The sequence below is a fragment of the Canis lupus genome, chromosome 10 (assembly GCF_003254725.2).
Source record: "Canis lupus dingo isolate Sandy chromosome 10, ASM325472v2, whole genome shotgun sequence".
Taxonomy (NCBI): Eukaryota; Metazoa; Chordata; class Mammalia; order Carnivora; family Canidae; genus Canis; species Canis lupus.
In genome coordinates, this window is record NC_064252.1 from 46405192 (window position 1) to 46476877 (window position 71686).

The window sequence follows — 71686 nt, forward strand, 5'->3', positions numbered from 1 at the left end:
ACTGGTGTGAACACACGTAGGTGCACTTCCAGAGGCAGCCGGTGCCCCCCAGACGTGGGTCATCCTCGGGCACAGAGAGCCAGCCCACAGGTCCCACTTGGAGGGACATGAAACAGACGGGGTCCCCGGGCTGTGCGCTTCTCCAAGGCTGGTGTCCACCGCAGTCAGAGCCACATACAGCTGCTGGCATGACACAGGCTCCCATTGTGCTGCCAGGCACAGGGGGACAATGAGGGCCTGTTTCCTGCAGCTCCCCACAGCACCGCCCAGCAGCCTGGGGCCTGGGAGCCCAGCCGCCTGTTTCAGAGGATTAGGGAAACTCCCCAGAGGCCATGTTCTGCATGAGGAGTTCTTGGGGAACCCCAGGCTGAGGGAAGAGATGTAACTCCTGCCCTCAGGGACCCAAAGAGTGGGAAGGGAGATTTGGGATTTGTACTTGGCCTGCCCAAGGCCGGCACAGATCCTTGCAGTTTTGAGAGGGGAGTTCCGATTGCTCATCAGATTGAGACATGGCCACTCTGTGAGTCTGAGTTTTGAGGATGTGAGGCTGCAGCCACAGGCCATTTGACAGCCCCCCCCCCCCCAAGGTCCCCATGACCAAAGCCACTGTCATCACTGCATCTTTGTTTTGACATCTTCATTACTTTTTGTACTACCCTCGTCCCCAACAGGTGTTCATCCATCGGGGTCTCACTGCTGATGTAGTGCTTCCTAGGCACGAGGCCCTTCTCTGAGCGCTGGGGTGCAGGAACTCTTGTTTTAGTCTCTGTGACATATTTGCACAAGTCTTGCATTCCAGGCAAACTGACTTTTCTTGCTTTTTTCCAAATACAATGCCTTTCTCCTTCTCCATGCTTTTTGCTAAGGAATGCAACAAACACTTATTAAGGAGACAGTTACAAACAAAATAATGCAGTACTTTTATTCATAATTATTAGTATTCATTGTTAATCTGGAATTCGAATTTAACTGGGCATTCTGAATTTTTATTTGCTAAATTTGGGGACCCTACTTGAGGGCCAACTGTGAGCCGTGCTTGGAGGGTACAGTAATGACACATCCAGTATCTGCCCTCAGGGAGCTCCTGGCCTAATGGGGAATACTGACAAGTAACACATCCCTACCACAAGGAACAGTGGAGCTCCTATAGGGAAACTTCAAGATACCATGGGTGCTCAGGGAAGGGGAAGCCAACCTGGCCTTCGGAGGTCCGAGAAGGCTTCCTGGAGGAAGGGCACTTGAGTTAAGTCTACCTCAGTCTGTTCAGGCTGCTATAACAGAACACCATAGACTGGGTGGCTTATACACAACAGAAATTTATTTCTCACAGCTCTGGAGGTGGGAAGTCTGAGCACAAGGCACCTGCAGATCCCATGTCTGGTGAGAGCCCACTTGCTGGTTCATAAATGGTCATCCTTCTTGCTGTATCCTCACATGGCAAGGGAATCCTCTGGGATCTCTTTTATTATAAATTATAAATAAAAGTAGAAATTATAAATTGTCACAAATGGGTACTAATCCCCTTTGCAGCAGCTCCACCCTCATGACCTAATCACCCCCAAAGGCCCACCTAATACCATCTTTCTAAAACCTCCTAATACCATCACATTGGGGTTAGAATTCCAACATAGGAGTTTTGCAGGGGCACATTCAGTCCATAACAAGTCTTAAAAATTCATTGGGGAGGAAGCCACAGTGAGCACTGAGACGTGAAAGATGAGGTCCAAGGCTGTGCAGTGGACAGGAAGCCCCCCCTTTAAATGGCTGTCTGCTGGATACGGTCAACTGGGAAAGGGCTGAAGGTGCTTAGAGGAGCTACAGTCAAAGTCAACATGCAAGTGTGTGGAGCCTCTGCTTTGTATAAAAGCCTGTGGCAACAGAGGATCCATGCTTACAGATTGAGTGCTTGGTGCTCAGAAGGAGAAAGGGCACATGTCACTTTGACCTTGAGCCAGGGACATCCTCCCTTCCATCGATGGCCCCCCAGCTGGGACCGAGGTCACCCGCGGTGGCTGGATGTGAGGGAGGAGCTGAGGACAGGCATCCACCTGAGTGTGCATACATACATATGAGCACCTAGATCTGTGAGAAGTGGCCAGGCGCCTGTGTGCATGACCTTAGTTATTGCCTTGTTCCTGTTTGGGTTTGCAGGACTTTAGAAACACCAAGTTTGAATCCTGACTCTATCACTTACATAGCTAGATAATCTCCACTGAGTTCCTTAATTTATCTGAGCCTCAGCTTCCCTCTTCATGGAATAGAAAAAATTCCATCTAACTTTACCTTAAAACAAAACAGGCCAATGAATGAATGGGACTGGGCTAATTCTGCAAAGTCGGTAAGAAGATCAAATGACATGATGTATGTAAAAAAGCAGGCGCATAATAGGCTCCATCCATAAAGGTTTAATTTTCTTCCCCTCAAAGCACCACATCAGCTATTCACACAGCAGTTACCACATGAGTAACAACCACAGCAACATTTATATAACGTAAACCGACCAGTTAAGGTTTTCTAAGCTATTCTTAGGTAAAAGACAGAACATGGAACTCTTTTTTTTTTCTATCCTAGTGAGCTTTTCCTGTAATTACAATTTTTCCTAAAAACCAAAACACAACAATTTTTCCTAAACTAGGAAGCTTTGAGACTTGAGTTACTCATGAGTGGTTAATATTTAAAGAAGTACAAATAAAATTAATTAATTAACTAATTAATTTTTTTTAAAAGCAGACAAATACAAAGATCTGGGCACAATCAGTATTTCCATCACTAAGTCTTTACTGATAATCAAATCAACAACCGAAGAAGCTGCTTTCCTTGTTCCTTTTTTTTTTTTTAAGAGATTTTATTTATTTACTCATGAGATACATAGGCAGAGGGAGAAGTAGGCTCTCTGCAGGAGCCCACGGCAGGACTTGATCCCAGGAGCCTGGGATCGTGACCCAAGTGGAAGGTGGACACCTAACTGACTGAGCCACCCAGGTGCCCCAGGACTGATGTCCTTATAAGAAGAGGCAGAGACATGAGAGACAGATTTCTCTTGCTCTGTACCTGCGCAGAGTTCAGACCACGTGAGCACCCAGTGGTCTAGGAACCATGACAGGGGCCCTCCCAGCAGGAAGCAGATCAGCTGGCACCTTGATCTTGGGCTTCCAGCTTCCAGAATGGGCAGAAATAAATGTGTGTTGTCTGAGCCGCCCCGTCTGCGGTGTTCTGTTGTGGCAGCCCGAATGGATTAACAAGCCGCTCTGTCTCTGCCCAGCCTCGTCCGCCTGTGGCAGCTTTGTCTCACACGTGCACAGGACAGGAGTTCACCCCACGGCCCCTTCTGATCGGTGGGTCTCCCCAGCAACCAGTCTCCCACTGCAGTCCTCTTAATCAACGTCTGATCTGCACTGAATGGGCCTCTTTCCTCATGGCTCTGAGGGCAGCACATTCTTCGAACCCAACATTTTCAAGGGACTTTTCATCCTTAAAGTGCTCTTTTCCTCCAAATCTATATTTTAAAGCAGGCCCAAATGGCACAGCGGCTTTTACATGGTGATCCCATTTACCATCTGCCCGGCGCTCACTGTGTTCCTGGCGGGGGGGGGGGGGGGGGGGGGGGGGGGAGGACCCCTCCCCATGCTGTCTCCTCTGGGCTGCTGTTCCCTGGCCCATGCTCTTCCTCTCCGAGCTGCCTTCCTGGCCTGCTCCTCACCAGCTAACCCCATCCTTGCCCACCACCCCTGCTTAGGGCCATCCCGTCCTTCCCAAGTGTTACGTCCTGTGTTAACGGACAGCCCGCAGGTAGTGGCTGCACCTCACTGTCTTTGTGATGCCAGGTTACCCAGGGCCTGCCCTGGGCCAGCATGCTGGGCTTTGGGCTCAGCGCCTACCTTCCTTCTCTCTTTCTGTCCTCAGTGTTAACCCCTTTGGCTAGTTCCTCTCATCATCCCTGGTTTACAGGTGAGGAAGCTGTGGCTCATTGAGAAAAAGATCCTCGCCTAGAATCAGCTGGCAGGGGAAGGAGCTGGATTCACACCAGGTCTCCCGATAATAATCTGCATCACGCTTTCACCCCCATCTGCGCCCAGCCTGCTGCACCTCTTCTGACCTGTCATCCCAGAGCCACTGCCCCCTTCACTCTGGCCCACCATTTGCTCCCCTGGCTGCTGGTCTTCTGGGCTCTTTATTTTTGTTCCACTAAACATATTCCACTAGGCCATCACCCCAGGAATTCCCAGCACCTACGAACAGACTGCACATGGTGGACTCTCGAATATACTGGGTAAAGAAATGAACTATTTCAGGGCGCCTGGGTGGCTCAGTCAGTTAACCATCTGACTCTTGATTTCAGCTCAGGTCATGATCTCAGGATTGTGAGATTGAGCCCCATGTTAGGCTCTGTACTGAGCATGAAGCCTGCTTAAGATTCTATCTCTGCCCCTCTCCTCCGCCCTAAAAAAGGAAAGGAAGAAAAGAAAAAAAAAAGAAATGAATTATGTTCTCCCAACTAGAAAGCAGAATGCTCATGCCTGGCTTCTGCCCCTACACCATTGCACCCAGCATGGGTCTGGGCACACGGTGGGACCTCCTCCCCACCCACTGGACACTCATGATGGTCCTACCCCTGCCTCCAGGTGCTTGTTATAAAAACCCCAGCTGAGCCAGATGAGCACCCTTGACCCCCACCCTTGCTGTTGAAAGCGACTTTTGCCATGTTTGCTAATATTCCTTTCCTTTTTTTCTTCGGAATCAACATCAGCTTTGCTAGCTCCCTTCCCTCAGCCTGATAAGGATGGGGTAATAGCATCTGGACAAACTTGGGGTGTGCTTTTCTTGCCTTGTCAGAACAGCAGCTCCTATCTGGCTGGCAGTGGGCTGGGAGCCAGACCCCAACAATGGAGGCCTTGTGAGCTGGCCCCAGGGGTATGCTGGGAGCCCGCAGTTTAGCACACACACAACCCTTCCTGGTGCCACCTTCTTATCTCCTGCCACCGAGCCCTTGCCAATGCCGAGGCTGTAACCCCACCCCTATAATTGCATGTCCCGATAGAACATTCCTGGGCTCTGGCCACCATTAAACATTGACTTAAGGATGCAGGGGCAGTCACCACAGATTATGGGGGCTCCCAGCTGGGGTGGGGCCATCTGGGTGTCCCACAACTTCTCCTCCCAAGGGTCCTGGGCTGACTGAAAAAGCTACAAACAAGGCAGGCAGCCTTGGCTTTCCATACCTCTGAGTGAGTGTGTTGTGGGAGCCCCCAGGTCAGTTCAGAAAAGGTCTTCCCCAGGCTTCTCTCTCAGGCTCCCTTCTTACTTAGGCCCAGCCTCTCTTCCTATCTTCTTCTTTCTCTCTAGGTGTTTTCCCACGGAGGGAGCTCAGATGGAGGCTCTGCTCTCTCCTTTCCATCCAGGACTTGCCCTCTGTGGGAAATCTAAGATATGGTAGGGTATGGTAGAGCTGGCTCCAAACCCCCTCCTGCTGTCCCAAGAACACCCTCCTGGCTTCACCAAGCCCACAGAGCCGTGTGCTCCAGACAGCAGCTAGGACACACTGGGATATGTCACTGGCGGGCCCTTGCCATCCTGCCAGGACTTCCAGTCTGGAGGACACAGGTACCCAACAGGTCTTCAGTTGGCCAGTGCTATGGTAAGAGACAGGGAGCAGTGAACACGTGGAGCCAGGGGTGAGGGGACCGTTGAAACAGCACAGAAAGAGGTGATGGGAGGTGGGTGACATGCTGGCAGTGGAGACGAAGTAGAAAAGGAAATGATTCAAGGCTGGCTGGATGGCAGACTGCGAAGGTGAGGGTGGGGAGGCTGGGTGGAGAGGGAGGAGGTTTCTGGCCTGAGCAGCTGGATAGATGGTCGTGCTACTTCCATAGGGGAAGAGTGGAGATGGCACATTTTGGGGGCTAGAAGGGAAACCGAGAGTTCAGCTGACACATGTTAAGTTCGCGATGCCCAAGAGATGACCCAGCATCAGTGTCCCTTCCTGGTGCATCGCAGAAGCACATCACCCACTGCAAGTGTCTCTGGTGGGGCCATCGCTTACATGGCTCCACTCCCCCAGTGCACAGTGGGGCATGACCTTGGGTGGGATGGGCAGGGCACCCACCCCCTGGACACAGGTTGGTCTTGGAGTGGGGCACACAGCCACTTGGGGTCACTGAAGAAGAGAGGGTAGCACTCTTCTCTGAGGTTGTGAGCCCTAAGGAAATGGAAGCCTGGAGCCGTCGGTGGCATCTCTACCACTACATGGAATGAGGCATCCAGAGAATGAAACCAGCCCAGGAAAGCAGTCATGAAATGGAGAGAGGCTGAGATCTGGGAACATCATTTGAACCTCTGGTTCCATCCATGTCTAAAGCTAGATCTACTTTTTGATCCATTACATAAACTAATAAAATCTTTTTATTTCCCTGGAAGCTAGCTTGAATAGTTCTGTGTAAGACTGAAAGATCAGGCATGAGACTCGCACAACATCCAGGAGGAGCACTGGTCAGGTGGGCCTCTGAGAGCAAGGACAGGTGCAGAAGTGGAGGAAGCCAGGTGGTGGGGGGAATGGCCAAAGGCGACAATGGCTGGAGCGGGACATGGAATTGAGGGATTTGTGGTAGGAACTCCCCAGTGATCCCAGTATTCACTTTTTCTTTCTTTCTTAGCTGAGCACATGGCCCTTCCAGGTAAGTGTGGCCATGAGGGAAGGTCTGGCCAAAGAGATATGAATGCAAGTATTGTGGGGGCTCTCCATCTCCCACTGGATGGGTAAACCTGCTGGAGAGCGCCATGGGAGCTCCAGCACACATCATGGCAGTGGATACTGGTGGATATTGCCCAATACCCAGTTCAGAACCAAGGCACTCCTTTCTCCAATCACCAAGAGTGTTTGTTGTCTGCTCCCACACAGTCCAGTTAAGTCTTTTTCTAGAAACTGCTTTGCCCAAAGTTACACCTCTTCCTTGAAGGGTTCAAATGGGGGTCTGCATCCAGTGATGGGTGGGACTACAAGCCCAGCTCCTGGCCTCCATGGAGACAACTTGGAAGGCCACCTCAGCTCCAGTGCTCCTGTGAGGCTGGCTGGGTCCTTTGTTGTGGCTGCATCACCTTTGCCCAACCTTGCCTCCATCCTTCCTTCCACGAGGGTTTCTCCCAAGAGCACCCCCAATAAAACAGCTGTCTCCAAATCTCTGCCTCAGAGTCTGCTTCCTGAGCAATCCAACTTATATAAGACGGAAGCTGTCTTACACAATGATGGGAGCAGCATGTGGACGATGGCAAAGTCAACAGTACAAAGAGCCTGAGTCCTCCCAATCCACCAACTACTGTATTAGTCCTGAACCATCAACTTCCACGGTAGAAAAACAAACTCCCAACGTGGTTTGAGGTCTCTTTGTCACAGAGGTCTAAACACGTTCCGATTAACGTAGAATTTGTTATCGAGAAGTAGACTGTTGATGAGGCAAAATTCTAAGCACGAGGCTTTGTGCTCCCGTCAGACGATGGGCAGATACTTCAAGTTGCAAAGCTGGGGAGCGCGTTATGCAAAACAATTGGTAACACTATCTCCTGTGGTTTATTTTCGAAGACAGCTCACATGTCTACTGAACCTCTTGTTCTAGAGCAAGTGGTTTGAAAAGGTACAAATGTTGGTGGGGACAGTCTTCTTCGCACATTTAGCAAGGTCTTTATGAGCCAGACAGTCAGAGTAGAGAGAGCAGTTTGCAAGCAGAGATGAAAGTGAAGGCAGCTCTGTTAATGGAGACTCTTCCTAGGCATGGCTAGTAATCTAAGTTGACAGAGAATCCAGTATTTGAAGCTTCCGCATGCTGAGAAAGCCAACTGCTTATGTGCCCCAGAATGAAACGATATGAAGGGGCCCAGAAGAGGCAACTTCCCCAGGAGATAAGACTGTGGTCTGAAGCCTCTCCCAACTAGATCAGTAAAGAATGCGCCACCAGTCAGTAAGAGTCAGTCCAGCCGTCCAGATCACATGAAAGATGCTGCTTTTCCCCTCAGGCCCACTATGTTAAGTAACCTCATGAACTATCATTAAGTTAAGAGAGGGTAAGGATGGACTCAGGGTACAGGCCAGTAAGTAAATGTGCATAAATGTGTCTTCATTTTGACCAGCTCTTTTGGCGGGGTTACTTGCCCATGGAACAGACTGGAAGTAAACTTATTTTCTTAAAATAGTTTTATTGAGATTCAGTTCACATATGATAAAGTTCACCCTTTTAAAGTGTACTATTCAATGGTTTTTTTAAAAAATATTTTATTTATTTATTCATGAGAAAGAGAGAGAGAGAGAGAGAGAGGCAGAGACATAGGCAGAGGGAGAAGCAGGCTCCATGTAGGGAGCCTGATGTGGGACTTGATCCCAGGTCTCCAGGATCAGGCCCTGGGCCAAAGGCTACGCTATACCACTGAGCCACTGGGCTGCCCTATTCAATGGTTTTTAATATATTCTCAGAGTTGCGCAACCATCACCACCAGCCGGTTCTAGAAGATTCCCATCACTCACTCCCAAAAGAAACCCTGTACCCATTGGCAGTCACTCTCCATTCCTCTCTCCCCCTGTCACTAGCAACCACTAATCCACTTCCTGTCTCCATGGATTTGCCTATTTCTGGACATTTCATGTAAATGGAAATCATACATGATGTGGCCTTTTGTGTCTGGCTTCTTTCATTCAGCACAGTGTTTTCTAGGTTCATCCATACAGTAGCATGTACCAGTATTTCATTCCTTTTTATTCCACTGTAGAGATACATCCCATTTTGTTTGTCCATTCATCAGCTGATGGACTTTTAGGTTGTTTCCACTTTTTGGCTATTACAAATAATCTTGCTATAAACCTCTGTGCACACATTTTATGTAGATGTATATTTTCAGTTCTCTTTGGTACATATCTAGTAATAAAATTGCAGGGTCATAGGGTAATTCTGTGTTTAACTTTTTGAGAAACTGCCAGACTGTTTTTCAACCACAGTATCTCACTGTGGTTTTTATTTGAATGTCCTCATCAGCTAATTATGTTGGGCTCTTTTTCATGTGTTTATTGGCCATTTGTATATCTTCTTTGAAGAAACATCTATTCAAATCCTTTTTCCACTTTTAAATTGGATTATTTGTTCTTATTGCTAGTTGTAAGTGTTCTTTATGCATTCTGAATTCAAGTCCCTTACCAAATACAGAATTTGCCGATACTTTCTCCCATTCTGTGGGTTGTCTTTTCACTTCCTTGATAGTGTTCTTTGAAAAACAATTTTAATTTTGATGAAAACTGATGTCTATCTGTCCAAGAACACAAGAAGAGAGAAAGAAAGAAGGAAAAAAAAAGAACGAAAGGGGTACCTGGGTGGCTTAGTCAGTTAAGTGTCTGTCTTTGGCTCAGGTCATGATCCTGGAGTCCTGAGACTGAATCCCACATTCAGCTCCCTGCTCAGACAAGGGTCTGCTTCTCCCTCTGCCCTTCCCAGAGACAGAGAGTGATCTCTCTCTCTCTCTCTTTCTCGCTCTCTCTCTCCCTCCCCAATAAATAAACAAAATCTTGGGGAAAAAAAGTGTCATATCTAAAACAAACAAACAAACAAAAAAAAAAACAATGTTGAATCCAAGATCACTAAGTTTAACAGTTGCATTTCTTACATTTATGTCCATGGCCCACTATGAATTAATTTTTATACATGGTGTGAAGTAGGCATCCAACTACGTTCTTTCAAATGTGGATATCCAGCTGTTCCTGCATCATTTGTTGAAAAGACTATTCTTCCCCCTCGTGTGTTTATTTCTACTCTCAATTCTATTCCTTATGCCAGTACCACACTGTCTTGATCACTATAGTTTTGCAATAAGTTTTAAAATAGTAAAGTTAGGGATCCCTGGGTGGCTCAGTGGTTTAGTGCCTGCCTTTGGCCCGGGGCGTGATCCTGGAGTCCCGGGATTGGGTCCCACGTCGGGCTCCCTGCATGGAGCTTGCTTCTCCCTCTGCCTCTCTCTCTCTCTCTCTCTCTGTGTGTGTCTCTCATGAATAAATAAATAAATAAATCTTTAAAAAAGATAAATAAAAATAAAATAAAATAGTAAGGCTAGTGTAAGTCTTTCAACTTTGTTCTTTTTCAAGATTGTCTTAGCTACTATGGACCCTTTGCAATTCTATAGGAATTTTTAACATCACTTTTCAACTTCTGCAAAAAGGACAGGTAGGATTTTAATAGAGATTACATTGATTCTGTAGATCACTTGAAGGAGTATTGACATCTAAACAATATTAAATCTTTCAATTCATGGACACAGGATGACTTCCCATTTCATTTCTCTCTCTTTTTAAAATATTTTATTTATTTAATTATTTAGAGAGTGTGTGTAATTGTGGGGAGAGGTAGAGGGAGTGGCAGAGAGAATCTTAAGAAGGCTCCACGCTCAGTGCAGAGCCCAATGCAGGGCTCCATCCCATGACCTCAAAATCATGCCCTGAGCTTGAAATCAAGAGTTGGATGCCTAATTGACCGAGTCACCCAGGCAACCTTGGTCCTCTTTAATTTCTTTTTTCTTCTTTAATTTATTTTAATGATGTTTCATACTTTTTGAGGTACAAGCCTGGAACTTTTTTTGCTATATTTACTCCTGTTTTATATTATTGTGTATGATTGTAAACAAAATTATTTCCTATATTTATTTTTTGTAGTGCTATAATAAGTTTCTGAGAGAAATTAATTGTCAAAAAAGTCTACAAGCCCGGCCTGTGCATCTTTGGGATTGCTCAACTCCTAAAGAAAACCATTAGCTCCCAAACCTGCAACAGCAGGAAACAGGCTGTGAAAGCTATAACCTCACTCCCCCCAGAAGGACATATTCTCTAATGCCCTCTTCAGATGTGGTCCCAGAGGACAATAGACAAGGAAGGAACTCCCAGAAGACAAAGCCAGGGGCCACAGGAAATAATAAATAAAGGAGATGTTTTCAGGTAATCAGTACTAAGGAACATACTCCCCTGGGAGGCAGGGAACCTTTGGAATTCTTGCCCACGGGGATCTACTAATTGCTATGTTCCTGCTGTGTTTTCTAATTTTTCCTTTCCAAGTGACAGCTTTAATTGTGGTTATCCTGTTCTACCTCCTCTTGTACATGCATGTTGCTGGTGGAAGGGGCAAATAGATAACTTGGATCACTGGACCCATATCTGAACTTCATACCAAGATCTAACAACCACCAAGAGGGCCTGGGCTTTGAGCCGGTTGCATTAATGGATGGGACCTTGTGGGTTTGGGGCATGGGCAGGAGGTTAGCATGTTCTGTGTGGGGGAAAAGAGTGTGCATTTATTTGGGTGGCCAGACATGTAGGCCACATCAGGGAATGAGAGCTTTTCTTTGGTAGCCACTCCCTTCTCCTGGGGAATGTTCTGTGGCAGAATATTTAAGTAGACACCTTGCTGCCCAGCAAAAGACTATATTTCCTAACTCCCTTTGCAACTTGGTGTGTGTTTGATCAAGTCTGAGGACAATGCGATGTGAATAGACATGATGCATGCCACTTTCTGGCCATGCCCTTCAAAGGAAACAGAATATCTTCTCCTTCCCCTTCTTTTTCTTCTGGCTGGGAGATTGATGTGCTGGCAAGGGCTGGAGCATCTTAGAAGGGAACTGTGAATTAAGGATAGCAGAGCAGCAGATGGAAGAAGCTATCATATCACTCCTGTTGTGCTATCCTAGCCTTTTCATGCAGGAGTTAAACTTCTACTTGTTTAATATACTGTCTTTGGGGATTTCTTTGTTATGGCACCTTAACTGTTAACCTAACTAATACAGGAAGTTTGTCTGTTTTTAAGATGGGAGAAACTAGAGCATGTTTATATGTTCATGGAAATGACTAATCAAAGACAGAAAGACTGATGAGCAGAGAATGAGGGGATAACCATGGAGGAAAGTCCTTGAGGAGATGAGAAGGGATGGGATCCCTGGAATGGGGATGGAATTCTTCTTGGGCTGAAGAAACTGGGACACTTGTTCCACTGTGATAGGAAGAATAAGAAAAATTGGTGTAGAAACACAGAGATTTGTGGATTCAGTGGTGGGAGGATGAGCGAGGTTCAATATATTTGCGAGAGAGTAATGTCATGATAACCCATGGAATCTTTATTTTAGTGGACTCTTCCACACAGCACCAGTTCCCTGAGACTTTCACCATTGATCCATGCATAGTTTATTTTTATTTAATTATTTGTAATGATGTAGTAGGCTCCTCTAAAATCACCACTCAAACAAAAGCCTTAACAATGACCCAATCATACATATGATTCCTCTTCTCCATCCCAACCCCCTGCCTCCTCTACTCACAGGGACTATTGTCCCGAATCCTGTGTACATTCCTGTGCTTTCCTTTTTATATAGTTTTATTATGCCTATGTAAATTTCCAAATATTATATGCATATATATCATATCAACTCTTTGTAACCTCAATAAAATAGTATTCTCTATGTAATCTTTTGAGGATTTACATTTTTCAGTTAATTGTATATTGTTAAGATTTATCATTTGTTTTATGTTGCTGTGGCTCTTTGTGTAACCTGCTGTGTGATATTCCATTGTGTGAATACACCACAGTTTATTCCTCCACAAGCCAAAGAATCTGAGAAAGGTAAGGCAGGAGAGGGCTGATGGATAGAGACAAAGTGAACTCTCAGCAAACTGGAGAGTTCTCTGAGGCCAGAGAACTATTTAAAGGCTCTTGGGCCAGGGAGAAGAAAGGCTCAGAGGTGATGGATGGAGATTGAGAGGTGGAATTTCTGATTTCAGAAGTGGTGAGGCTTCGGGTGGCCATAAAGATCTTTGGGGATAAATGTGGCAGTGGAGACCGAAGGCTGGAATTATTGGGGAGGAAGGTGAAGGAAGGGACAGGTCAGTGTGGATATGTTTATTGAGGAAACTGGCAGGTGCAGAAGTAGAGGAAAAGATGAAAAGGTTAGAGCTGGAGTCTTCAGTGGGGAGGAAGCAGAGCTCAGAGGCTGGGAGATGACGAGGATGAGGAAGGAGGAGGACAGCACTGGAAGCAGGAGTGTCAATGGTGTAGGAGTATAGGTTGGAAATGACAATGAGGAATAATAATTTTTTAAAATTTTTATTTATTTATGATAGCCACACACAGAGAGAGAGAGGCAGAGACATAGGCAGAGGGAGAAGCAGGCTCCATGCACCGGGAGCCCAATGTGGGATTCGATCCCGGGTCTCCAGGATCGCGCCCTGGGCCAAAGGCAGGCGCCAAACTGCTGCACCACCCAGGGATCCCCAACAATGAGGAATAATAAAGACAAACTCCACCTTCTAGTCCTGAAGTGCAGAGAATATGAGAATAATTGAGAGGGCTTGCAGGGAGGTGGTGGCTCAGGACCAGAAGAGGAGGAAACATCCTGAGAAGAGGCTGAAGACATAGGGGATTGTGCTGACTAGTGTCATAGTCATAGACATAGTGTGTTGTGCACTCTGGCAGAGAGTGGAGGGGAGGGTACAGCAGGTGAAGCAAGCAGGCAGGCCAGGTGAGGCAGGCAAGCTGTGGTGGGCAGGGAAACCCTAGCTCTCATGGAAGGCCAGCCTTGGCCATCCCTTACAAGTTAGGAGCAGGGGGATGCCTGGGTGGCTCAGTGGTTGAGCATCTCCTTTGGCTCAGGGTGTGTGAGGCGAACGTGATAACCACTACACTACGGAAACCGACTGGCTCAGGGTGTGATCCTGGGTCCTGGGACCAAGTACCACATCTAGCTCCCTCTGAGGAGCCTGCTTCTCCCTCTGCCTATGTCTCTGCCAATCTCTCTCTGTGTGTCTCTCATGAATAAATAAATAAAATCTTAGAAAAAAAAAGCAAGCTAGGAGCAGTATCATCGCTCAGCATCATGCCCTCCATGCCACTGTGTCACCAGCCTGCCTGTCCCTCAATCTTGATGTATCTCATGGGGGTAGGCACTGGGGGACCAAAAGTCAATACTCTTTTCTTGGGCCCAATTCTGGTGTCAGAGGAAACCAGTGTGGAGAACTGTCTGAGTTAGAGGTGGGACTGGAAGTCTCATCCCCACCTCTAAGAAGATCCAGAGATACAGCCTAGAGACCTCTTGTATCTTCCTGCCAGTTCAGATAGGGCCTGCTGGTTTCCATGGCCCAGGGCTATGCCAGTTTGCCCCATGAGGAGTTTTCTGACCTCACTATGAGGGTAGAGACTCCATCTTGCTCTCAGGGAGGCCTCTCTGAAGGAGGAGGTTTGGAGAAAAAGAAGAAGGGGTAAAGCCATCCACTAGGGAGCCAAGGATGGCTCTAAGAAAGACATGGGCCATTGTTCTTCAACATAATCAGTACCGAGGAAAGGAAAAGAGCCCAGCCCAGCCCCAGCCTGTGTTTCTATGGTCCGGCACAATGTTTCCTTCTGGATTTCCCAAATGCGCTCACCTTAATTATACTTCAAGCATAAAAGTGTAGCATGAGGGTGAGGGATCATCAGACACAAAGTCCTCCAATTATTTTCTGTGCCTCATCTCCTATCATAACCTCAAATATGACCAGCCACTGCCTCTTCTCTATCTCAGAAACTTAGAACCTTCCCAGCTGATATTTTCTTTTCCGTTCCTTGGGACCATGGGCTATAGAAGATTCGAGGAGCCCAGGGATGGAACACTCCCAGGTGACAAAAGAGGCAGTAATGACAGTTTCTCCTGTCCCTCCGTTATCTAGCTCTCCGTAACTCTGTGCTCCTTGTTCTCTGCCTCAGGGGGAGATGAGCTACCTCCTGTGCCCACCCACTTAATGTGGGGGTACAGCTCATATCATGGAGACAGGGAGGAGCAATGACTTAATATTTATCTGTGGCTCTACCTCTCAGGAGCCCCAGTCTGATGAGGGAGCCATGACTTCCCTGCTAGAGGACCCCCTGGGCCAACTCGGGCTGGTCTAACCTGTAAGCAAAACACTTTGGAACATGCCCTTGAGTATGGAGTCAAGCTGCAGGGAGAAATAGAGTAACTTTGCAGGTAAGGAGAGCAGATCTGTCCCTGTGATGTGTCTTGTCATCTTCTCAGCAAAGTGTGGGCTGGTCACAGGCACCATGTTTCTGTGTTTGGATGGAGGTGTTTGGATCAAGGAACAAATTTAGTGCTGGATACAAGGGATCGAGTTTTCAGCCTACAGCTGTGGGTACCAAGAGGTCCCAAGACACATTACTGACTTGGCTGATGTTAACAGAGACTCAAAATGAGAGTGGCTCAAACAAGATAGATGTTCATTTTTCTCTTGTGTAGCAGTCCAGGTGTAAACAATTTGAAACCAAAATGGTACTAAGGACTCAGGCTTCTCCTGACTTGCTACTGTGCCTTCTCCACAGTCCTATCCTCCCCAGTAGGATCCAGGGTGGTTCACAAGGGCTTCCAGACTGTGGGAAGTGGTGGGTGGGGATAAAGAGGAGCTGCTCCCCTCTTTTTAAGAACAGCCTCTGGAAATGCACACCTTGCCTTGCTCACACCCAATAGGTCAGAACTCTTTAGATACAGTGAACTCTTTAGCCTTCCCAGCGAGGGAGCCTAGGAAATGTAGTTTTTATTCCAGGCAGCCATGTATCCAGTAAACACTTTTTGTTCTACTGGAGAAAGGAAAAATTATTACCAGGAGCCAAGTGGCAGTTCTTTCACATGAAACCCCAAGTGCACAGTAAAGAGGTTCTTATGTCTGTCTGCCCTGTACCTCTTTCCCCCCAGGGCCACAGGGTTGGGCAAGTGACACAATCTGAGATAGTCATAGTAACGTGTCCGCTGGCCACAGCCATTGGTCCAGGACTGGGCACATGACTCAGGCAGAGCCAATCAGAGTTCTTCCTTGGGACTTTTTCCTAACCAAATCTGGGAGCATGGTGCAATTTCCTTTCTAGTCAGGGAACCAGGAGAATGCAATCCTGAAGAGCCCAGGTGACTTTCCCTACCTGAGCAAGGCGAAGCCTGTCTGCTGAAGAAATGGTGGTGCCTCCAGCCTCTGAGAGAGGAGAGAATGACCCAGCGGGGTGAGCAGGCCTCATTCTAGACTTCCCTGAGGCCTGCTTTATCCTTGGCCTGGTCGGGCCAGCTCTTCAATACCACCTTTTGGCCAAGCCCATTGGAGGTGGGCTTTGGCCATCTGCAACCTCCGGACTTATCACAGCACTGAAAGCGATGCTTTTTTTTCTGCCTGGGGGAATCGGTGGGGTGGAGGTGGAAGGTAGACACAACTGAGATCGACAACCTGGAAGAAAAGAATGTGGGCTCCAGCCCAGCCGTATCTTTCTCCTGCACATTTGCCCTGAGGCATCTTAAGGTTCCCACACACCATCTCACAGTACTGGCTGCTGGGTTTCTTTGCCTTTTCCAGTCCAGCTTGTTTCCTGCGAGGAGCCTGCCCAGCTGTGAGGAGGGGGCCCGCAGAGGGGCAACCCTCACAAAGGGCCCTTTCTCAGCTGGTCCAGGCTGTTATCAGCCAAACCTAAACTCTGAATCACCTGCATCCGTGGGCAGCCCCGTAGGTGGGGCTGCTTGATTCCCCTCTGGGCCTTCCTGCGTCAGGACCTGTGAGTGGGGGCGGCCTCTCAATAAAGGTTCATTGTTTTCTGTCCCCTCACGCTATCAAGGTTCTGTCCAAGACCTTCCTGAGCCCCCGTCTTCCTATTCTCTTCACTCATCCCCTGGCCCTGGCCTCGGTCCCTCTGGGCACCTGCCCATCCCCACCCCACCTTGAAGTCCAGATAAATTCCTCAGGCAACATGTGGTGGAGGCTGAGGAAGGACGGGAATGTGCAGGAGCCTTCTCACTCCGACTCAGTCCGAATGAGGACCGAATCGGAGAATGTCCTGTACACCTGGACCTGTGACCTCCCCCCCACCCCCCAGTTCCCTGGGACCTCCTGAGTCCCATACCCACCACAGACAGCAACCAGGCTGTCTTGGGCCTGTGGGGTCACCCGGTGGCCATCCTTGGAACTGTCTGGCTCCCAACCTCTCCTCCATTTACTTTGTTTTCATTTGGGGTTTTGTGGGGATGGGGTCACATACGTGCCCCAATTTCCATTTTCTCTCTGTGCTCTTTGATTCTATGTTTGTTTGTTTGTGTTTTTACTGTGGTTCAGTTCAGCTCACTCCTCCTCGGGGCGTCTGGAAAACCCAAATCACACGCCCTTGAATCTGCTTTTTTCATCTCCTTTCTAATAGCTCTACCCTAGTTACCTCTGGGGGTCCTTTCCCCACTGTTTACTCTGTCTACCCAAACAATCCAGGCTGACAGAGTGTCAGGATGGAGCCAGGCCTGCCCCTGTGTCAAGAAAAAGGCAGATTGCACGTCAGAAAGATGAATTAGAATAGTGAAGAACAAAGGCTTTCAGCCTCTAAAGCCCTAGAGGAACAGCTCGAAGCTCCCTCAGAACGTCCCACCCATCTCCTTGTACTCCTGTTAAGAAACCTGCTTTCCCTCAAGCACCAGCTTTCAAGAGAAAATAAACAGACTTTTCTAGATCAGCATTATTATTTTTCCATTTCTACCTACAGGTCTTGCAATAGCAGCGTTCTCTTCTTTTCCCCCATGCGGGCGTGTGGCAGCCCAGCTTTGTGACAGGCATTTACCATCCGACCTAGAAGCCAGCCCCGTTCATGCCTCCGAGGCCTCGATTTTCTATTGGTTAATTGTCTGGAATGCCATTCCAGTTCGCAGAAACAAAGTTTTGAAATATAACTCACTGGTAAGCTGGGACTGCCTGATGGTAGACATTTAAGATAATGAGAGGCTTTCCAGGGCAAGAGGGTGGCTGCTTACTGTTGTTTTAGACAGGCTGATGCAGGAGAACTATCTGATTTACCAAGAAATGGAAATTTTGACACACACACACACACACACACACACACACACACACACACACACACCACTAGAAGCCTTGTGGCCTCCAGAATGGGCCAGGCCAGTGGGCTAAGGTAAGGGGGGAGGGTGATGCTGTGGACACAAAGACCAGGTAGAGAGAGTGTGAGAAGAGCTGACCTGAGTGCAGGGCACTGGAGAGAAGTCTTAGGACGGAGAACTGGAGAGACATACCCAACCAGCATTTATCAAGCACCTGCCACACGTCAGGAAGGACCCAACAGGAAAACATGTGGGTCCCCCAAGCAGGCTAATAATTTTATGTCCCATCAAAATGTTATTCTTTCACTCTCAATCCAACTTGAAGTCAGTGTAAATGGCCTCTGCTTAGAAGGGAGGCATGGACGGAGAAGGAGATCACCCTTGGCTACGCCCCACCTTCCCTGAGTGGTTCGGCTCTGCCCTCAAACTTTATTTATTTATTTATTTTTTGCCCCCAAACTTTCATGCTGCAATTAGACAAACAAAATCTTCTCAGAAACCCGGCCCCATCCTCCTTAGAAAACAGCTTAGAGACCAACTATTGTTATTCTAGCCTCTGTTCTTTTTGGGGTTCACCCACCACCCCATTGCAAGTAGCTCATTAAAGCAGCTTACGACACTGTCCCTTAGAGGAGTTCCAGACATGGTTTTCTTCACCTCCTTACATTTCCAATGGTGTCTGGGTGCCTAGTAAAGACGGCACGCTAGCTGGCTGCGTGGCTGTCTGACCCCTGAAACCAGCCCTGGTGCTGGGCACTGAGCATGCTGTCACCCTGCCATAGAAGTAGCATGATCTCCATTCCACCTGCTGGAACTGAGGCTGGGGGAGCTGAGGTTAGCTGCCCCAGGAGCCCATGGCTGAGTCTCACCTTGGAGCTGAGATCTGAATTCAGGCTCGCCCGTGTTATTCCAAAGCCTGGGTCTTCACTCCCTCTCCCTTCCCCAGGAGAAAATGCAAAGAAAAAGCCTCCGAGAGCTGAAGGATGGGCCCTCTGAGGAGAGACACGAGGTGAAGGTTTGAACCGGGAGTTTGTAACAAGCTGTCAGCGACCCAGTGGGGACAGGAGAGCTGCGTGCCAGCTGCACTGCAAGACAGCCCTAGGGTGGGGTGAGCAGAGCCACTGGGGGGTCCCAGGGTGGTGCGGGGAGGGGAGGTGAAGAAGGCTTGTTGGGGGGAGCTCGTGATGCAATCAGACCAGGCCCCTTCCTCCTCAAAAAGGACACTAGCAGCATCCACTGACAGGACAAGGCAAGCCCGGGGTCTGGCCCAAAGAAGCTGGAGCCCAGGTGGATCTTTGCAGGAGAAATCTCTCCTTCTGCCATGGATCCAAGGCTGCAGGAAGTCATTCGGGCCCGGTGGAGGCAGGGTACCCAGCACCCTGGAGGTGGCCCCTTCTCTCATTTCCCTCCCCTCCAAACGCCCAGTCCAGGGGGACGCGGCTCCAGGACGTGGCAGCCTGTTCCTGGCCTCCCCAGCAGAGGGCTCCAGAGCAGAGCTCAGGAGGGTTGGGCGGGGAAGGAATCCAGCCTCCCTCCCCAAAGGGAGGTACGTTCAGTTCGTTTTGTTCGGGAAGCACAGGGCCTTCCACTGGGCTCACAGGTGTCCAGGTGTGCATATATGTGGGTGGTCTTTACTCCTGCACGGCTGTGTCTGCATTTCTGTGCACCAGGGTGGGTGGATGCAAGTGTGCAAAGTGCGTGAATCTGGGTTTGTTTGTATCTGCCAGCGTGTGTACGTGACTGCTTGTTTATAAGTATGTTGGGTACTTGGGTTGTACACGTGTGTTTACTCACTTCCTTCTTGCACGCGCCGGCACTGCTCATGACTTCATGGGTCTGTGGGCGCCCCTGTGACTGTGCACAGGTATCTATGCTTGGGCTTGGAAGGAGAAAAGAGAAAAACAGGTGAGCAATCTCAACATTCTCCAGGACAGGGATGTCCCCTGTACCATCCCAGAGGTCCACAGAGTGTCCACAGTGCCCTGGCTGGTGGTTCCCGGCCCTCCTCAGCTTTCCTCCCTGCCCTGGGAAAATGAGAGACCCCTGGAACAGGTGGGGTAGGACCCACAAGTCCGTCCATGTATGTGCTTGTACATACTGTGACTTTTTTTTGACAGGGATTGAGATATTTTTTTCCTGGAGAGAAAAATGTTGACATGCCTTTGAAGGATCGTCTGCCCAGAAAATCCCCTAATGCGTGAAGAAAGCATGTCCTTCCCTTCTCTCTAACACACACACACACACCCCTCAGAGGCCCAGGATCTCACCAAGTGTGGCATCTGGGCCCCTGAGGGCCTCACCTGTACCCCTTGCCCAGTCCCACCCCTCATGGGACAAGGATCCGCAAGGACAGAGAACAGTCTCAGCTGTGTGTCTCCAGGCAAGTTTGACTCCCTGTGCCTGCTGCAGCAAATCACCCCCAACTGAGTGGCTTAAAACAAAACAAATTTATTCTCGTACAGTTCTGCAGGCTAGATGTCCAAAATCAGTCTGACCAGGCTGAAGTCAAGGTGTCAGCAGGGCCCGTTCTCCTGGAGGCTCTAGGAGACTATCTGTCTCCTCGCCGAACTCAGCCTCTGGCACCCACCTGCATTCTTTGGGTTGTGGTCCCTTCCTTCTGTCTTCAGAGGGCCTCACTCCAGTCTCTGCTCGGTCAACACACCACCGGACCCTCCTGCATCTCCTGATGCATCCTCCTGCATCACCTCCATCTCAAGCACCTTAATTCAGTCACACCTGCAAAGCCCCTTTGGCTGTATAAGAACATTCTCAGGTTCTGGGGGTTACCTGGACATGTTCCGGAGCTGTAATTCAGCATGTGGCCCTCTCTGGGCCTCAGCTGTAGTTCAGAGGGTCAGTCTCCATAGGCCTCTTGCCACTCTGAAACCGGGTCACTGAGTCTCGGCCTTATTGGACCTTCGGCGAGATGGGCCTGGCCCTCTTCTCCATTCACTGTTGAGTCTCTGGGACTCACGTGGTCTCCTCTGCTTCGTCAGAAGGGAAGCCCTGTCTACCCTGATCCAGCACCCCTCGGTCTATACCTGAGGGGCATCCCCAACCTGTGAAGAGTTCCTCAACTCCAACTTAGTTTTGGATCTGAATTGTACCTTTCTTCAGGGCAAGGTCCTCAGCCTGTGGGGATGCCCCTCAGTCACATGGGGATAAGAATCCTGCACCCAACCCCAGGATGCTGGGTAGTATCCAAAATGCCGCCTGCTGGCATTTTGTGGGAGAGGCAGAGATGTGGGAACTCATTCCTGCAGCTGTCCCCACCGGATCAACCTCCCAGAGCTCTGGTCACAACCAGGACCACCCTGGTCACAGCCAGGACTTACAAGTCCCTCGCAGGGGAGCGTGAGAGAGGGACAATGCTGAGCCAGCCCCGGCAGTCCCATGGCACCCAGTTGGTCAGGCCGCTGCCCCCAGAGGCCTCCTGAGTGAAGTGCCTCTTTGAGCCAGACCTTCCTTCCCTCCTTCCTTCCTTCCTTCCTTCCTTCCTTCCTCTGATATATGTCAGACACAGGATGCAGCGTTAGAAATGGTCAGTACCCGCCCGCCCCACCACCCCCTCCCCTGGCTGCCTGTGAAGTCAGTGGGGAGACAGCCACCAAATACCCTTCCCAAGCCATGTGCTGAGCACTGGTCCCTGGAGTTCCCCAAAGCCCCGTGGAAAACAAATGAGTCTGCCTAAGGTGTCAGGAGGGCTTCCCCGGGCTGGTGGTGCTGCATTTCACACCCCCAAACACTGAGTCCACCCACACATACCATGTATACCATCAAGGAGAGGCAGCCATGGTTTGGCTCATGCTGTTCCCACTGCTTGGTATTTTTCGGCTTCTTTCCTGGACAGTTCTGACCCAGGCTCCACTTCCTCCAGGAAGTCTTCCCTGGAATCTGGAGAGGCTAAATCCCCTCCTTGATGCATCCCACAGAGAGCCTTATCATATCTAGATGAGGGACTGATTTTACCCTATAGACAAGAGAGGCCACTGCCCTGGAGGGGCTTAGCATGAGAAAGGAGCAGCATTAGTGAGATGGTGCTGGGCTCCTTAGCCTGCTTTTTTTTTTTTTTTTTAATTTTTACTTATTTATGATAGTCACAGAGAGAGAGAGAGAGAGGCAGAGACACAGGCAGAGGGAGAAGTAGGCTCCATGCACCGGGAGCCCGATGTGGGATTCGATCCCGGGTCTCCAGGATCGCGCCCTGGGCCAAAGGCAGGCGCCAAACCGCTGCGCCACCCAGGGATCCCCTTAGCCTGCTTTTGAAAAGCTGGTGGGCTCCTACAGTTCGCCCAGCCTAACCCAGTCCATCCCCCTCTCTGCCGAGGGTGCTGAGGCTGCTTTCACAGCTTGTGCTGTGGTGCTGGGACCAGAAGTCCCCGCTCCTGCTTCTAACTCAACGCCCTTTCCATGAACCATCCTGTCCCGAGGGTGGCCATGTCCTGGCCACCTCTGTGTCCACAGTACTTGCTGAACTGACATGAGGGGAGGAAGCATGGGAGACCCGATCCCACCAGCGACAAGTGCCCAGAAAGCACATCGTGTTCACGTCACTATCTGGTCCCATAATGGCTTAACTCCCAAAGGGGTGCCCAGATTTCCCATGAGTCCTTCCATGGCAGAGATGTTCGAAGAAGGATCTGGATCCGAGTTCTGGCTCTGCCTCTCACGACCCGTGTGACCTTGGGAGCCGCCATTTCCTCATCAGCAAAATGGCGACAATGACTGGACGTGTCTCGTGGGTGTGTTTGGACCACTAAGTAAGACAACTGTGCAAGAAGTCTTCAGTGCTGTGGCTGGCACGCGGAGATCCCTGGGAACGGTGACTCTAAATACGATTCCCTGTCATCCAAGCCCCCATCATTCCCTTGCCATGCGCCCATTCTTTGGCCTCAGACTTTTGGAATGGCGGACCCAATCTGATTAAACTGATTCATGCTGATCTAGCCCTACCCGTAGTCCTACCCAAAGGGATTCTGATTCACTAGGTCGGGGATGGGTCCCCAAACTTATTTTTATTAAACATCCTGGGTGATCCTGATGTTTTAACCAGGTTTAGGAGCCACTAGAATTAAGTAGTGATGGGATTTTATTTTAATAAAGGCCAAACTGTGCCTCCAAAGATGGAGGGTTAGCTTAGAGATACCTTCCATGGCCTCTGGGACCACAGCAAGTAGGACCCTTTCCCTTCCCACGGGGAGAGTGGCATTCCTCCAGAGGAGCTCTGCTGGAAGGGGTGGGGGGAGCACCAGCTGTGTCCCCTCCTGCAGCTGTTTCAGTGCCATGGCCCCGTGGAAATGACTCTGAAATTCATTCTCCACGTCTCCTAGAGCTGAGCCAGGTGGCTGCTGGCTGGAGGGGTTGACCCACCAGACGAGAGGAATAGGCCCACCCACCTCCACTTAGCACAGAGCTCCCCCAGACCCTGCCTTCCTGGCCCAACAAGTGCCCTTTGTCTCAGATCAGTTCATGCCTTCCCTTGGGGAGACTCTCTTTACTCGGTGTCCAGAAACACCCCATTTTGTTTCTGCAGGTTCGCCCAGAACCGTTTGGATCTGGAGGGTGGTCATGGCTGGATCTCACCCTGGGCCCAGGGACGGCCTGAGGCCTGGGACAGAGCTAGCTGCTCTGGGAACGTGTGAAGCTAGAAAAGCTATCCATGGGGACGAGTATGGCCCTGGCATGCTCACTCATCCCCACGAGGGATGGGGGGGCCTCCCCCCCCACCCCGCATCAGGGATCTCAGCCTTTTTATTAGCTGCGGGGAGGTGCAGGAGCAGGGCTTTGGCTGAGGAAGAAGGGAAAGGCCCAGAATGAGAGCACTGTCCTCTGCCAAGGACACAGGACTGTTGACGTGGGAGAGATGGGTGCAGCCTCTGGATGGAGTCCATGGTGAGGAGGAAATGGTTTTCACTGAAAAACAAAGTTGAAAAACAGTTTACTGAAGGGAAGAGAAAGAAGGAAAAAAAAAAAAAACCCTCAAACTGTCTGATCATCAAAATCACCTGGGTAGTTGGTTAAAAATATAAATTCCAAAACTGGTTCCAAGTCAATAAAATATTATTCTTGGTAGCTCTGGGTTTCTTTTCCTTGTGGTTTAAAAATGTAGATCCCTTGTCAATTATCTCTCCGTGAAGCTGGGGGGAAAATGAAGTTACACGTAAAAAGCAGTAGAAGAGCTAAAATCAGTTGCAAAACAAGAAAACTTTTCAGCAGGGGTTGTGTGGAAGAGGAGGCTGGGAAGGAAAGCTTTACCTTGCCTAACTGGACCTCACTCTCTGAACTTGAACCATTAATCACACAATAAGCTCTGTTCTATAATTAAGGGAGACCCAGCCATAGGAAATAAAATGAGACCCAATCTTTTAAAAATGTGGATTTCCTGGGGCGCCTGGGTGGCTCAGTTGCTTAAGTGTCTGCCTTTGGCTCAGGTCATGATCCCAGGGTTCTGGGATTGAGCCCCGCATGGGCTCCCTGCTCTGGGGGGAGCCTGCTTCTCTCTCCTCTGCCTCTGCTTGCTTGCTCACTCTCTCTGTCAAATAAATAAATAAAATCTTTATAAATAAATAAATACATGGATTTCCACTCATGTAGCTTAGAAGGCACTGGGGCAAGTGGGTGTCAGGGGTGAGGGGAATCTTTATGGAATCCACAATGTGGATTATGTTTCTAGTCTTTCCATTGGGCTTGGGGCAGAAGAGAGGGAAAGAGACACAATAGGATTGGGCGAATATAAAATCCTAAATGCAACTTGTCTCCAGCCAGGCTGGGTCTTCCTCTAGATGCATCATCTGTCCTCCTCTCCTTCTAGTTCGATTGTCCTGAGTAAGTGGTCTCCTCTCACCTTTCTGTCCCCCTCAGTGCCCTCCGAGTGCCTCCTACCTGCCCTGCAGTGTGGCTGACTGCCTCGGTGTTCTCTTCTCACTGTCTGCTTTCCAGGGCTCATCTGGTCCCAGGGATCATCCCAAATGAAAGCCGCAAGCTCCACACCCCAATATCCAGCTGCCACAGGGTCCCTCTGCTCCCTCTTCAGGAAACCAGTATTTCTCTCCGAAGTGCATTTCTCACCTTCCCTGCCTGCTGACATCTGGCTCGCTTGTTCATTTTTCCAAAGCCCAGCTCAAATGTCACCTCCTTCAGGAAGTCTTCCCAGTCTCTCATGCCATATCCTTGGTTTTACAGTTTCATTTCCTTTTCGATTAATTAACTTTATCTTGAGTGGTTTTAGGTTCAAGCAAAATTAAGTTGAAAGTACAGAAAGTTCCCGTATAGCACTTATTTTTCAGATGCATGTGACCAGCTTTTATTATTATTATTATTTTTAAAGATTTTATTTATTTATGAGAGAGAGAGAGAGACATAGGCAGAGGGAGAAGCAGGCTCCCTGCAGGGAGGCCAATGAAGGACTTAATCTCAGGACGCCGGGATCAGACCCTGAGCGGAAGGCAGACGCTCGACCACTGAGTCACCCAGGCACCCGATATATGCAACTTCTATGTGTTCAATTATATCTCAGTAAAGCTGGAAAAAGGAAGAAAGAAGGAAAGAAAGGAAAGACAAGAAAAGGCAGGCCTACCTCACAAAATGGTTGAGAAGAATAAGAGAAGACTGTGTGTCTCTCATGAATAAACAAAATCTTTCCAAAAAAGTTGCATACATCTACGGTGTGCAGCACGTTTGCATACATGTATACACTGTGAAATGATTGTCGCAACAAAGCTAATTCACACACCCACCACCTCCCACAGTCTCCTTTGTGTGTGTGTGGAAGCAGTTGAGGTGCTCTCTCTTAGCAAATTTCGAGTATACATCATATAGAATTATTAAGTATAGTCACCTGCTGCACCTTAGATCTCCAGAGCCTTTTCCTCTTATAACTGAAAGTTCATACCCTTCGACCAGCAGTTCCCCATTTCCCCCTCCCCGCAGTCCTTGGCAACCTTCATCCCACTCTCGGCTTCTATGAGTTGGGCTTTTTTATCGCACATCGAAGATCATGTGATATTTGTCTTCCTCGGTCTCGCTTATTTTACTTAGCGTGACATCCTCGAGGGTTAGCTGTGTTGTCACAGATGACAGGATTTCCCCGCCAGCTCGTTAGCTCCGCCTACCCGTTGGCCCCACGGGGTTGTGAGCCTCTGTGAAGTAGCGTTGTGGCCTGGTCAACCTTGGACAGTCAGCGCCCAGCATGGTGGGACGGAGCTCTAGAACATGCGCTCCCTTCATGGCCTTGATATAAACACCCAGTCAGGTGGTAGAACCAGGCCCTAGCCCTCTGCTACTCTGTTGTCTTCGGCCACAGCAAGATCCCTTAACCCTAAAGGTTCCTGACAACAGATGACAAGTGTCTTGCATGATGTCTGTGGCCCAGTGGGAGCTCCCTCATGTCCTGGGGATGCTGCTAGCTCTGTGACCTCATTCCCTACACTGTCCAGGGCTCCCTCCTTCCAGCCATACTGCCTCAGGACCTTTGTACTTGCCACTCCCTCTGCCTTGAAGGGCTTCCTCCAGATGCCCATGGGGCTTATTCCTTCAGTTCATTCAGGCCTTTGCTTAAATATCAATCCAGAGAGATCTTTGTGGATTATCTTATCTCAAAGTCACCCTTCCTTTACTCTGCTTTGTTTTCTTCGCAGCTCTTGACCTCATTGGACATAATAGCATGGGGCCAGTTTCCCATGGGATGCACCCCTCTGTGGTTTGGCAACACTGGCCAGTGGAGAGTGACCTCGAGCCCTGTCTCTGAATCCCCGATCCCATCCTATCTCTCACATTCTGCTGGCTTCTAGGCCTCAGATGCCCCATCTAAAGAGCAGGTGGGTGACTCCTACCCTGTATACTCCCCAAGGAGTCATGACAATGGAAAGAAATCCTCACAGAGGAGCTTCTGAGTGGGCTTGATGCCCCCCCACCCAGTATCAGGAGCCCCCAGTAGGGCTTACATAAGCTTTGCATTGACCACCAAGCCCAGGACAGCAACTGCCCCTCTCTGAGCTCCCTCTGTTTGGCTGGCCACTGCTCCCCCCTCAGACTCCAGGAGTTTCTGAGAAGTTGGGGGCTTGAAGCAGCCGTGTGGCAGCTGCAGGCACTGGGCCCAGCCAGGGAGCACCAAAGACTGCTGGCTTCAGCCTCTGCCCAGGCTCTAAGGACAGTCCCACTGGGTGGATGGAGGGGGTGCACCTGGATCCCTGGAACCTTCTGTGGGTCTCAGAACATGTAGCCAACATGGTAAAGCACTGCTCTGGAGGTTTTTTGTTTTTTTGTTTTTTACTGTTTTTGTTCAAATTCATACAATTTAGCAAGCATGTATTGATTGGAGATGCCAAGAACCTTGCAGACATTCGCATCCTTGACTTGGTGATTCCATTTCTAGAAATTTGTCCTAATGAAATATTCAGAGATGTATGCAAAAACATATGTGCAATGATGTTATTAAATTATTCTTTATAATAGCAAACATTTTGGAAATAGCTTAAACATCAATAGAAGATTTGTTTAAGAATCAGTGCACCATGCAATGGGATAGCATGGAGCCATTTAAAATTTGTTTTCAGGGATGCCTGGGTGGCTCAGCAGTTGAGTGTCTGCCTTTGGCTCAGGGCGTGATCCTGGGATCCAGGATCGGGCCCCCATTGGGCTCCTTGCAGAAAGCCTGCTTCTCCCTCTGCCTGTGTCTCTGCCTCTCTCTCTCTCTCTCTCTCTCTCTCAGTGTCTCTCATGAATAAATAAAATCTTAAAAAATAAATAAATAAAAATCTATTTTAATGATCCAGAAAAATTCTTATAATGCAATTTATATGGGAAAAAAATAAAAATTTTATATATTTATGTGTGTGTAAGGGACTTTATATCCATACATAAAATCAGAATTTTATGAGTGTATCCATGCAAACATATGCACACAATATTTTCCTGATTTTATTGAAATGTGTGTGTATACCTTAATGTTTATCTCCATTCAGTGTGATGATTATGGGATATTTTCATTTTTTTAGATTTTTAAATAGTTTTTATGATGAATCTGTATTCATATTACAATTTTAAATACTATTCTTTTTTCTTTTTTTAAGTAGGCTCCTCACTGTGTGAGGAGTTCAATGCAGAGCTTGAACTCACAACCCTGAGATCAAGATCTGAGTCAGATGCTCAACTGACTGAGCCACCCAGGTGCTTCTATCTTTTAATGGGAGAAAATAATTCACTGATTCCCCATCATGAAGAATGTGGGTGGAATGTTGTCAAGAAAAGCTTAGGGATACCAAGTAAATGCATTTACTCTTCAAGTCTGGAAGCTTCTTAGGTTCTGGGAGCCCTTTTATGTGTGTGAGGCATTGAGTCCTCTGAGATGAATGCTGTGGCTTGGTGGTGCACTGGGGTATTTTTATCAGAAGCGTGGACCGAGAACTAATGTTCTTTCCCCTTACATCATGGTGGGTCCCACCTGAGAGGGGGGGTCATTCTCAAGGTCATGGCCTGAGGAAAAATTGATCTTTCAAAGTGCAAAGTGGACCTGGGAAGAAGACGCTAAAATTAAGATGGGACAGAGGACTCTGGAGTATAGGGCCTCTATTCCCTCACGAACTTCCCCAGAAGACCATCGCAGGCAAGACCTGTGAGCCCTGGATGGGGGCCTGGCTGAGGTGGGACTGGACACCCTTGCTTGAGGAAGTCTGGTAGTTTCATAGTTCTTCCAGGCAGTGCGTTTCTGTTCCTGTTGTCTTCCCTCTGGGTTTAGTAACACCATCTGGTACATCTTCCCAGGTTTCTTAGCTGTGCTCTGCCAGAAGAAGCCAAAGCCTGGGCTTCTAGCTGTGCTTGGTCTGGAGAACTGAAAGGACAGTGACCTCCTTGGGGGGCCAACCATGGGAAGGCAGTGAGACTGAAGAAATTGACCCAAAGAAGTTTGGGGGGTGCAGATGACACTGAGGGTGATTTGATCCAGCGGTCTCTCCTGCCTAGAAAGTCTTCTCCCTGAACTATATCTTGGAGGCTCCGGTTTGTGCAATAATGACAATAATAACTTCCAACATTTGTGTCATTTATGTACACGTAAGTGCATGACTCGTCTAGAAAAAGTGAAAAATTCAGATAAGCAAAACCAAAGAAAAAAACAAAAACTTTAAAATTACCTTTTATCTCACAACCGGTCAATGTTTTGGGGTATAATCTTGCAACATCTTTAATGAATCAACCTTTTCCTCCAGTTAATTTTATATATTTATTAGCTTTTTATTTTCTGCTTATTGTGTTATATAAATTTATTTCTATGTCCTAAAGTGTACTCAAGTATCTTCTTTTTTTAAAAAAGATTTATTTATTTATTTATTTATTTATTTATTTATTTATTTATTTATTTATGAGAAAGAGAGTGTGGGCAGGGGTAGGGGGAGGACAGAGGGAGAGGGACAGAGAGAATCCCAAGCTGACTCTGAGCTGAGCATGGAGCCTAACTCGGGGTCTCAATCCCAGGACCCTGGGATCATGCATGACCTGAGCAAAATCAAGAATCGGACACTCAGTGCCTGAGCCACTCATGTACCCCCTAAGCATCATCTTTTAAAGGCTCATTGTATCTTATTTTCTGTATGGTTCAGAATTTATTTAAGCAATCCCCTCTTGTTGAACACTTAGGTTGCTTCCAGTTTTTCAGGTTTATAAATAATGCAGCGAAGTACAACCCCGTAGCTAAATCTTTTTTTTTAAATGGATTTTATTTGTTATTATTATTATTTTTAAAGATTTTATTTATTTATTCATGAGAGACACAAAGAGAGAGAGGCAGAGACACAGGCAGAGGGAGAAGCAGGCTCCAAGCAGGCTCCATCCAGAGCCTGATGCAGGACTGGATTCCGGGACTCCAGGATCACGCCCTGGGCTGAAGGCAGGAGCTAAACCACTGAGCCACCCAGGGATCCCCCCATAGCTAAATCTTAACACATCCTTGTGTATTTCCCCAGAATAATTGTCAGGAATAACTCCTTAAATTAAAGGATGCTAGGTTTGGTTTCCATCCCTGTGTAAGCCCTGGGAAGGCAAGGTTATTTAGAAGGTCCTAGAGCTGAGCCCTGCATACAGAGCTCCAGAGCCCACCAGCCCCCAAGTCTGCATGTTCCATGTGCTCCATACCATCCATCTCTCCTTTCCCCACCCCACCCCCAGGCTTGGGGCTCACCCCAGAGGATGAATTATACCTCTCTGCTGGACATGAGGCCATTTGTCTTGTGCTCTGGAATCCTGAAGAGATAAAATCTGGGCAGAGCACATTTATTTATTCAACGTGGTTCTGGGCAGATGAGCCCTACCCTTAGGGATCACCTCCAGATCAGGGTTAAGAGTTTACAGAGTGAAGGAGCAGGTCACAAGATACAGATCAGCTCCAGGGTGTGCCCCATGTGGGCCTGAGGAGGCCTCATTCCCCACCCAGGGCTCTCCCTAACCCCAGCTCCAACTTCCCAAATGCCCCCCTTGAAGGCCTTCAAAGATCCAGTGTTCTCTTGTGTTCAGACAACCAGAGTACACCTCCTAACCCCATGCACCCCCTAAACTTTGTGACACATCTTTGACTCCCGTCAAGTATGGCATTTCTCCAGCTATCGTGCGGAAAGCATGCATCCTCTCTGCCAGGGCTCCCAACCCCTGACCCTCATCAGATCACCAGAGGAGCTTGGTAAATATTCAGAGACACAGATTCTGCAGGTCTGGAGAGACGCCCAGGAACCTATATTCTCACAAAGGGTGGTCCTCCTGACTCTTCCCACAGAGCTATCTTCCCATCCCTCATCTCTGCTGATGTGGGGACACAGGGTATCTGGCCCCTGGGTTGAGCAGGCCCATGGCAGGCAGAGAGAAGCAGATGGCTTCAAGGCTGCCTCCTCAGGTAACCTAAGTTCAGGAGGCTTGGCAGCCCAGTTGGTCTCTCCTGGCAAGGGGACTTGGCAGCGCCAACCTGAACAGCCGCACAAAGCCATCCTCACAGCCTCTCCAGCGATGAGTCCCCAGGCGCTCGCTTGCCAGGATGCACAGGCACGCCTCTGGCCAGCCAGGCCTGCAGGGGTTTGTGGCCGGAGAATCAGAGTATAGTCCTGGGCTCCTGTGGACACTTCCTCTAGAAGGTGCTGGTGGCAACAGCACACTGGGTCTGAGGAGAAAGGGCCTCTGTGGGCCAAGGTGTCTCTGTGTAGACAGAAGCCCACACACGCCACCCCCTTCCTGGGCCCCTGGGTCTCTCCTGTGCCAGCCCAGGGGTGCTCAGGAGGGTCAGATCCTTTCCCACAGCTGTCTCTACCCCATAGTGGAGGCAGGAAGGTAAGCCTCCCTGTTTCTGCACTGGAGCCTCTTGGGAGCCCCTGGGACTGTGGTGGGTGGCGTAATGACCCAGAGGTCCCTGTGGGCAGGGACCCCACAGATGCCCTGCTCAGTTCTAGCCATTCCCAGTTTCTGGACTTTCATAATAAAAGCAATTTGTTGAATGTACAACAAAATTCATTCTCTGTCTCAGTCTGTGGTAATTCCATTCCTTCTATTGCTCAGATCAAAATCTTGGAGTTGTCCCTGAATCTTTTCTCTTAGGCCTCACATCCCATCTGTCAGAGAATCCTGTCGGCTGGATTCCAACTCCTTCCAGAACCCAACCACCTCTCACCACAGGGGCCTGACAGGACCTGGTGATGACAGGGGCGGGGCTGGTCCAGGGTCAAGCTGTGTCACTGACCCTCATGTGTGCCCAGTAGCCTTCTGTCCAAATTTGATTTCATTACGACTATTCTTACCCAGAAAAGCATGCAAAATGAGATTCTTTTTGTGTATCTTTTACATGGTGTCACAAATCCCTGCAAGTTCTTCAGATCTCCTGTCTTAATTTGGGGTTTCAAAATCTACCATCCTCATAGGGGCTCCTCTTCAGCACGGGGACTTGGGGCAGTGAGCCAGGTCAAGACACTCAAAAATCTGGGGGCCCCTGTGAGAGGCTGAGACCAGGGCCAGTGAAGCCCAACTTCACGGTACCCTGCCCTGCTTGGAACCTGCTGGAGGATGTTTCTGCTGCCTCAGGTGTGTGATGATATAGCAGATGCGCATGGAGCTGGATCCTCTCCTGGGGAGACACCTCTGCCTCGAGTTGTCAGCAGGAGAGGGCTCCTCCTCGGAGCTTGTATCAGGACCTGTCTTCCTTTTTTTTTTTTTCCTAAAGATTTTATTTATTTATTCATGATAGACAGAGAGAGAGAGAGGCAGAGACACAGGCAGAGGGAGAAGCAGGCTCCACGCCAGGAGCCCGACGCGAGACCCGATCAGGACTCCAGGATCGCGCCCTGGGCCAAAGGCAGGCGCCAAACCACTGAGCCACCCAGGGATCCCCAGAACCTGTCTTCCTATTCGACTCCAGGCTCTGTGCTGGGTGAGATGGACAGAAAAGGGTTTTTCCTGGGGATCTAGGGTGTGTGAGGTGTATGTGTGTGATGACACATGCCGGACTGCCTCTCCAGGCTCCTCCATCCCGGAGGTGACAGTAACCAGGTGCAGCTTCTCCCTGTCACTCTCCTATCACATCTCCACTCAAGATCAAGGTCTACAGTGAGCCTTAGGTGGCAGCACCCCCAGACCGGTTTTTGCTTGGTCTTGCTTTGCAGGCTACCGCCATTGGAATGGACTGAGCAGCCCCACGTCGGGGCTTGGAGCAGCCAGGCCATCTTGTCCAAGTGAGCATTTGGGCCTCAGAAAGGAGGAGGCACCAAGCCCATGTCACCCAGCAGGGCAACGGCAGAAGGGAATGGAAGCCAGATGTGCTTTTTCAGCTGAGAAAGGGGGCGGGGCCAGGAGGGAGGAGGAGCTGGAGCTGGGAGCTCTCCTCACCCCACTCAGCCCTTGAGGCCTGCCCAAGCCTGCTCGCTTGCCTCCCCTGTCTTCCTGAGCCCCCAGGGCCTGCCAGAGGCTTCTCCCCTTCTGCTGCCTCGTATCCATCTTCCGGCTCCTCCCTCTGGCTCCCTGCTTTTGCAGACTCCAGGCAAGGGAGCGAAGCTGGTGGGGAGAAGGGGGTCTGTGGCGAATCAGCCAGACTGCCTTCCTGCCAGTCAGGCTGCCCTCCCCTTGACAGACTGCCTAGAGGCACCTTCCCCATCCTTCCCCACTCCCCCGTGCCCTCCCCACCTCCCGGGCCCCCAGCCCTGACTCAGCCCATAAATTACCTGGGGATGGTGCTGACTCAGCCAGGAAGCCCAGAGCCCTGCTCCTCACCCCCAGGCCTCAACTCCACAGCTGGCTCTCATTCCGGAATGCTTGGTCCCCTCCCCTCAGGAAATTCCTGGAAAATATCAGACTTCTTCGAGGGGAGATCTCCCAACCACAGCCACAGCAGGGAAGGGAGCCACTGCAGCCTCATCCATCATCCTGCCGCCCCGGCTCTCCTCCCCAGCTGCTGTGTTTGTGTGGGGCTGAGCATGGAGGTGCCAGTTCCCATGAAGGGACAGGAGGCACATGGCTGTGGAGGGACCACGGGGCAGGGAAGAGGCGGTGGGGCCAGGAAGGATGGTGAAACCTGATAAGTGGTGAGGTGGAAAGGGTGCTCCAGGCTCAGGGAATGGCTTGAGCAAAGCGGGGATGGGGTGGGGGGCAGTGGCAGGAAGCCTGTCTGTATGTGGGGTCTGGGGGGAGTAGGAGAATAAGGGCCTCAAGGGGTTGCAGGCGAGCCCCGAGGAACACGGGTCCCTTAACATCCTGAACCTACCCTGGGCTCCTAGGGCCTGCTCAGACCTAGCGGCCGGGGCAGGGTCTCTGCACCATCACGCTCCAGTCAGATGGTGGTGGCAGGGCTCCCGCCCTCGAGGAGTCCCAGCCGAGGCACGTGGCTTTGGCATCAGGGCGCCCCGGGTCTAAGGGAAGGACAGACATCCCAGGCCCTTCCTGCCTCCTCCGGACCCCCCTTGAATACTTTCTTTGGAAAGCCCATTCGTTTATGAGGGAAAGCCAAGTCCAGTCCACAGATAACACGTCTCTTTTTTTGGCCGCTTCCCCTCAGACAATAACAACTTTTTAAAGTACAAAAATTCCTGCCCAACTTCCCCCAAGGAAGGATGGCTGAGTGATGTGGCTGTGGCCATGGTAACAGAGGCACGAAGGAGAGAAACAAAGTGCACTAGCTGCCCTGGGGGGTGGGCAGTGGGGGCAGCTGTCCTGAGCACCCGGCCCGGCCCTGGGGGCAGGAGGCCAAGCCAGGGCGCCCTGGTGGGGGGGGGCGGCCCAGTTGCCAGCATTCAGTCACCTTCCCTGGGGATAGCAGGTCTACAGGGCAAGGCAGGGAGACAGGAAGGTGGAGGCGGTGCCAGCCGGGCAAACAGGGAAGGAGGGAGACCAGAAACACAGAGAAAAGTCCTGGAAAGCAAGGATGGGTCTCAGCTCCTCGAGCACCCACAGCTCTGAAGCCGGGCAAGCGGCTTAATGATACCTGGTATTTCCTGGGGGGAGGAGGGAGGGAGTGTAGTCCGTAATCCCCAGCCTGGGGTAGCCCCGGTGGCGCAGGGGTTTAGCGCCGCCTGCAGCTCGGGGTGTGATCCTGGAGACCCGGGATCGAGTCCCACATCGGGCTCCCTGCATGGAGCCTGCTTCTCCCTCTGCCTGTGTCTCTGCCTCTCTCTCGCTCTCTCTGAATGAATAAATAAATAAATCTTAAAAAAAAAAAAAAAATCCCCAGCCTGGACTAAATGCCTCTGCAGTCCCTCCTGGCCCGTCAAAGCCGGAAAACATTTTATCGATATTCTCAAGTTGCGTGTTGGACGGCCTGACCCCACTCTAGGCCCCGGAGAGAGGTCTGCTCCGGTCACTGCGGCCTCACAGCACCTGGAGGGCGCCCCTCCCCTTGCTGACTGTGCCAGGTGCGAAAGGAAGAGGGAGAGCTGTGGGCCAGAGACCCGACAGGCCAGGGGATTTGGCCTCTGGAGAGACGCTCCTGTGTGTCCGCCCCTGATCTCCAGCCCCATGCAGGGGACTGTCCTGTCCCTGGAGCCCCAGCTGGGGCCGGGCAGGCAGAGAGGACTACCTCTGTGACCCGCCGCCTGGGAGCGGGGCAGGGCCCTGCCTGCACAGCTGGCCGGTCCCGTAAGGGTGACGGGCATCCTGCCTCATTGTCACTGGCCCAGCCGCACTTCCAGAAATTCTTCCTGCCAGTAAGAAGAGGAAAGAGAAGCCTGGACAGCCACTTGGGCTGCCAGGAAGAGGGTGGGCAAGTGGGAACCAGGTTTCCCACAGCTCTCACGGGCCAAGCCGGAGCTCTGGGGCCTCCTGCCTGGGGCTCAAGGGCCGGCTTAGCCCTGAGACAAAAGTAGGCCCCCCTGCCTGAGCTGTCAGAGGAACTGACCGTAGAACTGGGGTTCCCGGTGTCTGGATCTAGCCAGGCTGTGTTTATGGCTGCAAAACAGAGATGAGAAGAAAGAAAGCGTGCAAATCGCTGGGCTTCCCACAGACCTTTTCAAATGTGGGGGTCATGAAAGCCTAAAGCTCATATTCAGTCCAGAGTGATAATTGTCTCGCCTTTTATTTCGGTGTCCAGCCTCACAGATCTTGAGGGGGAGACATAGGAAAAAAAAATTATTATTATTATTATTCTCCAGTATAGCATTTTCCTAGTGTGTTCTGCACAGCACCAGCCCACAAGGGTAATTCTTGATAAAACAGGTAGGTTTGCAGAACTCAGCACATCAGCTACCCTCTTTAAGACTCCCAGCACACAACATGAATATTAAATTATCAAAGAAATCCTGCAGAGACTCAATTCACTTTGGTTAATCCAGTGTTTCTTAAATGTATTCAACCATAGAACCCCTTTTCCATGAAGGAGGCTTCCCAGAAACACATTTTGGGGAATGCTACATCAAAGCTTTTGATGAGTGCTTTTCTTTTCTTTTCTTTTCTTTTCTTTTCTTTTCTTTTCTTTTCTTTTCTTTTTTGTTAAAGATTTTTATCTATTTATTCATGAGAGACACACAGAGAGAGGCAGAGACACAGGCAGAGGGAGAAGCAGGCTCCCTGCGGGGAACCTGATGTGGGACTCAATCCTGGGACCCCAGGATCACGCCCTGAGCCAAAGGATCATGCCCACACCCAGGAGCCCCAGTGAGTTGTTTTCTAGCTGTTCCAGCCATGGTGCCACAGGGGTTGTATGAGGGAAAGGGGGAAATGAGTCAGCTGGACTCTGGGTCTCCATCCCACCCCACCCACCCCAATTTAAGCAGTAGTTCCTTTATTCTGCTGGCATTGGGTTTCTGACAATATATTTTTATTTGACGAATGACCTCTACTGCTAAGACTAAATTTGAGAGACAACGCTCTGTGGTTCTTCATGAACATATGAAGAAAAAGAAAAGAAGAGGTGGAATTGGTGGGGTAGGGAGCAGAATCTAGAAATAAAAATAGTGACATCAAATGGCTATAGATCAAACAGACCAGGAACACAGAGTAGGAGGAAGTCATCCCAGGTGTGAATCTCAGGATGCTCTGTCCAGGTATTTCTAATTCCATTTTACAGGTGAAGAAACTGAGACAGAATGAGTTGAGCTCTGGGCCCAGGACTCTACCTAGATCTCTGACCAGGTATCCTGCCATCCTTCCCCAGTCCTGGGGCTGGGAGAGAGTCTCCTACCCTCAGAAAGCTCCCAGTTTCGCGGAAGAGGTAAACCTTGCCCATCAAAGAATGGCGAGTGGAAGCAGTACCAGTGCAGAGGCAGCGTCCCTGTGGTTAGGGCAGAAGAGAAGGCCTGGGGCTCAGGAAGGGGCTCAGGAAGGTTTCTCTTCGAGATCTGTAATTGCCACAGAGCCTGGCGGGATTCTGCTATACATGGAAACTCATTTCTGTTTTCTTCTTCTTTTTTTTTTTTTTTAGATTTTATTTATTTATTCATAGACACACACACACACACACACACACACACACACACACACAGAGGCAGAGACACAGGCAGAGGGAGAAGCAGGCTTCATGCAGGGAGCCCGATGTGGGACCCAGTCCAGGGTCTCCAGGATCAGGCCCTGGGCCGAAGGCGGCGCTAAACCGCTGAGCCGGGTTGCCCTCATTTCTGTCGGGCACCCGGGCTGCCCTCATTTCTGTCTTCAGTTCTGGAGATTTCTTAGCCATTGTCTCTCTGAATATTGCCCCTCATTCTTTCTGGTCGCTCTTCCTGGGATTCTACTTGGCATGGGTTGGACTTTCTCATTCTATGCTCTGTACTTCTCCCTCCTCCCTGTTTTCCATTTATTTCCATCTTTGTGCTGCATTCTTGGTACATTCTCAGGTCTCCTTTTCCAGCTCTGTCACCTGTATTGAGTTGTAAATTTCAACAATAATTCCTTATTTCGGAAGTCTTACGGTCTGGCTTTTAAAGCTCAAAATCCAAGAATTCTAGCCTATTCCCTCAGGCAACCAGTGCTTTGTAGGCAAGACCAGACTTCCCACCTGGAGTCCTGAAGCTGTTGCCCCACTGGGTCTCCTTGGTAACCCGAGGGGCCACGCCTATGCTCTCGGTCTCCTTCTCCGTGGGTGCCCAAAGCAAACTAGCTACAGGAAGTGGAAGGATCTCAGCAGTGCAAGATGTTGGGGGGAAGTCTACTTGCAATCTCATACAGTAGATACTACTGTTACCATAATTTTTTTAAGGATTTTATTTATTTATTCATGATAGACACAGAGAGACAGAGAGGCAGAGACACAAGCAGAGGGAGAAGCAGGCTTCCCCGGGGAGCCTGATGTGGGACTCGATCCCAGGACCCCGGGATCATGAGCTGAGCCAAAGGCAGATGCTGAACCACTGAGCCACCCGGGGGGCCCCTGATGATCATTATTATTCCACCACCACCCGTGTAACCTTGGGAATGTCCTATCCCTCCCTAAACTTTCACTTCTCACCTGAGGCTACACCAGATCAGCCCATTCTAACTGTGATTCTTTTCCACATCAATCTCTTGAAGCTGCCCCTCCCTGCTCTGCCTTGTCCTTGGCCTTTTCCTGGTCCAATGAAAGGTCTAGGTGGGCAGAGGCCAGGCCCTGATAACAGCCCAACAAGACAGCAGAAGCCCCTGGGCCAGGGCGTGGGAACCAGCGGAGATGCTGGGAGAGGGACCGGAAAAGAGGAGGGGGAAATCCAACAGCTGGACAGGCCGACCCATTGCCCCCAGCCCTGCTCTGGAAGCCCTGCTTGGCGGTGGGGGGAAATCGGACTGTTTCTCTTGGATGGTCACCTCCCGGGCCACTCATTCATTCAGCACTATTTACAGGACACCTACTAGGTAGCAGGCCCCGTGCCAACAACAGCCTTGCCCCTTGGGACTGTCCCTTCCACTCTGCAAAAACAGTCATGACCATTGCTTCAGGGCTCACACCTCAGTCCCGTGTAGCAGGAAGAGCCACGATCCATAACCCTTCCTTTTTTCTTTTTTTCTTTTTTTTCCATAACCCTTCCTGATAAGGAGGTGCCATGATTTTTGCAAGGGCCCAGGGCAAAGAGGTCTTCACTCTCCATTCTGCTTGCTGGCCTGGCGGGGAATGAAATACTCTGGACAGTTTGCCTGAAAGCAGGTAAAATAAATTGATTTGCTGCATTATGTGGCCTCCAACGTGCTGGGAGACGCAACCCTATCAACTGTTGTGCAGAAAGCTCTGGACGTCTGTCAACCCTCCCTTTGCTACCACAGGATTAACTTTTTTTTAAAAGGAGGAAAAAAGAGCGTCCTGAATCCATCATGGAAATTGCTCGATTTCCCAGTAAAAGGCCAATGGGAACCTTTTCCCATCTTTCTAAAGGGGAAAAAAAGTCTGAAAAGTTTGGTGAGCAATTTTTCTTGGAAACTGCAAATTGTAAGCTTTTTAATCCCGCCCTCATGAGCTGGCAGCTGGGTTTCCCCGAGACTCCAGTCACTTTTCTGCTTGTCTGGATTTCAGAGAAGGTAAAACAAGCCCCAGAAATTCCTGATTTCCTCTCGGAAGAGCAAGCACCAAAAAAAGACTCAAGGCTCTTGGCCTACAGTTTTTGCTGTGGCTCCACAGGGAGCTATTTCAAACTCTGATGTTGCTTCACGTCATCACCAGGCCCTGCTCAAGGCCAGTGCGTCACAGAACAAGAATGCCATGTGCTTACCCGGAATGCACACATCATGGGTACACACACATATACGACGTGCGCATACCCTACACACATACACATGCATTCTGATTTTTACTATATTTATGCACACTGCATAACTCCCCACATACCACTGACACAGAGCACAAACGTACACTTCGACGCTCTACAGACATACCTGGGGCACACACACACACACACACACACACACACCAAATACACCCATATTCGTGCCACATTTATATCACGCACACGAACACTCACACTTTGTGCATCAACACACACTACACGCATATACCGCATCCACAGACACACGAACATTAACATACACACGTTTGACAAACATATTCTATTTTCTGACTAAAGTTCTTAAGATTTTAGTTTCTGTTTAAACCTAATTATATAACTCATCAACTTCTCTTGGTTTGTTCTTTTCTTTCTTGGCAATATTTATGAGTTTTTTGGTGGTTGGTTTGGTTTTTTTTTTTTTTTTTTTTTTCTGTTTTGGCAAAAAACAAACAAAGTAACGACAACAACGAAACTATTCTTCTTGTTGGGTATACATAAATGCAGCCGGGTGCAAATTCATCAAAATGCCAGAAAAACAAATGGACCAAGAACTCAGATCTGGGGTTGTTTACCCTCTCTCTTCTTCCATGGAAACTGTGGCCATGCTTTGTCTATATGAGGACAAGTGGTGGATGCTTGGAGACGCCTGTCTTCTGTCTAGATGTTTGCCCTGGGGGAATACACACAGGATTTGTCACAAATTCTGGGAGAGGGGCACCTGAATGGCTTAGTGGTTGAGCATCTGCCTTTGGCTCAGGTGGTGATCTGAGCTCCTGGGATCGAGCCCCATATCAGGCTCCCCCACAGGGACCCTGCTTCTCCCTCTGCCTATGTCTCTGCCTCTCTCTCTCTGTCTCTCATGAATAAAAAAACAAGTAATCCTTTAAATAAGTAAGTAAGTAAATAAATAAATCAGCAAAACTGTGTTTCTGGGCTTTTCTCACAGCCCTGTGTGATGGCCCTGCTTACTGTTGTCCGAGAGTGGAAGGTGTCTGGGTGCAGTGGACTTTGGACTTCTCGTACCCACGGTACTCTTCTCCCGACAAATCCCTCCTCCCAGACAACACAGGCTTAGTGTGGAAACTTCCACTCGCCAGCACTGAAGCTCCTTGGCAGGGCCTCAGTTCCAGGCATATGGTGGGTGCTGAGGACGTGTCTGTTGAGGGGACATAGGGATGCATGAGTGACAGAGCCCTGGCCTCCAGAGGTTCCTGGCCAGCCCCACTCCCCTGGATGGAGCCTGAGGGAAGACACAGCAGGGCTCCCGTGGACTGCTTCCCTGGCCTGCAGGCACTTCCTCTCAGGGCATGCCTGTCTCTCAGGGCGACAGCTGCTGCAGGCAGCACTAATGGGGGACCCTGGAGGGGAGGCTCCTCCTGGGCGGCCTTGTCACGGGGCCAGTTGGACACAGTGTCCCCACCTGTGCTGCTGCTTCCAGCCTGGGGTGGGCATGGTGGCTGCCAGGGACATTCTTTCCCTGGGGGCGGGATACAGCTGCTGGGAGATGGGGAGGGAGAGGGCGGGCATGTGAGCCTCAGCATTTGAGTCACATCACACCCAGACAGACAGATGCCGACACCGACGGATGTGCCACCACACACTCATCACACACACGTGCAGGCCTCCCACCCAATCGCAAGCCACACAATGGCATCCTGGCCCGGCCGTGTCCACCAAGGGTTTGGGCAAATCCAACGCTGGGAGACGCTGACGTGATTGCAGCGATGGAGACGCTGACGTGATTGCAGACGATGAAGGAAGAAAAGAGAGCAACCAAAACGGTGCCTTCACTGGTGGGAAAAGCCTCAGGTCCTGTTGCTTCTGCCCTGGCTCAACCTGGGGACTGGAGAGACTGTCCTGGTTTTTTTCTGGACCCCAGACCCCACAGCCCGGAGCTCAGCCCAGTCAGCCCCACGGGAGCCCCAGGAGGCGTGTGGTGGGGAAAACGTGGGGTTGGGAACCCAGGAAGCCTGGGTCTCCAGGTTCAGCCAGGACCAGCTGGGGGACCTTGGACCAGTCCTTTGTAATGTTCAGCTTTCTGGTCTGTGCGCAAAGGGCAGCTCCAAGGTTCTTTTGGCTTTGAAAATATGTGATAAGGGGTGGGGTAGGGTGAGACAGGGTGGGGGGGCCTTGGGGGATGGGAACTTAGGGAGAGGAACCCTCTGACTGTTGAGTCTGGGAATCGTGTAGCCTGGCACAGACAGCCTCTTGAAGATTTCCCAGAGAGAAGGGAGGACAGGCAGCCTGGGGAGGCAGTGGGGAGACAGTGGGGCTTCGAAGGGAGGCCCTCCTTCCAGTGGCTAAGAGGCTTCTCCCTGTGGCAAACCTCCCCTCCCCGCCCACACAGCCCAGCCCGGCTGAGCCATTCCATCCACGCTTCCAGCAGACATGCCCCTGTCTGAGAACTAGGCTCCGAGGCTTGTGATTCAAAGAGCATGTGGAAAGGGCTCTAGGGTACATCTGACAAGCTAATGCTGGCAGTCGTATTGTTGTCCTTACACCTATTAGTGCACGTCTCTCTGCCTGTCCTCATCCGAGGCTGAGATTTTCCCTAAGTGAAGACTGTCATTTTGTCCAGTCCTCTACCCTAAATACCAGAGTGCTGGGTGCTTGGTAGGTGGCTTAAATGGACTTCCGCAATGAGGCCTGGCTGGAGATGCTTCCTGCCTGGGGTCCTCCCCATCTCACCACTCACCACTCCTTGTTGTGCTCCCCTTGAGCAAATCAGGGATGGTGGGCCCACTCCAGAGCCCCTCTCCTTGACCAGTCCCCCCAGAGCCCTGAAAACTGGTTCCGACTCTGCACTTGGGTTCCAGAGACTCTCCAGGCATTCCTGGCCCTATAGGAGCCTTGACCTTAATGAAAACTTGATAGGCACTATCTTCTTTCTCAGGACCCAGCCTTACCAGGATGAGGCTTGGTGACTCAGTGGACTTCTCACAGATCCAGGACCATGTAGGGACAGGCAGGGCGGCAAGAATAGGCACCACTATTCTCACCACAAAGGGGAGAGATGAGCTCCTGTCCTCAGGACCTACTCCCAGTTTTCCCCCCGAGGGACTCAGTGGTGTCCTGTGAGGAACAATAACAGCATAAGAAGCATCTAGGAGTAGTCTGTGGGTTTCTATTTGCTGTTGCTTTGTTTCTGAGCATTTCCTCTATCCAAGCACTTACAACACTACTTAGTTTATAAACATAATCTGCTTTTATCTTCACAGCAAGTTTATGTCAGACACCGTCTCCATCATTGTTGGTTTTTTTAAAAGATTTTATTTATTAATTTGAGAGAGACAGAGAGAGCACACACACGAGCAGGGTTGGAGGTGGGGGGTGCAGTGTGCAGAGGGAGAAGGAGAAGCAGACTCCCTGCTGAACATGGGGCTCGAGCCCAGGACCTTGAGATCATGACCTGAGCCAAAGGCAGATGCCTAACCAACTGAGCCACCCAGGTGCCCCTCCAACACTGTTTTATTTTATTTTTTTTCCTCCATCACTGTTTTAAAGACAAATTCACCAGGGCTCAGAAAGGTTAGACCCCATGCCTGGGGCCCTACTGTAAATGTGGTTTGGGGACTCGAACCCATGGTCACCTGACATGAAAGTCTGTTCTGTGTCTCCACCACAGCAAGGGCAGTCATGTTTTAGAGGGGTCATGGTTCTTTGGCAATTTACTAACATATTTCCAATTATTTACTTCATTGATGCTGCCAGCAATCTAGCATGGCAGGCATTGTCATGCCAATTTTGCAATTGATGAGTCTATGGCTCAGAGAGGACAAGTGATTGTCCCAAGGTCACCCTTCCAAGAAGTGGCAGCATCAGGACCAGGACCCTGACCTGAGTTTAAATTATATCCTTCTTCCTGCCAAGAATATCATTCACAGAAAAGAGAGCAAGAAACAAGTTTCCCAGCTAAAGCTGCCTGGAGGATGAGGAAGAGGAGAAAGAGGAGGGGGAAAGAAGGAAGGAAGGAAGGAAGGAAGGAAGGAAGGAAGGAAGGAAGGGTGCAGGGGAGAGGAGGGAGGAGGGAAGGAGGGGGAGGGGAGGGGAGGGATGGGAAGGAGGAGGGGAGGGGAGGGACAGAGGAAGGAAGAAAGGAGGGAGGGAGAGAAATATCCCAAACTTCTTTAAAGGTTTCCATTTTTATATAACTTACAGATTTTCCTTCCTTATCATGGCCCCCCTGGACACAGCATGTTTCTTCAGTCCTGCAAAATATGGTGCTGAAAGCTATAACATTCGGTTTCTTCATCAATGTACAATTGAGTTATTTCTTATCTCTGTACAATGGTTCCTATGTACTTTGAATCCGTTTCAAAGACTATTATTCTGTATAACCCCCACATTTTATGTTAGCTTAAAATGAGATTCACTAGACTTTCTCTGAGGAAAAGCGTAGGAGGGAAGCCCTAAAGGTCCACAGAGTTTTTGCAGCCTGTTTTTTACATTTAATATATATTGAATGTGATTCCAGGATGGTATAGATCTGTTATCTTCTTTCTTTCTTTTTTATTTTTTTTTGGGGAGGGTAAATATTTTGTTTTAATTTTCAATATATTTGAGACACAACAAAATGCAAAGATATTAAGCTCGATAAAATTTTACATATGTATACATGTATTTAACTACTACCTAGGTCATGGTATTGAATATTTCTAGCACCCTGGAATGTTTCCTCATCTCCATCCTAGCAATACCTACCACTACTTCCACCACAGGCAACTATTCTTTTTTTTTTTAAGGTATCAGATTTTTTTTAAAGATTTTATTTGTTTGTTTGTTTGTTTATTTATCTGTTTATTTATTTATTTATGATAGACACAGAGAGAGGCAGAGACATAGACAGAGGGAGAAGCAGGCTCCTTGCAGGGAGCCTGGTGTGGGACTTGATCCCCAGACCCGAGGATCACGCCCTGAGCCAAAGGCAGAAGCTCAACCATTGAACCACCCAGGTGTCCCCATAGGCAACTATTCTGATGACTATCACCTTACATTCATTTTGCCTGTTTTGGGCTTTCATCTAAATGGAATCATACAGCATGTACTCTTTTGATTTTTGTTTGTTTGTTTTAAAGATTTTATTTATTTATTCATGAGAGACATAGAGACACAAACAGGGGGAGAAGAAGGCTTCCCCACGGGGAGCCTGATGCAGCACTCGATCCCAGGACCCCAGGATCATGACCCAAGCCAAAGGCAGATGTTCAACCACTGAGCCACTCAAGTGCCTCATATGTACTCTTTTATACTTGGCTTCTTTCACTCAACATAATGGGTTTTTTTTGAGGTTCATCCATGTAGTTGTAGTTCATTCTTTTTAATTGTTGTATCTATTTCTACCTTATAAATATACCACAATTGTAATCCATTTTTCTTTTAACATATATTTAGAAATGCAGATTAAAACCTCAATGCAGGGATCCCTGGGTGGCACCTGCCTTTGGCCCAGGGCGCGATCCTGGAGACCCCGGATCGAATCCCACATCGGGCTCCCGGTGCATGGAGCCTGCTTCTCCCTTTGCCTATGTCTCTGCCTCTCTCTCTCTCTCTGTGACTATCATAAATTAAATAAAAATAAAAATAAAAATAAAACCTCAATGCAGGGATGCCTGGGTGGCTCAGTGGTTGAGCATCGGCCTTTGGCTCAGGGTATGATCCTGAGTCCTGGGATCGAGTCCCACGTCTGGCTCCCTGCGTAGAGCCTGCTGCTCCCTCTGCCTGTGTCTCTGCCTCTCTCTCTGTGTCTCTCATGAATAAATAAATAAAATCTTTAAAACAAAAAACCTCAATGCAGGGTGCCTGGGTGGCTCAGTCAGTTGAGTGTCTGCCTTCAGCTTAGGTCATGATTCTGGGGTCCTGGGATCCAGTCCCACCCAGGCTCCCTGCTCAGCTGGCAGCCTGCTTCTCCCTCTCCCTCTGCCTACTTCTGTCCCTGCTTGTTTTCTCTCTCTGTCAAATAAAAAATATATTTGTATTTATTTATTTATAAATTTTTATTTATTTTTTATAAATATTTATTTGTTTTTATTTACAAATAAAACATATATTTTTAAGACCCCAAAGCAACACCTTCCCATATTCATTAGAAAAAACAAAATGAAACCAGCTGACTACACTAAGTGTTGGTGAAGATGGCAAGCAGGACAAGTAGGAACTGGTGGTGGAACATGCTAGAACCTCCCCTGTTTAGCAACATCAACTCAGGTTGTACATGCCCACAGCCTTTGACCCAGCACCCCATCTCGGGTGTATATCCAAGAGAAAGGCATGCTTATGTCTGCCAAAAGACATGTACCAGAATGTTCACGGCGGCCTTACTGATCATTCCGTCGCTGTGTAAATAGCTGCCAGGTTCTCCATGGCGTGAATGTACCATCCCCCATTGGCTGGCATCAGTTCTAAGCAAGGCTGGGATAAGCATTCTTATACACATGCCATGTGTGAACTTCCCATTCTTTCCATAGGATCGGTTCCCAGAAGTTGGTCGCTGAGTCAGAAGCAGGTACATCTTCAAGGTCGGTGACCCACACCTCTAAGCTGTCCCCAGGAGACTTGCACGGGTCCCCCTCCCACTGACCGCATGTGCCCACGCTTCTGAGGCTTTCACAAACCTAGAGGGCACTCCCGGTTCAAACACACCCCACCCCCTCCCGGAGCCCAGAGAGCCACGGCTTTCCGGACTCCTGGCAGTGAGAGGAAGGAAGGTTTGGGGTAAACACGCTGGAAGCACAATGGCCACAGCTCTCAGGGCCAGGCGGCCGGGCCGCGGGGCCACCACCCTCCTTCCGCCAGCTGAGCTCGGGCTTCTCAGAGCAGCCGTCGGGCCGTGCGTCTGCGGTGCTGGCGCGGCACGTTAAGTGACCAGCTGCAGCTGGCCCGGGGGGCCGATGGGGCCCTGCCCTACATGGGAACCTCACTGGCTGAGCACAGCAGCGGCCCTTCCTCTTCCTCCTCAGCCCTTCAGCTGGGCGCCGCTTCCCTCTGAACCTCTTCCAGATTTCCCTTCCCCAAATGCTCAGGGGGTGTCTCCACGTTGTGGGAGGCGGTAGTGTGTGCAGGGGTGCGGGGAGGGGAGAATGGCCCAAGCGTCCTCTGTGACATCAAGCAGGGTTTACCTGATGTGACGTGACAACCCCCAGGAAGTCCCCAGCTCGGCCACCGGCGGTGCCTGAAATGCCCCTACTGTCCCCTGGCCTCTGTGCTCAATGCTGCCCCAGCTGCCCATCCACCCGGAGGAGGGGGCAGTGGGCACAAGGGAGGGACGTTATGAGACCCCTTCCTCCCAGCAGGAAAGGGGAAGGAAGGTTGCAGGAAGCCCGCTTCCCCAGCTTCACAATTCAGCTGCCAGCTGCATGGGTCAGGCCAGCTGTTCCGGCCATTCCAACACAGTCAAGCCCTTTCTCCACGCCAGGGGGAGACCCAGTCCTCGATTTCTCCCAAGTTCTTTACTGCCAAGGGTCCGGCCTGTGCCAACCCCCAGGGCAGAGACCAGGCATCTGCAGGGGACAGTAAGCTGGACCCAGGCTCCGGAGCTGGCAGGGGCCCCAGCTTCCCTGGAGAATAAAGCCTTGAGAAGAGGTGACTAGCTGGTCTCGGTTGCCACGTCTGTAAGACAAGACTAGCAATAGGTGGCTCAGGGCAGGGGCCGAGGGGAGAGAGAAGGCAGGCTGAGCAGCCCCGGCCGTGGCCTGCCTCCCTGCCCAGGCTAGATCCCCCAGCTCCGGCTCCTGAGCTTCCCACACTTGGCTCTGGGCTCCTGCCGCCAAGGATGGCTCTGTCTGACCTGCTTCATCTCCACCCCACAGCCACACACCCCTGGCACCCGGAGCCCTCAGAGTTGTTGTAGGCCAGGCCTGCGTCTCTAGTTAGGTTCCTGGAAGCAGAGCCTGAAATGGGGACCCCTGTGGACAGGGTTAATGGGGAGTGTTCTCAGGAGCAGGGAGTGAGGGAAGTAGGATGGGGGTGGGGGAGGTGGAACCGAAGCAAGGATGTGGCCTCTAGCTCCTGCTGGATCCCCAAATCCCACGAGAGCTCTGGAGTGGATGTGCACCACGGCATTAGCCTGGCCTGTAGCACCCTGGGTTAGTCACTGGCTACAGGCCGGGGCTGGGGGCTGATGTTCTCCAGAGAAGCTGGCAGCATCGAGCCTTAGCAGTCAAGTCTCACAGTCCCGGGGGTCGTGGGGGAAGGATCTGGGCCCGAAACCCACAGCAGCCACCACACCCACCCCATTCAAGTGGGAAGCCCCCAGGCCACCAGCTAGGTGCCAGCCACAGACTCCCCACAGTCAACTTTCCTCCCGTTCCATCTGGGAAGCACAAGATCCTGGTCCCTGCAGGAGCCACGGAGGCCCAGGGAAGAGGTCACAAAAGAGCAGCAGAGCCAGGGCCAGACCCCAAGCCCAACACGCTTACTTCTAGTGCAGGGGCCTCTAATGGGTGGCCATAGACCTGCACTTCCCCCTGAATTTCATGTTGGCTGTGCTACTTGCGTCAGTTGAGTATTTCAGGAAAAAGAGTCCCATGGAGTGTCTCAAACGCAAGGAGAAGCATGGTTGCTGGCCCTCACCTGGTTATTCTCGCAGACACATCACTGACTGGGGGGTGTGACAGGGGTTCTGGCCTCAGGAAATGCCTGGGGAAGCCGAAGGATGTTCCACAACATCATCTGCTCTGTTGTCCCCTCCTGGGCTTGGCAAGGGGCACTGGGCTGGCTTAGAGTCTGAAGAGAAGCTACCTCCTCTCCTCACTTTGGGGTCGGGCTGGGCCAGAGTCCTATGGCTGAACCCCACAAATTGCCAGAAGGCAGTACCCGAAACAGGCCACCACTTACACGTTGTACACTTGTGTGCAAATTTTTAAAAAGCACCCTCACCAGAAGAGACAAACCACAAAAAGTAGCCCCTCTAAGGCAATGCGTTTCAGAACCGGCCCCTCCATCAGGCTGGGCCTGCCTGGCTCCCGCCCCTCAGGCCTTGGTGCCTTGGGGCTTCTCCCCACCTCAACCAACCAGCACCGAGAGGCGAGCCCCCAGGGGACAAGCCCACCATCATCTCTGGGCCCCCAGAGACAGAGACTTGTCCCCAGGGTGAGAGAGAAAGCAGGAAAAGGCCAGGGCATGTGCCTTCAGGCTCAGAAATCCTGAACTAGGGCAGAGCTGGGGCAGCATGTCAATGAAGCTGCTGACAGATTCTGGGCCTCCGGCCAGCTGCACACCAGACCTGTGAGGGGGACCCGGGCTGCGCCAGGCTGGCAGGGCTACAGGACTCAGGACCAGGGTGCACATGGCGCTTGCCCGGCCCTCATGGCCACAGAGGGACCCAGAAGGCCTCAGAGACTAAGGGTCCCTGGGGTGCAGAAGCCTGGGCCTCCATTCAATGCTGCAGCATTGCTCCCTGAGCCCTGCCAGGGTCAAGGACAACTGAATTGATCATTACCTCCAAGAGAAACTCCTCTCTCCAGAAAGGGCTCTGAGATAATTAGATTTGGGGACTGTCTCCTATCCTAGCACCTCTTGGTGACTCACAGGACACATTGACATAGCAAAGAACTTTCCAAGCAAAAAAAAAGTCTTTGCTCTGGAAACTGGTGGCGGTGGTGGCCCTATGAGTGTGTGTGGGTGTGCGCCATTGTCCCTGTTTTATAAATGGGACTCCAAGAGGCTAAGGAATTTGCCTGATGTCATCACCACGGTCAGTGGCAGTGTCCTCCCACACATTGTCCCCACTCAACACCCCGATCGCCTCCAGAAACGGGACTCTTGGCAACGCCTCCAGAAACGGGACTCTTGGCAGAGGGCAGGTGGTCCCAGGTGGGGCTCTGGAAGACTGCTTCACGCAGCCACCTCCCGTAGCTGGGCTTCGGTCTCTCCCTGCAGTCAGACTCCAGTCCTGCCAGAGGCCAGGAGCCTCTTGCTTCCTGTCCAGCCCGTCACAGAGCAGAACTGGGGGTACTCGGAGGCCCGCCACGAGCCCAGATCCTCTCCCTCGGATGCAGGCTCTCAATCCTCCCAGCTCTCTGTTTCCCCTGAGGGCATAGAGGGAAGGTTACGGCTTCCAAATTCTTTTTTTTTTTTTTTTTTTAAGATTTTATTTATTTATTCATGAGAAACACAGAGAGAGGCAGAGACAGAGGCAGAGGGAGAAGCAGGCTCCCTGTGGGGGACTCCCGATGCGGGACTCGATCCCAAGACCCAGGAATCACAACCTGAGCCAAAAACAGATGCTCAACCATTGGACCACCAAGGTACCCCTATGGCTTCCAAATTCTATTCCTGTGGAATCATCAATATGACTTTCCGGGCATTAAGAAGTAGTTCATTCTTCCAGGCACAAGGGTGGAATTGACAGCATCAGGGAAGGCTCAGGGGGAGAGGTCCTGGAGGTTGCATGATCATCCTTAAGTGGGGCTTTAGGACCAGCAAGTTCTAGAATTCAGGCTGCTTTCCCTGACCCCCACCAAATTCCTGCTCCCTGCTCCTCAGGCTGGGGCAGCAGTGCCTCCTTTTCAAAGGAATTTCAAAGAACCCCCCCTGTACCCCAGGAAAATTTCCAGCCCTCCCTCAGGAGGTTTGAAAAGCTCTAATGAAGAGGGCAGCGGCCTCTCTGCTGGTGAGGGAGCTCCTGGAGCTAGGGTAACAGGAGTCCTGGGGTGCCACCTGGACGCAAAGCATTTCTGAGGTCTCAGACCTTGCAGGAAGACATATGTGGGAAAATCATGTTCACCTTTCTCCGGCTCAATCTAATGAAGATGAAACCTTAGCTTCCTCCAGAGTCTGTTGCATGCTGTCAGTTCCAGAGAAAGACCGTGAAAACTGGCTTGGCCGCGGCAAGACTCATACTGTGTCCCATTCTCTCTGGACTCTTATTTCAGCACCAAATCAATGTCTTCCTATGAGATGTGAGGATGATTAGCTTCTGTTTCCCAGTGAAGCTTATGAACAAAAGACTCCTCCATCAGTACGCCACCCCCATCATGGGGGACCCAACATCCAAGAGACAGATCTTTCTTATCCCCTAAACAGCCCAGCCAAAAGGAGGTAAGCAGGCAGTCGGAATCAGAAAGGCGTAGGAAGAACCAGGGAACCAGGAGAAAGGAGTCCCAAAGGCCACTAGATGAGTACCGTGTAGACAGAGCAATAACTCACAGTCCAAAGAGGCAGGCAGGTGGTACTTGAGAAGTCCGGCCGGGGACCCATGTGGCCAGGCAGGAATGGCCTTAGACAATAGGCCTCCAAAGTGGGGAGGAGGTCTGGCACCTCGGGTTGGCAAAATAATTGTGCCAGGTGCTTCTCTTTGTGCTTTGTGCTTGTTCAATCTTTCCAACATCTACTGTTACTACCCCAATTTTACAGATGAAGTAACTGAGGGGCAGAGAGCCTAGGGTCATACAATTGCTATGTGATAGAGTCAGGATTTGAACCCAGGGAGTCTGGTTCCAGAGTCCATGTGCTAGACCACCACACCACACCTCACTCTCGGGGAGGGAGGCCCAGTTATTGGATATTGAGGTTACTATGGCTGTGCCACCCCAAAAGCTAGTGGCCTCACACATCCCCCACCATCTATCCAGCTCACGAATCTACAGTCTGGGCAGGGTGTGGGGGGAAAGGGTTAGGTGCTGCTCTACACGATGGGTGCTTATCTGAGGACAGAAGGATCACCCGGCATGATGACTCACATGGTTAGCAAGGGGGAGCTGGCTGTCAGCTGGGACCTCAGCCAGACTGAGAGCGGGGGACCGTGTTCCTCTCCACGTGGACCTCTCCGTGGCTGCTCAGGCCTCCTCACAGCATGAGGGCTGGGTTCCAAGAGTGAGAGCTGCAAGAGACCAGAAGTGGAAAAGCCTAGACCCAGAAACTGGCACGGCCTCACTGCCACCATGGTTTATTGGCTGAAGCAGCCCTATACCCCAGGTTCATGAGGAGGGGATAGAAGCCTCACTTCCAAATGGAAGGAGTGTTAGAATTCAGGGATCATGTCTAAAAACTGCCCCTTGGGGTCTGGCATCCAGGGAAAGGACTGGATCCTAGGAATGAAGGAGAAGCTACTGACTGTTAGCTCTTGCTCAGGGCAGACAAGAGGGAAGGCAAATGGACCACAGCACATGGACCAATGAAGTCTCCAGTGTGTGTCAGCTCTTGGCCCTCCCAGGTATTATCTCAATTTACCTTTGTGACAACCCCTGGACACCAATTTTCTCACTGCTCATTATAGATGAGCACTCTTGGGCTCCCAGAGGGTGTTAGGCTTCTCCAAGTGTCAGAGGTCCTCTGATTCCAGAGCTACCCCTTAACTTCTTTGGTGAGCTGCCCCCAGATGAGGAACAGGGCTGGCCTCAGAAGTCTGACGAGGTCAGGTGGGAAGTGACAGGAAGGCAAGGAGCTAGGCTGTCACTCCTTACCCATTCGTCTCCTCCAGAACCCCAAAACACCCCATCCCAAGGCATCCTCTCCTTGTGGTGCCTCCTCTCAGGCTGGGACGTATACAGACCTTCCTCCTGGCCCTGCCTCCCAAGCTGTTTCTCAACCCTGGCCAGTTCCAGAAATCCTCTCTCTACTTCCTAGAAACTTTCCCAGAGGCACTCTCTCAGTTCCACCTCTCTTGGCCATAAGCTGTGAATAGTTACCAACTTCAGGTCTTCAAGCTTTTTCAATAAAATTTTTATTTTAGACTACTTTTCGATGCAGAACAAGTGTGAAGATAGTACCGAGTTTCCATACTCATCACACCCAATTTCCTCTATTACTATCATCTTATGTTGGGATGGCACATTTGTCACAATGAAGAAGCCAATATCAATACATTATTATTAGCCTTACAATATTGTCGATGTTATCATTAAAGTCCATACTTTTTTTTTTTTTAAAGTCCATACTTTCTTCAGATTTCCTTAGGCTCTTTTTTATCCCCTGATGTCCTTCTTCTTTTCCAGGACTCCACATTACATTTAGATGTTGTCTCCCTAGGCTCCTCATGGCTGTGACAGGCTCTCAGACTGGCCTGGCTTTTGATCATCTTGACAGTCTGGAGGAGTACTTGTCAGGCACTTTGTAAGATGCCCCTCAGCGGGGACTTGTCTGGTCCCACATTAGACTGTAATTACGGGTTTGGGGGAGGACCACAGAGGTAAAGTCCCATTTTCACCCCATCCTACCCAGGGTACATTCTACCGATATTACTTATCACTGTCCATGCTGACCGTGGTCACCTGTCTGAGGCGGTGTCTCCAGACTGCACTGTTTGGAAGGAAGTCACTGTGCCTCACTCATATTTAGGGAGTGAGGAGCTATCCTCTTCCTGAGGACAAAATGTCCACATAAATCACTTGGGATTCTTTTGGACCAGTTTTGTCTTGTCTCCCCATGTATATTTCATCATCTGCTGATGAATATGTATTTTATACTTTGTGTAGTAATTGGATATTACTGATGATAGTATATATTTTGTTGCTCAAGTTGTTCTGGCTTTGGTCACTGGAGCTCTTAGCTAGTTCCCGTGGCCTGTTGACCTACTCGATCTTTTTTTTTTTTTTTTTTAAGTACTTCCTTATTTTCTGGTACTACAAGATGTAGTTCATCTTGTGGGTGTCCTGCTCCCATCCTAGAATCAGTCATCTCTTCAAGAGCCCCGGTTCCTTTTTTTTTTTTTTATTTTAAGGATTTTATTTATCCATTTATTTGACAGAAAGAGAGAGAGAGCACAAGTAGGGGAAGAAGCAGGTAGAGGGAGAGGGAGAAGCAGGCACCCCAGGACCCTGAGAGCATGACCTGAGCCAAGGCAGACACTAAACTGACTGAGCCACCCAGGCAACACCCTGGTTCCTTTTATTGAAGAATGGTATTAGAAACCAAGATCTGGGCACTGAGTGTGCTTGCTGTTCCTGGGGTGTCCTTGCTTCCAGGCCCTCCCAGCTGATGGAACAAGGAAATATATGGGTGCTCGCTAACCCGTGTGTCTACCAAACTATCAAATATACACAAATCTAGAAATACTTCTATGTACAACCAGCTGGGTCTATATTAAGGTAAATGAGAGTTTACACTAATGCCTCTGACCCTGATCCATTATCGTGAGGGTCATTCTAACCTTCTCCCTCTGCCTGTCTGTAACATGGCTCCTACCACCCACCATCTATTCACCTACTTGTCCAATTCCAATATATGTGCATGGTGGTTTCAGAATTATTAGCCCATGCTGCATAGAAAATGGCTTTACCAACTAGACTACAGTGTTTATAGTTTCTTTTGCTTTTAATATTACAGATTTTACTCATTTCCAGAGTTACTTAAATCAGAACCTTTCCCCCCACCCACCCATTTCAGTGAGGTTTTTGCATATATTTGTAATAAAGATGGATTTGTCACAGTCTGCATTCCACCCTGGGATCTCCCAACCTCCTAAACGATTGTTTCTTATATTTGCATATATTAAGATCAACTGTGCTATAAAGTTCTAGGAGTTTTGACAAATGCAGTGTCATGTATCTAACACTGGAATATCATACAGAATGATTTCGCCCTATTGGACCCTCACTCTCAAGAAGATTTCACTTTTAAAGTATACTTAGATGTTTTCTCAAGCTTCTTTACACACATAGCTCATTTAATCTGCAAAACAGCCCTGTGGATTAGGAAGAGCAGAAGCCTCATTCCCACTTTCTGGAGGAGAAGACTGAGGCTCAGAAGCACTGAAGCACTTGGCCACATGGCTAGCGTGTATAGACTCAAGACTGATCCTGCTCTTTATTCTTACTGTCCTCAGGCAGGGGCCATTCCCAGACCCTGGAGGTAGAGATGGGGCACTGGATTCCAGTCAGGGAGAAGACTGGGTCATGAGTGAGAACAAACTATGGGCTGACTGCAGGTGGCAGGGAGGTTTTGGGGGTGCTCACAGGATATGGCTGACAAGTAAGGCTCAAGTCATCTACAGAGAAGCAATGGTGGGTTGCCCTGGGGCCAGGGTGGGTGACAGATCCCAAGGCCACTCTGCTCTCCCCACAAGTTCTGCAGGTGGTGAAACCACAAATACTTTTTTGTATTCTGTTTCATGGTTTATGACAGTGTTTTCCAAACTGCAGTTTGAGACCCAATGGGTCATGACTTAAAACTCTTAATTTTTTTATTTCTTTAAATAAATCTTTTATTTGAGTGGGGACAGGGAGGAGCAGAGGAAGAGGGAGAGAGAGAATCTTAAGCAGGCTCCATGCTGGGCTAATGCGGGGCTCAATCTCAAGACCTTGAGATGGTGACTGAGCCAAAATCAAGAGTCAGATGCTTAACCGAATGAGTCACTCAGTGCCCTGACTTACAACCTTTTAAAAACAGAATGAAATATTGTAAGATAGACTAGATCAATGCATTCACCACAATAAGGGAAGTATAAATCTTTGTCTCAATTAGATGTGTGAGCAATAGGTCAAAATGAAAATATATTGATCCAAAAAGCCTGGAAGTTGCTAGTTGACTCAGCATATCGACATTCTTACTTCATTTTACCTTTACTGTAACCCTACAAGGAGGGGTTATTGTTATGCCTACTTTCCAAGTGAGGAAGCTGAGGCCCAGAGAGGTCCAATGATGTACTCACAGTCTCCCAGTTAGTGAAGGGCAGGTTATGAAGAAACCTCCTGACTCCCAGACTTAGCTGAGGTTTCCTACACTTGATCCCAAACAGGACTGTGGCACTTGTCTCCTTCCAAAGTCCAGAGCAACATGGCCCATGGGAAAGAGGTCTTGATTGGAGGGCATCTGGGCCCATAAACCTGGCCAGCCCCACTTGGCTTGATGGAACAAGAGGTTGTTCACCATCCACCAGCTCTTGCCCCCTACCCCCAGAAGGCAAATGACTCAGTGGGAGTTCAGCCAGGTTCTTCCAGATGGGCAATTCAGGTGGGGGAGTGAGCAGGTGGGAGAGGCTGAGAAAGGTCACTTGGACCTCCTCCCTCCAGGCAGATGCCATACACACCACACACACCACACACACCCCACACCTTGCAAACACACTCACAAAAGCACCCCCCCAGCCCCAGCTGGGGCTCCAGACTCCCTCAGGGCCCTAATTCCCAGCTGTGAGCAACTGTGGGTCCTTCAGGGAATCCATCTGTCCTGCCTCCATTCTCTAGGTTCTCCTGCTTTGGCTGAGACCAGCATGAGCCCACTGGGGGCACTTCCCCCACCTTCTCTTCTTTCTTGCCCCCTGATCTGAATCCCCACAACACTATGTTGTCCTGTGATCTATGAGCACACAAAACTCACTAATCCTTTTTCCTCTATTACCTGGATGTAAAGGGGGCCTTACCTTTCCTTTGGACAGAGGCCACCAGGCCCTGGCCTACCATGGGGCTGTGTGGTTTATTTGTGATCTGTTCATTCAAAGGTACCATTGTCAAGAAATCCCTACCAGTGGTGAGGAAAAGGCAGGAGAAATGAGGACAGTAATAACTTTTCTGTAGCATATGTCTTCCTGCCACCATCCCTCCACCAAGCGACAGTGGGTCTCAGCATCTCCCAGTGACAGGGGCCTGAGGGAACCCTGGAGAGGCCTCTGGCATCTGTGGTAGGAACTTATCAGCAAGCCCAGTCACTCCCCCAGAAGGAAAGCACTTTGACCTCATTTCAAGTCTCGGGTTCAAGGCCTCCCCCAACTCAGGGAGGCCTCCTTTGCTTCCCTTCTCTCCGAGCTCCCAACACACCCTCCTGGTTTAGCATTTTCCCGTTGCCCTTCCTACCATCTGACAGCTATCTGTTTTCCTTGTTTGCTTACCCGCAGCCTCCCCCAATAGAATGTAGCACAAGATCTTTATCTTATTCACGGCTTTCTCCCTTGTGGCCTAGAACAGTCGCACATGGTACACATTCAATAAATATTTATCGAAGGAATAAATGAATGAATGAGTTAATGAATGAATGAATTTTGGGGGCCTTAAAGTAGCCAAAAGGACTCATCTCATGGCCTCCCCAGAATCCTCTGGACATGTACCCCCAACAAATTCTAGAAGAACAGTTGTTCAGACTGGCTGGTCCAGGCCCATGCCAAGGACACCTTTGGCCTTGGCCTCTCCTTAGCCAACCCCACTGGGGCTGATGGCCGCCCAAGGCTGGGATTGCTTCAGAGTTGCTACTCTTGGTGGCCTGGCCACAGGACACCATGAGCTGGGCATGCTGAGTTCACTCAGCACCGCTCCTCACCCACTGCACCCACTGTGCCCCCCACACCTCCCCTGGCCCAGCAGGGGACATCTCCCACACTTCTCACCGTCTTGGAGCTGCCTCCCACCAGCAAGAGCCCAGAGCTTGCCCGCAAACCACGCAAGACTCATGGCCTGGCCCAGAGCGTCCTTGGTCTCCTTACACTTAGGAGGGGCCAGGACCAGGGGTCCCCAGGAAGGAGGGAAGGGAGGGCCTGAGGCAGGCTGTCGCCGGAATGATCCCAAGGTGAGCGGGCGCGTTGAGGGCCGGGGGAGGGGGGGGGGATGCAGGGAGCAGAGAGCCAGCCAGGAGGCCTGGGAGGGGACGGAGGGACGCGCCTCCAGAGAAGGGGGAGAGGGATCAGGGATGGGGGAGGCCGTCGGGAGCAGCCGGGGCGGGCGGGGGCGCGGCCCGGCTCAATCGGCCTCTGTTCGGGCGCCGCACTGAGGGGCTTTCTTCGCGGCCGTGGGAAAGCGGTGGGCGAGCGCGCGCCGCGCCGTGGGGACCGTAATTAGCCGGATTAGGGCGGGAGCCCCGCGGCCCGGCGGGCGGCCCCGGAACAAAAGGCCCCTCTTTGCCCCGCGATCGCGGGGTCGCGGGGTCGGCGGGCAGGGTCCCCCCAGGGGCGAGGGGCCGCGCGTCCGGAGAATGGGGCCTCTGTGCACCTGGCGGCGGCTTGGGGTGCAGGGGTGCAGCCTCGGGTGCGGGAGGGGGCAGAGGGGACACAGCCAGGAGCCGCGGGGCTCCCCAGAGGGCAGGGAGTGGCGGCCTTCGTAGCATTTATGGAGCGCTTACTGCGTACCAGCCCCCTGCCTGGACCGCATCATGACCCTTCCTCTTCCTAAGAAGGCGGGAGGCAGCTGCCAGGGTGCCCTGACTTTACACACACCAGCCGTGGGTGCAGACATAGTGACTTGCCCGAGGTCACACAGTAGGAAGTAGTGCCTCACACATTTGCTGGCCCTGAGTGGGCACGAACGAATGAATGAATGACAAAGTTGGCCCTGACCTCACCCCCATCCTCATCCTCCACCTGAGAGGTTTGGGAAGTGGGGGCTCCCAGCCTGATACAGAGGTCCACTCCCTTCAGGGAAGCTGTTCTGGGATCCAGGTAGGGGGTGTGTCAGTCCTGACACCCCCACCCACCTCTGGCAGTGCAGGAGACTGGCCACTAAAGTCAGGAATTTAAACAGTGGAAAATGTGACCATTTGGTTTCTTTTCCAGTAGCCCCAGCAGAACTGTGTCTCCCCCAGGGATCTACACCTGCCCCAGGCCCCTGCAATTCTCGGGGCAGGGACTGGTGGTGACCCATGGGGACAGGAAGAGGAGGATCTGGAACCTTCCCCTGTCACCTTGCTCTCACTAGCCTCTCCAGAGAGTCAAAGATGCTCTAATTTTAAATGAAGAGCACTGTTTGGGCTGTGAGTGTCATGCTCCAGCTGACACATCTCTCCTCATAGGAGATGCAGTCAGAGCTCACACTCTCCTGCCCACAGTCACTGACAGCTGATGGGAAGGAGAGAAGTGGGCAGGTGGGCCTGGGTGAGGCATGAAGGGTGGTGGGCACTGTGGTAAAGTCTGCTGTAAACGTGGCAGTGACTGCTTACTCTGGCCCATTAGTGTCTTATGGGCCAAAGTGGTCAAGCCTGAGCTTTTCAGGAGAAATAAATTCAGCTTTTTAGGTGGGTTTCCAAGTTTGAAAGTATGCTGCGGGCCACACTAACACAGGTGGGATCCAGGTTCAGTCTGCAGCTTGGCAGTTCACAGCCTCCTTCCTAGGTGTAGCACTGGAAATGCTCCCTGCACCCTGAGCCTCAGGAAGAAGGAATACTCTTCCCCTTCTCCCCAAGCTCCTCTCCTTCCAGCTTCTCCAGGGTCAGTGACCGAAGGTGGAGTTAGGGATGGGTATTGGAGGGTGCTCAGCCGTGCCCAGATCCCGTGCCCTGTACCAGGCTGTCCCCAAGATGGAAAGGGCTTTGGCAGGAAGATCTCCAGGTCATTGAGATCTGGGTGACCAGGCACACGGCCAGGAGACAGAGGTTGTCACACCCAGCTCATCCGGGGGAAGCCCAGCGAACCATTAAATAAGAGTTTTCTCCTGGGACAGCAGCGCTTGGAGCCTGAAAGCTGCCAGCACTGAAGGAGGGAGGAAATGCCTGCTTCTTTCCAGCTCTACGTCACATCCCCACCGCCACTCACCCTCCCAAACTCCTTGTCAAGTGTAGGAGTGCTGTTAGCCCACTTCTCAGATGAAGAAACTGAGGCACAGAGGGCTGGAGTATTTGTCTGAAGGGAATAGAGTTTAGGCATCTGAGAGCTGAAAGGGACCTCCAAGTTTGAGATTTGAAGGGTTGTGTTTTCTTAAAAATTAATGTGAACATATACGTGGCTGTTTCGATATAAAAATAATAATAGTTTTTCCTCTCATAATCTGGTAAACCTGACCGTGGGAGGATGAGTCACGTTTATCCTGTGGCATCTCAAACCCCCAGCACTTCATGGGGTCCACAGTCGTCCACAGCCACAAGATAGAGAAGCCCCCCGAAGACAAGTAGACCAAGTAGAACCCAGGGCCCTGACTTTCTCGGGGGGCATGGTAGGCATAAAGGAGGTCTGACTGCTGTTCATGTCTCTCCTCAGTTCTCCATTTCTACCTCATGGAAAACTGAAGCCAGAGGCCTCTCTTGCCTCTTTGGGCAGGCACTGAGCTGTGGCTCAGAGCTGAGTCCCCGAGGGCCACTTGGGCAGCTGCAGATCCCGACACCCCTGAAGCCGGCATGCAGCCTCCTCCTCTCTCCTCCCTCAACTCCATCAGTGTTCTCTCCTTCTTTGCAGACCAAAACTTCCTCCACAGCAGCTGTTGCTTCTAGCTCCTGACAGGGGAGGCCTGGCAGAGTGCTCCCAAGCCCCTCGCTGAGGTGTGGGGAGGGCCTGTGCCCCCAGTCATGGCCAGGAGCTGACCACTCTCACTCCCGCCCCTCTCAGAGCACAAGTCAGGGAGCCGGAGGCTGCAGGGGTGGCAGCCAGAGAAAGAGGGGTTAGTTCCAGGGCAGCTGCCCTCAAGGAGCTCAGGACAGTTCCACAGGGTGAAGGAGAACTTGAACCCAGCGAAGCAGCTCCAGAACCAGAAATGGGAAGAACTTCCGCCCTGCCCAGGAATACCCAGCACTGGACCTCGGCAGCCCCGTGGAATGCTCTGGGGGTGCTGGCGGGGGCAGCTCTTCCACCTCTTTTCCAACACTCACCCATGGTTCCCTCCTGGCCCCTGACGGTGGTTTCAGAGGCCCACAGGCCAGAACACCTAAGGCATGGAAGTGCTTGCTTCCTGACCCCACCCCCACCATTAGACTGGTGGACACGCTTAGTGGGAAGGATACGCCAAAGAACCCCCACTTCTGGTGAGGACGCCCTGTGAGAAATGTGGGAAGCGGCTGGTGCTCTGCAGGCCCCGATTGAATTTCTAAGCGCTGTCTTCCCAGCCAGGCCCCGAACATTGAAGTCACCAGAGCCCCTCTCTTCACCTCTTTCCCCACAGTGCACGGAACCAGCTCAGGGGCTCAGGTTCCCCCTCAGGAAGCCCGAGGCAGTGACTCAGCCCCCTCCACCAGTGGGAAAGGAGGAATTTCATTCCAACTCAAGGTGTTGGTCTCTAACCCGAGCCTCTATCCTTGAGAAAACAGAATCCTTACAAGTGTCTCCTTTCCCTCTCCACCCCCACTCATCTTCTGGGTCACACACATGGTCGTAGGTCTCCCGGCCTAGACACTCGAGATGGCCAGCTGTAGCATGGATGCTGAAGCAGGCCTGGGCCTCAGGGGAGGCTGCGGAGAGAAGCCTGCTCTACACATTGGAGAATTCAACATCATGGTTCTGGACACACCGTGGAAAGACGGGTTTGGGCACCTGGGTGGCTCAGTGGTTGAGCGTCTGCCTTTGGCTCAGGGTGATTCCAGGGGTCCCAGGATGGAGTCCCCACAGGGAGCCTGCTTCTCCCTCTGCCTATGTCTCTGCCTCTCTCTGTGTCTCTCTCATAAATAAATAAAATCTTAAAAAAAATTAAAAAAAGAAAGAAAAGATGGGCTAATGCATCCAAAGTGCAGGAAGCAGTGAGCATAGGGCCTGATCAAGGTAAGGGTTGTGGCCTCTTGTTGGGATGGGGAGCCAAGGGGACCCCCTCAGTGGCTGCCTCCTTGGTGATAGAGAACTGCAGGGATGAGGGGTCCGTGTCCAAGGACAGGAGAGTCCTCAGGGGACAGGCCTGAGGACTCCCCTGGCAGCATAGAGAGTTTCCTATCCAGCCTGTGCCAGGCCCTTAAGCATGTTTGTCGGGGATCTAGATGTAGGCGGGAGAATTCTCAAATTTGCAGACCATCCAAGTTGAGTGGAACAGGAAATATATTCAATAATAAAATTGAAAACGTTTTTTCAGGCTACATGGAAAGGACACATTTAAAGGGTGAGTGTGAAGAGAGTTGAAGGTCAGGATCTGCTTTTGGGGTCCAAGAAACCACTTGCCTAGGCTCATGCAAAAAAAAAGAAGAATTTTAGTTGTTTAGTTTAGTGTCAATCAGCTGTGTGACGAATCTAAGACAGACAGTGGTGTGATCTTCAGGTGTATGAAGGAAAGGCTTGTTGCAAGATTTCTTTGTCCCCTAAAACCCACGGAGAGATTTCTTATTAGCTCACTGACCACTCACATCAAAAACCTTAGGGCCTATTTAAAAATTCACGTTTCTGAGCACACCCCAGATTGCTCAAACAGACTCTATGGGGATGGAGACCAGAAGATGTATTTTCAACAACCTCTTAGGTGACTTTTTTAGAACACTTTCATCTCTCCCTCCCTCTTCAGCCCAACATGGGCTCTTGCCAGGACTGCCCTGCCTCTTGCCAAGTAGGAGGACCTCTCCCCAGCAAAACTTCCCACTACACTAGAAATTCCACTAGCAGAGCTTTGCCCCTCCGGGTTAGGACCCCTGCCCCTACAAATGGCCTTGTCAGTGAATATTTTAAAAGATAAAGACAGCTGGTTTATAGCAAAATTGGGGGGAGGGGACTGTGGGGGTGGGGCCCAGGCTGAACTTCCAGACAAAGCACAAGGCTTCATCATACTGCTGGAGGGTCACAATCCAGCTCAGCCTGAAGCTGTGGAGAGACTGAGAAATAAGCCATTTGTTCCTCACTGGCGTGGGAAACGCTCAGGCTCTGGAGGGGCAGCCTGACCTGAGTGTAAATCCTGCTCAGGCCCTTAGCGGCTGTGTGACCCTGAACATTGACTTCAACTTCTCTGAGGCTCAGATTCCCCCTCTGAGATAAGGATGCCTTCCTCCACCAGCTGCTCTGAGGAGTAGATGAATAACGTATGTTACGGAATGTGTATAAAGGTGCTCAGGGGTGCTTGTTGAATGTGTGAATGGGTGAATGAATAGTGGATGGGTGGGTGGGTAGATGGATAAATGGATGGACGGACAGACAAACGGACAGATGGCCTCTCAATTTTTTTCTTATTTGCCAACAATCAGTCTCTGCCTCTGAATCGATTCTCAGGAGTTTCCCCACCCCAGCACAATTCCCTGATGTCTCACAGATGTCTTGATTTGGGGTCCAAGTCATGCCTTGTAGGAAAAGCCCCTTCCTTTCCCTGCTCTGGCCCCCCAGATGCCTTTCTCTCCACCCCTGTCCAACTGCCAAGGTATTCTTAGTGGCATTGGTTCTCCAATTCAGGGCAGGGGCACTTCTTGGGCCACAGCCTTTCACAGGTTCCCCCGAGAGAGCGTGCACCTGAATCCAGCTCGGTTCACCTTTCTGGCCAGCCTCCAGACACGGCCCACCTTCAGGCTGGCTGGGACTTGTAGCAGCACGAAGCCTGCTCTCCTGGAACTTGGACCCAAGGAGGAAAAATAGGAGGCAGTCGGAAGGTGGTAATTGCTGAGGGGAAAGAAGTGCTTCCAGCCAGCAGAATTAGGGAAGACTTCATGGAGGCGTACATTTGGATCTTAAAGGTTGCATAAATCCGGACATGTCAGGTTGGAGAAAGAGCATTCCAAGGAGAGGGACCAGCCTACACGAAGGCCAGAGAGGGCAGAGTAGGGAAGCTTCTGCCTGCCGGGATCGCAGGAGGAGGCGAACAAGGGGATTGGAGCCGCTGGATGGGGGAAGGCATTGTGCAAGGCAGTGGGAGCCAGGCCGAGGTGTAGACTCACCTCCCTGCTTGTGAATCCAGGGAGAAGCAGGGGCTGTGGTCTGGGTGTGACCCCTCTCCGTCTCCCCTCTAGACTCCAATCACAACCTTTCTGTGCTCTGCTGTGTGCTTTCCTAGCAGGCATCTGTGGGCTCTGGCCTGGGTGCCTTCAGTAATTTGTGGGGGCCCGGGGGGCCACTCCTTCTGAGGCTGTCTACACTTAAAAAGCTGCACTGACCCTGCCCATCCTACTCCCAAAGGAGCAAGTGGAGGAGTTCAGGCCTGTGTAGGCTGTCGGGGGTCTCCTGATGCCCATGCAATGGTGAGCAGCTTCTCAGCCCAAGACACATGCAGCTGCTCTTTTGGTTGTAGGTCGCCCCACTCCCCCCCTCCCCTGCAGCCTGCAAGTGGCAGGTCTCACCCCTGTACTTTCCCCAGCTAATCCAAGCCACACAGAGAGCAGCAGCCTGCCAGCGGGTCTTGTTTCACTGGAATGTTGGCATCAAACTTGAGATCGGAAATGAACTCATTATCTGATTGTTTTTATTTATGAAAATGTAACTGCTCTGGGAGAAGTCTTTCTTGAACAATCTTCTGAGCGGATGAGTAATTCTCTCCCCTTCATAGACACATGCTCAGACACATATGTTTGGGCACAGATGCACACACAGAGACTCAGTCAGGAACCCTCCCCCCAGACACACACATACACACACAGAAGCAGTCTCATGTTCCAGCAGGTACATACCTTCAGGTATACACAGAATCACTCGGAGACATATGTTCCTTTGAGGATAGGGATCTTGTCTCTCTTACGCACTGCAGAGTCCCTAGTGGCACATAATAAGCAACCAGTAACTATTGGCAAAATGAATGGCTAAGCAGTAGATGGATACACACACATACAGACATGCACGTGTGCCCAGGCTCTCTTCTTCCTGGAGAACTGCAAAGTCAGAGAATACCTAATTCCACAGCCCAGAGTCTTCACACCGTGAACCACACCTGGTACTGGTTGAGAACACATCATCTGGAACCTGCCAGTGAAGATGGTCATTGTCAGTTCCCAGGAGGCCAAGATAGCCCTTCTTCTAAGGCCTCAGCAGATGCACAAACCCATCCCACCAGCCTTGCTAACCTCAGTCCTAATATGATGTTCTGGCCAAGAAAGCCTGAGGTAGTTATGCCAGGCAAACAGTTTTCCAGGAATGTTTTCTGGGGGCTGCCCCCACTCACCCACAGATGGCTCAACCACAGGTCCTGGTACAGGGTCTTGGGCAATGCCAGCCCCCAGGCTCCGTCTGTCTTTCCTTCAGCCAGTGGCTATGATGCAGGCTATGCAAGGCCTGTGAACGTCTCCCTGGGAGGAGACTGGACCAGGAGCAGGGCAGGTAGGCCGTCAGGGGTGGAAAGCCCAAGAAAGAATTGCTTGACTCTGATCTTTGGATGGGGCACCCAGCAGCACCATGATCCTGACCCTTAAATGTCCCTAAATGCCTCCCCCATAGAGAAGGTGGCCTGCTGTGGTCGAAAGAGCTCTGGGCTGGAGTGAGGCCCTCCTGGGCCCGACAATCCTCCTGGCCACATGCTGCCCGTGTGACTTTGGGCAGGTCGCTAACCAGGAAGCTTGATTTCTGCTGGCATCTTAGGTAAGGCAATCGCATCTTTCCCGCCTGGCTGCCCTAGATCCCACCCTCCTCAGCCCCCAAAGGGGAGCCCACAATGTCCTCTGTAGCATTGTAGGCCTCTTCATGTGACTCTTCAAGGGTCAGAGCCTTCCAGGATGGCTCATCCAGTTCCTCACACCTGGGCGTGTATAAGACCTTCCCAGGAAACTGCATTGGGGAGGCAGGAGGGCACTGGGAGGAGGGACAACTTATTTACTAACACTGCTGTGTCCTGAGGTCTAGCAACTGGGAAGGAAGGACCATAATCTCTCAAAACTCCAAGCCACCCAGCAAGCCCGCTCCTGCCTAGCTACCTGGGATGATCAAGGGCACTTGTCTACAAATACATATGCATGTGAGTGCTTAATTCACAGTACCCCAAACTGGACGACCCAAATATCCACCAATAGGACAATGGGTAAACAGACTGTAGTGTACTCATTTGATGGAACATGTACACGGTGATCAAACACAACAAAGAAGTTCTGCCTCACACAGCAGCATAGACAAATCTCCTAGGCATTGAGTAAAATAAGATGCGAAAAGACTACATGGTACAATTTGTAGAAGGTTAAGAGGAGGCTAATTGAATCTATAGTGATAGAAAGTAGACTACTGGTCACCTCTAGGGGTGGCGTTTACTGAGGAGGGGCACGAGAGAGCTTCCGAGGAGCTGAAATTTCTTGATCTGGTGGTTTCTTTCTTTCTTTCTTTCTTTCTTTCTTTCTTTCTTTCTTTCTTTCTTTCTTTCTTTCTTTCTTTTCTTCTTTCTTCAGATTTTATTTATTTATTCATGAGAGACAGAGAGAGAGAGGCAGAGAGAGAAGCAGGCTCCATGCAGGGAGCCTGACGTGGGACTCGATCCCGGGTCTCCAGGATCAGGCCCTGGGCTGAAGGCAGCGCTAAACCGCTGAGCCACCTGGGCTGCCCCAATCTGGTGGTTTCAACATGCGGCAATTCATCCAGCTGTCTCCGTAAGTTCTGTTGACTCTGTCGTACATCAGTTATACTAAGGGAGTGACCCAAATCCAAAAGAGTCTAACCCACACTAGAAGGAGGAGTTCTGAAGGGAGCTCACAGGGTTTGCAGGAGGAAGGTCAGAGAACAGGAATAGTGTGGAGCCAACAGTGGAAAAGAGAAGGCCTAGAGCATTATCCCTGGAGAAGCTGAGGGACTTGACCAAGGACAGTTTGCCATCAAGGAGAGGGTAGGGACCCAACCCTCCATCTGACCCAATATGTGCCAGACCAGGTCAGGTTACCTTGCCATGGGTCTCTGAAAGGGCTAAATGCCAATGCATTTGGCCTGGGCCCAAGGTGGAGGCCAATCTTGGATCATCCATCTTGCCCAGGTTTCTCTCCTTCCCATAGCCTTGGGGCAAGGAAGAAACTAGGAAACATGCCTGTCTTTTAGCCCCAGTTAATAGCATGGATGAACTCCCCGGATGTGCTTACATAAAAGGTCTAAGGAAAGAGCTAACTCTTGCTGCCTTGTTTTATCAGAAACTAAACTCCTAGACACAATCTCTCTGTATAAAGCATTTCAGAAAACTGCATGCTGGCCCACCACCCAAGCCTCTTGACAGTCCGTGGATCTGTGAGTGGGCAAGGGTGTACATCTCAGTGTGTGTCTGCCTCTGCATATTGTGTTACCTTGTAAGAGGGTCCTCTGGTTTCCTACACCCCAGCCCCTCCTCGTTCTGCTCTCTTGCTCCTGTTCAGCGTCCCCTGCCCCTCCTTACAGATACCTTAGTCTTCCTGCCCTGGCAATGGGCAGCTGATTATCTTTTCACAATGATATGGAGAGACTAAGTCCTTATTCTTCATGGGCATTTTTTTTTTTTTTAAGGAACCCAGAAAGGGCAAGACTTAACCTTAAGGCACTATTTTCAAGTGTCATAGCAGGCAACTCAAAATCTCTTCACACTTTGGGTCTTGAGGGCTGACCATGGGCAGGCAGCTGGTGGCATTTTCAAAACCTGGGAATCAAAAGGCAAGTCACCCTCCCACCCCTGGAGGCCCAGCATCCATATGAGTCACCTAGTAGGTTCAGTAAAGACAGTCTGCCAAGTCTTGGGCAGCTCTGGACACATGAACCACATCCGACTCTCCAGAATGTTGGAGGACACCAGAGACCAAAGGCTCCAAGCACGGGGGCTCCCTTCCCCCAGGCCCAGCCTCATCCCCTCCTTTCCTGGGGAAGCAGCTGCTCCAGGCAGGCTGGTCTCCTCACGTAGCCCACAGGGGGCCATCCCCATTCTCCCTCAGTCCCCACCCAATTGCAGACGTGTAGTACTTGCTTTTTGCAGAGCTCCCTGGTGCTGTGCAAAGTAAGTCAGGTGCTCATGGGGTGGGTGGTGTTACTAGGCTCAGTCCACAGATGAGAAAACTTCTGGTGAGAAATCAAGTGGCTTCCCTGAAGTCACACAGCTGGAAATGGGGGGAGCTAGGATTTGAACCCAGGTAGTCAGACTCCAGAGCTTGGCCCTATGGACCCCTGACTGTTAACTCCTCCCCAGAGCCCAGTCCAGCTCATCCCTTCACAAGAGGCTGTAGAGGATGGTGATCAAGGGCATAGGCCTAAGGAATCTGGCCACCCAGTTTATGTCCCAGCTCCTCCTCATCCTGGGGGGACTCTATAGAGCATGTTACCTCACCCCTCTGTACTTCAGTGCCCTCACCCCTGTCCTCTGGACGGGGATCAGACTGGGTGGGGCCGTTGCTCCTGCCCGCCCAGAGCTCTCACATCAGCTACCTCTCTGAAGGCTGTCTTTGGCTCTGGCCCCACGCTTGGTCTCATCTGTCCAGGCCAAGAGCAAGTCATGGCACAATTCAAGGCAACTACTTGTAGGGCCTACTCCCAAGATAGCCACAGGACCCAGGGCTCTGTAAGAAAACTCAGCCCTCCCAGTGTCGGGGACCCCTCTTCCACACAGTGGGCCAGCAGGTATGAAGCCCTGTGCCAGGGACCCCTGTGTCACTGCCTGTGCTCCTCCAGGCGCTCTGAGTTCCCAGCCCTGCTTCCAGCACCCCCACCACTTGCATCAACCACACATTTGAACACTTCCCAGATCCCACCGTGAATTTTGTCTCCCCAGCTAGTCTGTGAACACCTCAATAGCAAGGATTCGATTTTTCCCAACTTCTATCCCCTGACAGCTCAGATACAGGCCTGTGCAGACACCAGGTCCTCAAAACACACTCAAAATGGATGGAATTGGGTTGAAGATGTAGACACTACAACCTTAGAGTTGCTGGTTAAATATTTAGTCAAACTAGAGGTGGAAAAAGAAACAGCATGGGGTGGGGTGACTGTGGACTTAGATGCAAATGAATGCAAATCATTGTGCAATGATATGCAGATGTGCATGTTGGATTTGTGGGAAGGAGTCCCATGACTTCAGAATCTGGTCCTGGTGGGCTTTACCAGCTGAGGGACGCCGTGTCTGCTGCAGATCTTGTGTGACAACACCGGGAGCAGACCCCTGTGCGAGTCTCCAGCACCAGTGGAAACCAGCTAGTGGGCTGCAACCACCCACCAGGAGAGCCTGGCCGGTCGGGGGGTGTGTAATGGCAGAGGCCTGTCCTGGGAAAGAGCTGGAAGTGTAGCCAGAGCTGGGGATCCCTGGGATCTGTGGACACAGCTCTGAGGGAGCACAGAGGGCTGGGCCAGGAAGGAAAGACTAACTTGGTGTCATTTCCAGATTTTTAGACTGTGTCCCCGCTCTCTGCCCTGACCACCACCGGGGAGCCCCTGGCTGCCTGCCACTCGCCACTGTTACTCCCAGCCCTATGCTGGGCTGCCCAGCATCCTCAGCCCATACCCCAAATGAGTTGGCAGGCCAGGGCAACTGGGGCATCTAGGGGCTTCCCAATGCTGATGGGCACCTTCTCTGGCAGGCACTGTGACTATGATTCTCACAATCAAGGGAGCTGAGGCCCAGAGAGGTTGTGAGTTACCCAAGCCACACAGCGGGTCGGGGCAGAACCCACATCTCTCGAGTAGGGGTGGCGTGCAATGACAGTCTGCATGGACAGGAGCCCACATGACAACGCAACCCCAGGGGGCCACCTTCTTCAGGTGTGTCTTGGCCAGGAGGCTGAAGGAGAAGGAAAGGATGAGGACAGGGCCAGAGAGAGCAGGGCTGGGTCAGCATCTGCGAATCTTCCGGGGGTTTGCAAGGCAACCCAAAGCCAGGGTTCCCACAGCGGCAGGTGGGCATCCAGCGGGCCAGGCCGAACAGGGCTGGCACCAACTCTAGCGGGGTTGGAGGTGCCAGCTCTCATCCGCCAGCCGGCCTGCCAGCTGGGGAAGCTTAATTAGAATTCCTCAGCCCTCCAACCCATTTCCTTCCTGGTGAACAGGACAGCTAATGGCCCCTGTCGCCTGCTGCCAGGGTGAGGTGGGCCAGGCTGGCAGCTTCAGGCCGGGCTGGGGGTGGGGATGACCTAACAAGCTCAGGAAGCGTGCCTCTCCCAGGCCAGGAGTACAGAGATGTGACCCTCAATTTCCCCGAGTCAGAGACCATCTGCCTGTCTGTCTATCCATCCCCCCGGGGCCCAGGGCACTGGTGAGTGTGGACAGACAGACACAGGCTGTGAGAAGCTTCGGTGATTAATGGGTGATGAAAACCAGACTCCGTCAGGATGGGGGTGGGAACCGAGAGGCGGAGAGAGGCTGTCTGTTTTATGCTTGGCTCAGGGAGGGATGTGGGGGTGGAGGGTGGGGGGGAGGGGGAGAGCAGAGTGGGGAGGGTGGAGGCAGCTGAGGGCAGTGCCTGGCCCCAGCCTCGGCATCCCAGCCGGGGCAGCGGGCCCCACTTCACCCAGGCCCACCTGGCGCATCCTGGGCAGGAAAGCACAAACGTAGTCACCCCATTCCTCCTCCATCCCTTTATCTTCCTCCCTGCAGACCCTGAAGCTCCTCTTATCTCTCACCCCCACCCCCCCACAAACACATGACAACCCCATGCTCTGTTCTCAGGACCTGCTCCGCCCTCGCTATGGAAACTTTGAAAAGTTTCAGTTGAGCAGATTTTCCCCCCAGAGATTCCTTGACAGCAAAACCTACATCTAAGAGGATTTTGATCAAATCTCCAAACTCCAAACATGCAATGGAGAGGAACCAAGCCGGAGGAAGCCTTGCACGGCCACTTCTCACAGTGCCCAGCAGACAGACATCTGGAAGGACCTGGCAACACTTCCACCCCACCCCAAAATGTCCCCTGGCTGCCTGGCTGCCCCGGGCCTGGGACTCCACCGTTTAGATCGTCCCCCAAGACGAAGGATTGCCCTCCCTCCCGAATGCTGAACTGTGAGAGTTTTTCAAAGGCTTCCCAGGGTGTCCACCCCCAGGGCCCTGGGATCCGGCCAGGCTGAGCCTGAAAGAAGGAAACGGGATACAGATCGAGGAAGTGGCTTTGAGAAGGTGGAGCACACAGGCCGACTTTGCTGACGGAAGATTTTTGCTGCGGGCCGACCAGGCCTGCCTGTCCTCAGAATAAAAATTATTTTCTAGCTTTCAAAAAATATTTCCAAGGGAGCTGTTGTGTTGCGGTAAGACAGCCTGATAAGGAAAGCAGTGGTGACTCCTCCTTTCTTGCCTACCCGGCACTGCATTTTGGGGGCCCCCCTGCATCTCATAAACTGTCTATCTGAAGAAGCCGAGGCCGAGGAGGTTGCCTGCCCCCACCCTCCCCTCAGGGGGGAAGTGTCAGAACTAAGATCCTGAGTCTACCAGACACAAAACCCCCCACTTTCGAAGCCCCACGCTGCTAGGGGCTGTGGGGAAAGAGCTGGACACCATCTGGGAAGAATCAGAGATTTTTAGAAAAGGCCTCCTGTGGAAATGAGAAAGCCTTCATTAGGGCTTTTTAATTAATAAAGCAGAAACATAACGTCCCTCCTCGCAAATATTTCTGGGCTCCCGGGGGTACCCGATGATGTGTCCAGCAAATGATTAGGAGAGGAAGTATAAAATTTAAAAATCCCCACGACCAAGCAGTCAGAGAATGCCTCTTCTGGGGGTGGGGAAGGACACAGCCAAGCTGTATTGCTCCTTGCCTCCTGGCCCCTGTCTCCTGCCTTGACAGAGCCCAGACTTGTCATCTGAGAAGCAGGGGGAGGGAGAGGTCACTGACTTTCTCTTCTCTCTGCCCAGAGCTCTGCTCTTCTGCAGGGAATGCAGGGCCAGGACAGCTCTGCAGCCTGTGGGCCACATGGTAGGAGGCGCTGCTGGGTGATTCTCATAAAGGGAAGTGGAAGACGCAGCTCTCCTCCTCTGCCCTAAGTGAGAAGACAAGACACCACTGGCCAAGGCCGAGTGGCTGGGGTTCAGTCGGGCTCAGGCCTGAGCTCTGGTCTGGACACGTGCAAACAGAGCGGCTCACCCAGCCAGCCCCGTCTGCAAAAGGGGAGTCATCGTACCCTCCTCCCAGACTTTCTTGGATGAAACGAGAAAGGGGGGGTGTATGCATTCTCTATTGCTTCATAGCAAATCATCACACAGCAGCTTAAAACAGCATCTGTTTATTTTCTCACGGTTCTGAAGATTGGAAGTCAAGGTGGGCTCCACTGGATTCTCTGCTCAGGGTCTCACAAAATCAAGGCCTGCGTCTAGAAGCCTTGGGAAAGCATCTGCTCCTGAACTCATTCAGCTTCTAGTAGAACTCTACTCCTGCTAAGTGGGATAGAGGTGCTGTCTCCTTGCTGCTTGTCTCCTGAGCCCCTCTCAGCTCCTAGAAGCTTCTCTCCTCATCCCTTCTCTTCCACATGGCCCCCTGCATCTTCAAGTCATCAGTGTACATAGAACTCTTATGCCCAAAGTCCATGACCTCCTCTCCTGCCACCAGCCAGAGAAAACTCTGTTTCTAAAAGGCTTGTGTGATTAGATTAGGCGCGGGGGGGCGGGGGGCGGGGGGGGGCGGATAATCTCCCTTCTGATTAACCCCGAGTCAAGTGATTCAGAACCTTAATTAGGTCTTTAAATCCCTTTGCCATATACTGTTATAGAATCCGGTGCTTGATATTTCATCATGTTCAGGAATTAGGGTGGAAACCTGGGATAGGGGTCATATTTGTATTTCTCCCTGCCACAGGGAGCAAAAAGCATGTTGGCATTTTTGTCTAAGTGCTGGATGAGACTCTTAGGTCAGGGTTTCCTTTCTTCTGCCCCCAGGGCTCAGAGGAAAGGTGGCACTGGACTGGGTGGCCCTTCCCCCTCCTCCTCTTAAGCCAGCCTCTGGGGCTTTTCCAGATCTGAGGAGGGATTCCTGCTTCAGGATCCCTGGGACTTGGCTGGTGTCCATCACCTCCTCCCTTCTCTCCCTTCATCCACCCTGTGCCTGGGCTCGGCCTTTCCCTTCTCATTGCTGCCCCTCTCTTCCATCCGCATGATCTATGGTGGCATCTACACTTGCCTCCTCTCTGCCCACCAGAATCTGCTGCCTACCACTCCACAGCTCCTAAATCTGCTCTCTCTCCCTCATCCCAGTGGGTACCTTCCAAGCTCTATTTCCCAGGCCCTATTACAAAGGCAGGAGGGAGTATGTGTTATAGCCTTTGCATTTTCAATGCCCAGCCCAACACCAGAGGCATAGCAGATGCTC